At 40.4% G+C, this 72,089-nt stretch overlaps 3 protein-coding genes across 3 annotated transcripts; all 3 read right to left on the reverse strand.

Annotated features, from left to right (window-relative positions):
* Positions 1–28,936: 28,936 nt before the first annotated feature.
* LOC122043154 (thaumatin-like protein 1) lies at positions 28,937–30,455 on the reverse strand. Its single transcript, XM_042603635.1, has 3 exons — positions 30,315–30,455; positions 29,561–30,236; positions 28,937–29,243 (listed from the first exon to the last, which is right to left on the reverse strand). Exons 1-3 carry the CDS (start codon positions 30,367–30,369, stop codon positions 29,072–29,074), a joined length of 903 nt encoding a protein of 300 aa, XP_042459569.1. The 5' UTR covers positions 30,370–30,455; the 3' UTR covers positions 28,937–29,071.
* A 4,154-nt stretch (positions 30,456–34,609) lies between these two features.
* Positions 34,610–35,696, reverse strand: LOC122043155 (glycine-rich protein 2-like). The gene has a single exon (XM_042603637.1). It carries the CDS (start codon positions 35,612–35,614, stop codon positions 34,871–34,873), a length of 744 nt encoding a protein of 247 aa, XP_042459571.1. The 5' UTR covers positions 35,615–35,696; the 3' UTR covers positions 34,610–34,870.
* A 478-nt stretch (positions 35,697–36,174) lies between these two features.
* Positions 36,175–40,514, reverse strand: LOC122043153 (probable inactive purple acid phosphatase 29). Its single transcript, XM_042603634.1, has 4 exons — positions 40,094–40,514; positions 38,086–38,477; positions 37,314–37,764; positions 36,175–36,736 (listed from the first exon to the last, which is right to left on the reverse strand). Exons 1-4 carry the CDS (start codon positions 40,446–40,448, stop codon positions 36,705–36,707), a joined length of 1,230 nt encoding a protein of 409 aa, XP_042459568.1. The 5' UTR covers positions 40,449–40,514; the 3' UTR covers positions 36,175–36,704.
* Positions 40,515–72,089: the final 31,575 nt, after the last annotated feature.

Consider the following 72,089-nt stretch of genomic DNA (forward strand, 5'->3'; position numbering starts at 1 on the left):
GATTCGTTTGCTTACATGAGAATGTCTTTTGGTCTTTGTAATTCCTCGGCTACCTTCCAACGATGTATGATGACCATCTTGGACTTTATTGAAAATATAATGAATGCTTTTATGGATATTTTTTTTTATATGGTAAAAATTTCGATTCAAGCTTGGTAAATCTTTCTAAAGTGTTACAAAGGTGTGAAGATATTAACTTGATTTTAAACGGGAAGAAATGCCACTTTATGATTAGAGAAAGGATAATTTTGAGACATATGATTTTTGAACAGGGCATTGAGATAGATAAAGTAAAAATTAAAGTTATAGAGAGATTGTCTCCCTAATAAATGTGAAGAGTGTGGAATTTCCTTGGGCATGTTGAATTTTACTAATAGTTAATAAAAGACTTTTTCAAAATTTCTAAGCCTTTGAATAATTTACTCTCGAAAGGCGCTGATTTTAATTTAAAATGTTTGGAACTTTTTCGATAAAGAAAACCCCGATGACAACTCCAATAATGCAAGTCCTAAATTGAAAATCTTCTTTTGAAATCATGTGTAATGCGAGTAATTTCACAGCTAGAGCAATTTTAGGATAGAGAAAAGATAGAAAGTTATATGTCATACACTATGCAAGTAAGATTTTAGAAGATACTTAGACAACTATGTATAATATACCTAATTTTTGGATATTTTTAAGATGAAATCAGATAGATGAAACGTTTCTTTAAAATATCCCCATTAAGTTACGGATTGATATAAACTTAAAGTTGGTTTATCTGAACTTAAGTTTCTAATACCTTCGTTGCTCCGCCGTTTCTCGCTCGTGCACCCCGCTATTGCGCAAGCGCACGCCTGCCGCGAGAACGACCGCGCCGCCTCATCGTGCTGGCCGCGGACTCATGTGCCTCTTCTCCATCTTCATCATCGGCCACCGCCCCTCTACTCTGCGCGCCTCGCCCCACGCACACGGTGCTGACCACTGCGAGAGCGATCAGCGTCGCTTCCTACGCGCCCACTGCCAGCAGCGCTACTCCGCCCACTCAACCGGTTGATGCTGGCGCAGCGTCCGCCTCCTTCCCTCACCGCCGGCACTGCCTACTTGGTCTTCGGTTGGGCCGTCTCCCTCGCGAGTGCCATCTTCTTACCCCCTGTCGACCAACCGAGACCACTGCTACGACGCCACCGACCCATGCCAAAAATCTACGCAAGCCACTGCGAGCAGACCTCCTTGTTGTCCACGCGTACTCACGTCGCTGCCGACGGTCACTGCCTTGCCCCTCACCGCCGGCCTTACCCTGACCCAACTGCCGAGAGTTGTTGTGAAAGGTAAGTGGATAATTGCAGATTCTTTGATATGTAATTAATTAAGGGCAGTTAATTAAGTAGGATTTAAGTGTTATGGGAGTTTGGATGATGGTTAAGAGATTTAAATTAGTTATTGTAGTTGATTGAGTGTTAACTAGTTTGATTAAACTACTGGTTAATTAATGGATTAATTAATTTCCTTACTACTGGATTTAATTAATATTTGAGGTTACGGTTGATACTTTAGATCGTTAATAAGATGATTAATTAATAGTAAGATTAATTGATAGACTTAATCATTTAATTGAATAATACATGGGTTAATTAACCAACTAGTTAATGAGTTAAACTAACTATTAATTTATTCAATTAAGAAATTGATAATTGATAACGAGGGTTTGAATTAATGTGATATGAGTAATTTGAAATTTAGGGTTGATTGGATCAGTAATCAATTTAATATTTGATTAAGGAGTAATTAATTGAATGATCAATTATTTAACTTAAGATTTAATTAGTAATGTTATAATAATTGATTAATTAAGATAGTAGTTAATTGAACTACTAAACAGATTGATAATGGATTAATTAATAGGATTATTCTAGTCCTTAGATCAATTTAATGCACTATAATGGTAAGATTCAAGCTTGGCAAATCCTTCGACTCGAAGACAAATAGGGCACTCTATATTAGAGTTGGATAATTCTTGTTTGTATTTTTTTAAATCTTTAATCTTAGTATATGATTATATCTATTTATATATTGATTAGATAATATTTATTTATTTATTTTGACTCTATTCATATTATTTTTTGAGCTTGACCTTATATTACTTGACTTTAGAGATGATTCATTTTATATCTATGCAGTCTTATGATTTTTCATGCTTGATTTTTATATATGTATAACATCACCATACCATAGCGTAGGATGTTGAGTATCCTGCTAGACCCTTGGCTGATGATTTAAAGTTGCGCTTATTGTTAGTCATATTATATTATAGTATATGATGTCAAGTACCCTACTAAACCCTTGTTTGTTATTTAGGCTCATACCTATACGCAGTGAAGTTAGACCGAGGGATGATTATAGAGTGTTATATTGGATGTGATTATTCATTTTTTTTACTTATCGTTACGTTGTTATATTATGGTGACCATTGTCTCCCATTTGTGGTTAAGAGAGTTGTTAGTGACTGTTGGTATATCCTGTCAACCATTATCTCTCATTCGTGGTTGAGAGAGTCATCAGCGATTATGATACATACAACTGCTCACGAGACCATTCGTGATAGTGTGTTGTTGCCCATAGTTAGATAGTTACACATCCTATTTACCCATTTGACCAGATAGTGGTAGCGTGAGTTCGCCCATAGATAGTGATATTTATACGCTCTGACTACCTACTAGACTAAATAGTGGTAGTGTGATTCCGCCCGCAGTCAGTAGTTGAGGAGCTAGATAGATACCTTATCCTGTATACCCACTAGACTAGATAGTGGTAGAATGAGTTTGCCCACAGATAGTGACCTAGACTGCCCACTATATCAAATAGTGGTAGCATGAGTTTGCGCGCAGTCAGGACTTGATATATATTTGTTATGGGCTTGTTATATGTTTGTTTTATGTAGGTGATTTATTGATTATACCTGGTGGAGCAGGTTAGTGATGGATTACGTTGTTGGTTATGATCTGTTTAGTAGATAATTTTATATCGATACTTGATGCGGTGAAAAAGGGGAGCCCACCAAGTGTGGGTCAAGAGAGGAGATAGCAACCAAAGTGGAGGTCAAAGTCAAGGCGGTTAATGCCAGAGAACTAATGAGCTCACCAAAGGTGGTCGAGCGAAGGTCTATTACAGTTGCCGATCGGACACTTCGTGTTCGATCGGCAAGTGTCTTGTCCGAGTGGAATGCACGAACAGCCAAGAGCACTACGGCCAAAACATCAGATGCTCATCACAAAGTGGAGGAATGCTAAGGCGACCAGAGCGCTGGTCCGATTAGGCAGAAACAATCAACCGAGCCAAGGGATTATGGACAAGATCGGCTGATGCCGACAGGGCGGGGATCCCTGGCCGAGCGGCTCCCCCGCTCGGCCAAACAATGGGACCCCTTTTATATCTCTTTATATTTCTTTGGGACATAATGTCGCTGACAATGAGGTATGATCAACAGGCGGATTGTACGATGGAAGCTTCTATTATCGCATCAAGGATTTGCATGTCCTATTAAGGTATGATATCAGAGACACTTTCCTGACAGGTCATTTCATAAGATGGTTAGGGAAGCATGCCCGCGCCTTGAAGAGCATGCACATAGCGTACCGGGGTGTTATATAAAGGGAGTCCATGCATTGACAGAGCTACGCATTATTCACTATTCATGCCTGTGTTTAATGTTGCTCCATTTTCTTCCATTTTTCCAGTGACTGACTTGAACGTCGGAGTGCCAACGTCGGGGACCCCTTCCCTGGCTCGGCATTGACATTTCTTGTATTGTAAAGCAAAGTGAGGTCTACAAGCAGTTAACTCAGAGGCCACATCCCCAGCCAACCTTCTTCACGATTTTCGGACAAGATTATATTGACATCGTCTGTGGGAACGTAGCCTACATATGAGATGTGAAGATGGAGGACGCTGGATAACTCACGATGGTGACGTTGACAGAGGAATTAGATATGCTGATACAAGCCCGAGCAGCAAAAAAGGTGGAGCAACAACAACAACAGACGTTGGTCGAGCGCCAGGTACATGAGCATGTGGCATCAGCAGCGGGGCAATGGTCCGGATAAAGAGATCGAGCAAAACATGTATCCGTTCAGGGGCAGAATAAGAAGTCGGCTGACACTTATGAGGACCCACCCAACGTGTCGATCCCCTTTCATCGCTCGCTATTCCAGACTCCATCAGAGGAGCAGTGTTGAGCGGACAGGAAACCAAGATCCTCATCGGACGACGCACACATTTGGGATGCACAAAAAGGGAAAGCGCCAAGAAATGATGATTCGCTCGAGTAGATCAACCGACAATTCTCTCAAGGGATTTTGGATGACCTCCTACCCCGACTTTACACTCTACTAACGATCGGGGAATATAATGGAACGATCGATTTAGACAACCACCTGGCCAAGTTTGATAGTACGACCACACTCCATCAGTACACTGACAGAGTTAAGTCTTGGGTCTTCCTCACCACCCTTTCTGAATCAGCGTAGCACTGGTTTAGATGATTGCCAATCGGATCAATTCATAGCTTCAAAGACTTTCGAGTAGCATTCTTGCACCACTTCGCCAGTAGTCGCCGCTATCAGAAGATAAGCGTTAATCTGTTCGCGTTGAAGCAAGGGCCCAAGGAGGCACTAAGGACCCATATTAAGTGGTTCAACCAGGTGGTCGTGGATATTCCATCAGTCTCCTCATAGATATTGGTAAATGCCTTAGCCCAAGGACTTATCAAAGGGGAATTCTTCCGCTCCCTCATCCGAAAGCCGCAGAAAGACTTCGACCACCTACTCAAGTGGGCCACCGAATACATAAATGTGGAAGAAGCCCAAGCAACACAAAGGAAGGAAGCGCTTGCCAAGCATACCGCTCCCCTGAAATGGCGCCCGATGATAAATCATCAACCACTAAAAGGCCCCTGATCGGGAGTAGCACAACTACACCAGGAACCAAGAACACATGTCGTAGTCAGCCCAAAGCTGCAAAAGGCAAGACTTGGACACCATTGTTTTACTCGTTCCATCAATCAACACTATTGTCAGCCTCAGAGAAAAAATAACATAAGTCTCGTACGAGCTTCTGTTGAGCGGACAAGATCCTCAGCTCGAGAAGAGGAGAACCGAAGCAACGCCGCTTGGGGCGAAATTGGAATGATCGCTGGTGGACCAATCGACGGTGATTCCAATCGAGCAAGAAAGTTGCATGCTCGGTGACTGGAGATACACGCTGTAGGATGCAGCAAAGAGAAGGCCGAGGGACCAGAGATCAGTTTTGACCCTCGAGACCTAGAGGGAGTAGAAATCCCTCACGACGACGCATTGATCATCCAAGCGGTAATAGCTAACTATACTATTCATCAAACTTTTGTTGATATAGGTAGCTCAGTGAATATAATATTTCAGAAGGCGTTCGGCCAATTGTAAATCGACCGGAGCGAACTGCAGCCCATGACGACCCCGCCCTTCGGGTTTACGGGCAATGAAGTATTGTCGATTGGTCAGGCTCTGTTGGTCATATCGCTTGGAGAAGAACCTCTTAAGAGGACCAAGACTATAAATTTCATTGTGGTGGATACGTTGTCCGCCTACAATGTCATATTGGGCCGATCGACCCTTAATGAGTTCTGAGTTGTGGTGTCCACCTTCTGCCAGAAGATGAAGTTTTCAGTAGACAATGAGGTGGGCGAAGTTAAAAGCTACTAGTTGGCCTCTCGGCAGTGTTACGTCGAGATGGTAAAATCTGAAACAAGGGCCGCGCAGAAGATCCCGCGTCTAGAAGTGAATGTCGTCATGGAAGAACCTCCTGCGCTAGTCTATAAGGAAAAGAAAGAGGTTCGGATCCATCCTAGCCAGTCGGAAGACACTACATTTGTCACTACCGACCAGATAGATGAGAAGAAGGTAGAGATGGTCGCACACCTTAGGTGAAACCATGATGTGTTCGCTTGATCGACACACGAGCTCCTGGGCATCTCACCAAGCGTAGCTCAACACAAGCTTCATGTCTGATCAGACGCTCGACCAGTGAAATAGAGGAAGAGGGACTTTAGCTCGGAGCAGAATCAAATTATCCGAGTAGAGATAGAAAAGTTACTAGAGGTTGGTCACATTCGTGAAGTACAATTTCTGAGCTGGCTGGCTAACGCCGCGTTGGTCTCCAAGCCGAGTAACAAGTGGCGAGTCTGCATTGACTTCCGCGATCTAAATAAGGTCTGCCCAAAGGACTTCTACCTCTTGCCTCGGAGAGACGAAGTGGTGGACTCTACGGCGGGTTGTGAGCTGATCTGCATGCTCGATGCATACTAAGGTTACCACCAAGTGTTGCTCACCCATGAAGATCAAGAGAAGGTCAGCTTCATTACGACTGACGGGACTTATTGCTACAACGTCATGTCGTTTGGATTGAAGAACGCTAGCATCACCTATCAAAGATTGATGAACAAGGTATTCCAATGACAGATCGGCCGTAACATGAAGGTATATGTCGATGACATCTTCATAAAATCTCTCGAAGCTACTGACCTCTGCATAAACATCAAAGAAATCTACCGAACTTTGAGAGCATATAGAATCAAGCTGAATCCAAACAAGTGTCTGTTCGGAGCAAGGAGTGGTCGATTCCTGGGCTATATCATCACCGAATGAGGGATCAAGGCGAATCCGAGCAAGGTGAAAGCACTGCAGGACATGCCCCCGTCTCGCAACTTGAAGGAGACCCAATGGTTGACCAGACAAATCACCGCATTATCTAGATTCATCTCTAGATCATCCGACCGAAGTCATCCGTTCTTTAAGATACTACACCGAGCGAGGAAGTTCCAGTGGGATGCGGAGTGCAACAAGGTACTGTAGGAGCTTAAAGAATACCTTACTTCCTTATCTGTATTGGAGAAACCCAATGCCGGCGAGCCGCTCTGGATTTATTTGTCATCCACAAAGCATGCAATTGGCTCGGCGTTGGTGCGACAAAATGGCCCTGAGCAACAACTTGTATGTTTTCTAATTCTTATATTAAAAGATACAGAATCCTAGTACACTAGTCTTGAAAAATTGGCATACACGCTAGTACTCGACGCTAGGAGACTCCGATCATATTTTCTATTACATCCGATTGTGGTGATGACCAACAACACACTGAGAATAGTCCTCAACCCAGAAACATCCAGACGGCTGATCAAATAGACCACCGAGTTGAGTGAGTTTGACATACAATATCAACCGCGACTGACGATCAAAGCACATGCCTTAGCTGATTTTGTTACCGATGTTTAGAATACCGAGTCAGATGCGACTTGAAAGATCTATGTAGATGGTTCATCCAGCCGACAAGGAAGCAGGATCCACATCCTCTTGATATCACCTGTGCGACAAAATGGCCCTGAGCAACAACTTGTATGTTTTCTAATTCTTATATTAAAGATACAGAATCCTAGTACACTAGTCTTGAAAAATTGGCATACACGCTAGTACTCGACGCTAGGAGACTCCGATCATATTTTCTATTACATCCGATTGTGGTGATGACCAACAACACACTGAGAATAGTCCTCCTTAACCCAGAAACATCCAGACGGCTGATCAAATAGACCACCGAGTTGAGTGAGTTTGACATACAATATCAACCGCGACTGACGATCAAAGCACATGCCTTAGCTGATTTTGTTACCGATGTTTAGAATACCGAGTCAGATGCGACTTGAAAGATCTATGTAGATGGTTCATCCAGCCGACAAGGAAGCAGGATCGACATCCTCTTGATATCACCTAGGGAGGATAGGATGCAATTGTTTGTACGGTTGGATTATCGAGCTACATATAACGAAGTTGAATATGAGGCCCTGATAGGCGGCTTGCATGAAGCTCAGCATGTAAGAGCCACAAGAGTCATCATCCACTCATATCCTCAACTAGCAGCACAACGGCTATTAGATATGTTCGAGATAAGTAATGCCCGGCTTAGGCTATACGCTGAAACTTTCACAAAGTTGAAGGTCAGTTTTCAAGAAGTAGCTATCCAAAAGATCCCCTGATCGGACAACCAGACCGCTAATGAGTTGGCTAAGTTAGTCAGTTCTTTATCGCCAATCGTGATAGATCAGCTGGTTGAACATGTCTCACTGGTGGCACACATCGATAGGATGGGCGGAATAACATTCCCAAGCGACTAGAGGACACCATTGATAGAGTTCCTCTAATTAGGTGTCACACCAATCAATCAGGAGGAAGCACGCTTGTTGAAAAAGAGGGTCGAACGGTTCACCATCATTAGGAATCAGCTATATAAAAGAGCTTTTTCAAGGCCGCTGTTCAAGTGTGTCGGATCGGAGGACGTTGAATACATCTTGCAAGAGGTTCATCAGGGCTCTTGCAGAAATCATTCAGGCGGCAGATCATTGGCCCGAAAGATCTTGTTGGCAGGATACTTTTGGCCTACATTGCAAGATGACGTTGTTCGGACAGTGGCCACTAGCTTGTCGTGTCAAAAGTATCACAATATCTCACACTGACCCACTAAGGAGATGAAAGCGTCCATGGTGTCTTGTTCGTTCGACCAGTGGGGCATGGACATAGTTGGACTATTTCCCATGGTGATCGGGCAACGAAGATTTCTACTCGTGGTAGTAGATTATTTTTTAAAATGGGTGGAGGCTGAGCCGCTAGTCAAGATAACCGAGCATATGATCATCAAATTTATATGGCAAAATATCTATGTCGGTTCGGCATCCCCCATCGGCTCGTCTGGGACAACGGAAGACAATTCACAAGACGAAGGCTCAAAGAGTGGTGTGAATGCTATGACATTGCACATGCTTTCACCTCAGTGGCCTATCCTCAGAGTAACGGCAAGATAGAAGTTACCAACAGAGAAATTCATAGAGGGTTACAGGCTCGGCTCTACCATATTGGAGGTAGCTGGGCCGATAAACTCCCAGCTTATTGTGGGCCCATCACACCACATCAAGAGAGGCGACCGATATACCCCGTTCCATGTGGTGTATGGGGGGGGGGGTTAAGTAGTGGTTCCAATGGAAGTCAGAGTAGAATCCGACTGGGTGCAACTCTACGCGATGGAAACGCCGAACAGAGATTCATGGAGCTCAACTTAGTAGATGAAGTACGGGATAAGGCCGCCGTTCGGCTCATGGCGTACAGGCAGCGCATGACGCAGAGCTACAACCGGAGGGTGATTCTAAGGTCATTCCAAGTCGGTGACTTGTTATAGAAGAGAGTGAAGTCGATCGACGACATCATCAAGCTTGAAGCTCCATGGGGAGGACCCTATAGAGCCATTCAGAAGCTCTGCTCGAGAGCCTACTACTTGCAAGACAAAGGCGGGAGAAGGCTTGAACAGCCTTGGAGCGCAAACCATCTCCTGCCCTATACAGCCGGGTGAGAGGTGTGTGGTTAAATCCAAATACACTAGTATAAATGTATGTCCTATATATACAGGAAAATAATGAATAGAGATCCCAAGTGTCTCAGACTCTTGTGTCGTTCGGCCAAGTTAAAAGTAGAGTGGCGATTATAAATCCTTGTCTACACAATCAAAAGTCGAGCGGCGACTATAAATCCTTGTATGCGCAATCAAAAGTCGAGCGGCGACTATAAACTCTTATATACGCAATCAAAAGTAAAGCGGTAACTATAAACCCTTGTCTTTGCAATCAAAAGTCAAGCAGTGACTGCAGATCCTTTTCTACAAAGTCAATAGTCGAGCGATCACTATAAACCCCTATCGACGAATTAACAGTCGAGCGGCGACTATAAACCTCTGTTGATAAATCAATAGTCGAGCGATGACAATAAACCTCTGTCAACGAATCAAAAGTCGAACGACAACTATAAATCTTGAAATCTACAACAATAGCCGAGTGGTGACTATAAACGCAAGAGTCGACGATCACAGTCGAGCGATAGCTATAAACCCAAGATTAAAATTAGTGATAAACCATGTAACGACTATGAACCCAACCCTTGCCGATTGGCAGATAGGATTTTTGATTACAAAGGTAGAGAGGCCATTCGATATATACTTAAATGAGCAGTCTAATGTCTCGGTGACTAGTTAGAAAGACGAGCAAAAGTGCAAGAATTCATACTTAGAAATTTTTTACATAGCATTACAAGACGATTAAAACATCGGATAGCTTCACAGAAGCTGAACAGCGATGCATGGAAGGGCATTGCAAAGTATGACGAAAGCAGAGAAGTGCCAAACGAGCATAGATTCATTGACACTTAGAAATTTTTTAAAAAAAAGCAGGAGGGCACAAAGTTGGCAAAAAACTAGGAGAAGAGCTACTCCAGATCAACAATAGCTTCCTCAAGGAGGGAAGCTACGAGCTCGTCCTTTCGAATGGACTCAATGGAAATGTCGACAGATAAGTGGTCATCGTCCTTCAGCTGCTGGATGATTCCCGCTATGCCCAAGTCAAATAACCACAGAATCCGATCGGAGAAGAGCTAGTTAAAGCCCTCTGAGAGGAGGTATTTGGCCCGAAAGTCCTCAAGCTGGGCGTGCCATCCTCCTTATATTTAGTTAGCTGGGTCTTGGATGCCTTCAGTTCAGCCTGCAAAGACTTCAACTCGACTTCTTGATCAGCGATTTTCTACTGCTCTGCCAATCGAGCTAATTGCTATTGGGCCAAAGTTGTCTCTGTCTCCTTCAGCTTCTTGTCCAGGGCTTGAGCCTTCAGATTTTTCTTCTCCAGGTCCTCTATTACACGAAGCTTGTGGGTGTTAGCTAATCAGACCTTGGAGGCAAAATCCTTGGCCTGCTTATTGAGCCGCTCGAGTTGCTGAACTTGCTCCTGGCTCTTATCCTTCTTCGTAGATAAAGCCTGCTCGGATCCCACCAGTTGTTTGGAGGTCTTCTCCAGGTCCTCCTTCAATTGAGCAACTTCAGCAGAGAATGCTTTAGCAGCTCGGGTTGCGCTTGGTTAGCTGGTCGAATCCCGCAGCAACTTGCTATCGTGCTCGAGAAACGCCAATCTCTGGCACAAGACCAAACTCTCCAACCAGTACTACACAGGATATAAGTCAGAGCAGCTTTGTACAGGAGGATAATTATATTTAGAAAATGTACCATGGTGGATTTCCACGTAAAGTCGTCAGCTAACTCCCTGGCAAGATTGTCAAGGTCCTGTGTTGAGCGTCCGCCTAAGTTTGAGGAAAGGGACCCTGAATGTGGATAGTGTGCTTAGGCGCCAGGGGCGTGGCGTCCTCGGGAGAATGCCAAATATCAGTGGGTAGGCAAATCAGAGCGGAGATGTGTCGGCGGCCGACCGAATCGTGAGGCTTTGATGTTGCCTGGCCCTGGGAGTGGGACTTCAAGGGACGGATGGTGGAGACTGGGGTATCCATACTGGTAGGTGGTGGAAAGAATGATACTGATTGTGCCAAAATGGTGCCGGTTGGCAGTTCCAAAATTGATGGAGTCCGATCAGATGACAGGAGCATTGGTAAGACGTCCATCCTCACAGGAACGACAGAAGACGAGCTCTCGCCCCACTCGGACGGAGGACGGGAGGTAGGCACTTCCATCGGTGCTAGTGTCGAGGCACCCGAGCGGGAGGTCCCTTCTGAGCGGAGTCTCTTCCTCCTCTGTCTCTGAAGCAGTGATTACCATGAACCTGCCGAGTTGGTCGGCTGCAACTCAAAGGGTATGGCCACCGAGACCATGGTGGGCCACTCAGATAAAATCTCACTAATGGTAGTGGCTACACTACTTGCAGCCGCCCGACTTACCTCTTCAGTCCAATCCACTGAACTACCAACCGACACGATCCCATAACTTTCTAGCTTGACGACACCACAAGCGTTGATCTCAGTGGCAAGGAGTTTGCTCTTGTCACTTAGTAGGGACTTAACATGACTTCGGCTGCAAAAACAAAAGTAAAATCAGTTAGATTTTAAGGCGATGGAGGAAGAAATAGTTTACCTAACGAGCCAGGCAACCTTGAGAGATGGGGACTCAGTCCAAAAATGTATAGAACGTCTTTATGTAGCAGCTTGTGTATGTGATATTTCTGACCGACCAAGTGAGCGACAACCTCTAGATAGGCCGACTCCTAGCAATACTTACATAGAGAGGGAGGCCTCATCAGCTCCATCTGCCAGCCGGTCGGAAAGGATGATCGCTCGAGAAGGCGAACATAAAAGTAATGCTCCTTCTAGTGTTTGTTGGAAGTAGGCATCTTCTCAAAGAACACGGAGCCCACTCGGGCTTGTAACAAAAAGGTCCCCGCCTTAAAAATTTTGGGATAATAGAAATAATGGAAGATAGAGGGACAAGCGGGATACCGTATAGGTGGAATAAGACTACTACCCCACATAGGAGCCTGAAGGAGTCGACACTAACTGAGGTAAGGGAATGTGGAAGTATCTACAAACAACTAAGAAGAAGGGGTGGATCGAGAAATGTAGACCGACTGAAAACTAGTCCTTAAAAAAAGTAAAGCAGTCATCCGACGGCGTATATGGTTGGGCATGTGCAGTGGGAATAATTATCTGATGGTCATCAAGAATATGGTAGGACATTCGCATTTGCATTATCTCATCGTCGTTAAAGTCGGACTCGGTGGATGTATACCATAGTCTGGCGATTTGTTGGACCCTGTGGTTGTTTTGATGTGATCAACCAAGTTAGGTTAGGTCATGTGTGTTATTTGATCCCTGTGTTTAAGTGTGCAGGAGTTTAGGAGCGCAAGAAGTCGAGTGGAAGATGCAACTAGCGAGAAGGACCGCACGGGAAGGGAGTCGATGGGCTCGGTGCGTCTGAAGGACGAGAGAGCTGCGGAAGAGTACACTGGTGGACGAGAAGAACGTGCGTGGTGTTCGAGGGACGAGAAGCCGGATCGGAAGTCTGCTCGAGGAGAAGGCCAAAAATTAGGTTCGGGTGAGTCCTATTTCGATTGGCCGCAATCACCAATGCATTCAGAGTCTCGAAAGAAGAAAACAAGTCAAAAGGAGCTGGAAAAGCTAGTTGGAGGCGCCTTCAATGAAGTGTTGAAGGCACCTGCGCTGTCTACAAGCTTGGAGGTACCTTCATTGCATTGAAGGTGCCCTCAACCTTGTCCAGGGCGCCTTCAAGGCCATTGAAGGCGCCTTCGACCCAGTCTAGATGACTGTTGCGAGTTCGGATAAAGTTTTATCCGTTGACTCGGCTGGAGGCGCCCTCAACCTTGTTAGAGGCACCCTCAAGACTCGAGATAAGTTTTTCATGAGCTATATAAAGGTCCCTGGAGCTAGGAAATTAACAATTCAACTTAGTATTCAATTCTCAGTAACTTGTAAGAGCTTTTAGTGTGTAAAAGACTTTTCCACCTTCAGAGAAGGAGACTTTTTTAGTGCGTCTGTTCAACCGCCTTGGATTAACAACCTTCTTGGTTGTAACCAAGTCACATCGTTGAGTTCCTTTCCCTCTTTTCTGTTAGTTGTTTTTGTTTTTATTATTATTGCACTATTTAAGAGTTGAAAGTTTTAAGGAGGGTATTTTCATTTTACAGGCAATTCACCCCTCCCCTCTTGCCGACTCCGTTGCATCAACAAGTGGTATCAGAGCAAGACCGCTTTAGAAGGACTAACCGTTGACTGAAGCATAAAGATCAAGATGATGGTCGGAGCAAGCATTCAACCCCCGAAATTCGACGAAGACTTCGCTACATGGAAGTGAAGAATGGAGATATTTTTTAAAACGGATTTCGATATTTTACTGACAATGAAATATGACTTTTCAGTCCCAAAAGATAAAGAAGAGTACCAATGGATGAAAAAGGAGCAAGCCGATTTCGTGGCCAACGAAAAGGTAGAATTTCACCTGTTAAACTTTCAACCGCCCCAGGAGGTAAGTCAGATCGGAAGCTACAACTCCGCCAAAGACCTTTGGGAAAAATTCCTGGAGCTCCACGAAGGCACATCAGAAGCGAAACTAGCAAAATGCGACATCCTCCGAACTCAACCGACAAATCTCCGAATGAACAACGATGAAAAGGTAGCGCAACTCCAAGCAAGGATAAAGGAGCTGATAACTCAACTGACCAATCTCAGAGAATCGGTAACGAACCGAGATTCTATCCGGTAAGTGCTCAATGCCTTCCCAAGAACTCCAGAGCGGGCGCCCTTAGTAGATGCTTATTACATCTCTAAGGACTTTGAGGTAAGTTCTTTAGAAAATTTATTTTCTACTTTCGAACTTCACGAGTCTCGAATTGCAGAGTCGAAACAAATAGAGAAGACAAACCTCAACGTTGCCCTACAAGCCGAGATGGGCGATCGTGACTCTGAAGCGTCGATCAATGAAACTGAAGCAACTCTATTATAAGGAAGTTAAATAAATTTATTAAAATTAATAAATTTAGATCGCAGTCGAGGAAACATCAACGCAACAAAAGGACGATCTGATTCTACAACTGCAACGAGGAAGGACACATCAAGGATGACTGCCCGAAGATGAAGAAAAAGAACAACGAAAAGGAAAAGTACAAAAGACCAATGCCCTCGAAGCGCAAGAGTCTGAAGGCTACATGAGATGAATAGTCATCCTCAAAATAAAAAGTCGAAGCATTCTCAAGAGTAGCACTGATGGCCAACCATCAAATAGAATAAGATGGGTCCAGCTCAGAAATGAGCATAGATGAAGGGGGAGGATCATCAGAAGAAGAAAGCTACGATGAAAGAGGAGCATCAGAAATAGAGGTAAGTAAGGTACATTCTCTAACTCCCAAGCAATCCTTTCAGTTTATTAAAGTGCTCACTAATGATTTAGTTAAATTAGAAAAGGAAAACAATGATTTAAAACTAAACTTAGCTAAAGCATGTTCTCTTGAGATGTACGATAATCTAAAATCAGAAAATGAAACATTGAAAATTGGAATTGAAAAATTGAAAAATAATGCATGTTTAAATAAATTTCCAAAATCAAAACTTAGAATTTATGAAAAATTGAATTGGTATATTAGAAAACATCAGGGACAACTTAGAAAAGTTATATACCCCCTAAGTTCTTGATTAATCCTGTAGGAAGGAACCTACACTTGGTTCCAAAATATGTTCTAGTTTAATTTTGAAGTTAAACACTTTCAACAAGAAAAATTAAACAATTAATTTCTTTTGAGGCTTTGTCTAAGAAAGTGGTTGTTGCTCCAATAACCAAGAAGGCCTAGTGCCTCGCCACTGCCTAGAAGCCAGAAATAAAATATTGAATTAACTTACTGATAAAGCATTGAAAGTAAATAATGGTTTAAAATGTTTTTCAAAATTTCCTAAATTAGAATTTTTTTAATTAATTAGAAACCTTTTTCTTGCTTATTTTTTTTTTCTAATTCTCAAAAATAAAAAAAATTTGGCCTAAGTTGGCAAATTTACTTAGAACATTTTTTAAAAAAATTTTTCTTTTAAGAAAAATTGTATGCGAAAACCTTTTAAATTAGAATTTTGCAAAGAAAACTATTTTTTTGCTTGATAATTATTTCCCCATGTTTTTGATGTGATCAAAGGGGGAGAGATTGGACAAGTTTAGGGGGAGTTTTAGGTTTTAGAGGAATTAATATTTTTTAGATTTTCTTATTGTTGTAAATTCTTTTATTGCAACCTTTTTGCTAAAAATGCTAGTTTAGTAATTTCTTTAAATTACTTCTCTGTTTTTTTTTTCCTAACTTGAACTTGGGTTGATGCACATAAAAAAGGGAGAGATTGTTGAGCCACGTGGTTGTTTTGATGTGATCAACCAAGTTAGGTTAGGTCATGCGTGTTATTTGATCCCTGTGTCTAAGTGTGCAGGAGCTTAGGAGCGCAAGAAGTCTAGCGGAAGACGCAGCTAGCTAGAAGGACGGCACGGGAAGGGAGTCGACGGGCTCGGTGCGTCTGAAGGATGAGAGAGCTGCGGAAGAGTACGCCGGTGGACGAGAAGAACGTGTGCGACGTTCGAAGGACGAGAAGCCGGGTCGGAAGCCTGCTCGAGGAGAAGGCCAGAAATTGGGTTCGGATGAACCCTATTTCGGTTGGCCGCAATCACCCATGCATTCGGAGCCTCAGAAGAAGAAAATAAGTCAAAAAGAGCTGGAAAAGCTAGCTGGAGGCGCCTGCGCTGCCTACAGGCTTGGAGGCGCCTTCATTGCCTTGAAGGCGCCCTCAACCTTGTCCAGGGTGCCTTCAAGGCCATTGAAGGCGCCTTCGACCCAGTCTAGATGACTGTTGCAAGTTCGAATAAAGTTTTATTCGTTGACTCGGCTGGAGGCACCCTCAACCTTATTAGAGACACCCTCAAGGCTCGAAATAAGTTTTCCATGAGCTATATAAAGGCCCCTGGAACTAGGAAATTAACAATTCAACTTGGTATTCAATTCTCAGTAATTTGTAAGAGCTTTTAGTGTGTAAAAGGCTTCTCCGTCTTCAGAGAAGGAGACTTTCTTAGTGTGTTTGTTCAACCGCCTTGGATTAACAACCTTCTTGGTTGTAACCAAGTCACATCGCCGAGTTCCTTTCTCTCTTTTTTGTTAGTTGATTTTGTTTTTATTATTGTTGCACTATTTAAGAGTTGAAAGTTTTGAGAAGGGTATTTTTATTTTACAGGCAATTCACCCCTCTCCTCTTGCCGGCCCCGCTGCACCAACACGATTGGCTAAGGAGGAGGAGAAGAGGCAACCATGGAAAATATCAAGAAACAGAAACTGGAGGTCGACGGTCAATCAAGGAACAAACGGAGAGGAGGAGAAAGTGCTTACTGTGAAATACCGACGGTGAAAGGCGAATAAGAAGGAGGACGACGAAGAGCTCGAACGACAGAGAGGAAATGCGGTGCAGATGATATACGACGGTGAAGAAAGGTTTATAAACCTAGGGGGCGGCTGCTCTGGGCCATCCGATCAGGGTTACTAAAAATAAGAATAAGATCTGGCCATGGAATTTGAAAAGGCGTCTGTCACATCATTAGCAAATATCCTCCTGTCACGTCAAGAGTGCGGCGGCAGAGAGTGGGACATGTGGCAGCCGACTACGGGGAAGCATTAATGAGGCTTAATTAAAAGGCATGAGCGGCGTGCTCGGCCATAATGATTTGAGATTTGCACAGTCTTCCAGAAATTGAGATGGTGTCAGCAATTATTACAAGGCGCTCATCCGATAAAGTGACGAGACATGAAAAAATTGCTAAGTGTCCCTGCCAACCACCCTGATCGACATAGATCTCGGACTATATGATAGTCGAGTGGCAGCTCGAAACCCAAGCTTGTGAAGTTAGATCAGAGTGGCAGCTACACACTTAGGTCGGTAAGATAATACAAAATGACAACTATGAAGATTATATAAGCCAATCAGAGGCTCAAGAAAAGGGAATGCCCGATCAAGAGGTCACCAAAGACATTACCTGTCCAATCAGTCGAACTTACAATCTCCTTCGACTAGACTTAAGGGGAAGACTTGTGATACGGTGATAAAGGGGGCCCACCAAGTGAGGGTCAAGTGCTGAGATAGCAGTCAACGTGGAGGTCAAAGTCAAGATGGTCAAAGTCAGAGAACCAACGGGCTCACCAAAGGTGGCCGAGCGAAGGTCTATTACAGTTGTCGATCGGATATGAAGTGTCCGATCGACAAGTGTCTTGTCTGAGTGGAATGCACGGACAGCCAAGAGCACTACGGCCAGAACATCAAATGCTCATCACAAAGTGGAGGAATGCTAAGGCGACCAGAGCGCTAGTCCGGTCTGGCAGAAATAATCAACCGAGCCAAGGGATTATGGACAAGATCGGCTGATGTCGATAGGGTGGGGATCCCCGACCGAGTGACTCCCCCGCTCAACCAAACAGTGGGACCCCTTTTATATCTCTTTATATTTCTTTAGGAGATAATGTCGTTGACAATGAGGCATGATCAACAAGCAGATCGTATGACGAAAGGTTCTACTGTCGCATCAGGAATTTGCATGCCCTGTTAAGGTATGGTGTCAAAGATATTTTCCTGACAGGTCCTTTCATAGTACAGTTAAGGAAGCATGCCCATGCCTTGAAGCACGTGCATGTCGCCCACCGAGGCACTATATAAAAGGGGGTCCATGCACCGACGGAGGTACACGTTATTCACTATTCACACCTGTGCTTACTGTTGCTCCGCTTTCTTCCATTTTTCGGTAACTAACTTAAGCGTTGAAGGACCAACGCCGAGGGACCCTCAACACTGACATTTCTTCTATTATAGAGCGAAGTGAATTTTACAAACAGTCAACCCAGAGGCCATATCCCCAGCCAGCCTTCTTCACGATTTTCGGACAGGATCAGTACTCTTACTTTGGTAGTAAGTATTTATAACCTGAGATTGCATCCTTTGATCTCCTTATATATTAGTATCATACACTATCTTATTATATCCACTGAGTTATTGTATTCACTACCCCTTGTTTTCCCTCTATTTCCAGGTTAGTAAGTAGAGGATGTATCATGTCACTCCGAGGTCCTGGTTGCTAGTTCCACTCGAGTTTGGATTTCTGTTGAGTTGTTGGTTTACTTTTCGCTGTATGTAGTTTTGGTTTTCTTTTCGTATAAAATGTTTATATTATTGGTTATGCTTTTGGTTGGTTTAATATGTTCACATATACATACATACATATATGCATTGACATTGGTGATTTTATATTGCATCGACGCTTATTTTGCTTGATCTGAGTTCGATATCGTATTTCTCATATTGCCACTAGGGGTACTGTTCGATTTAGCAGACAAGTATACTTTCGCGGCGTGACACTATACCACCATTGAAAAGGAATTGTTAGACATAGTATTTGCATTTGACAAATTCAGGTTATATTTGGTGGGATCAAAAGTGATAGTTTACACAGATCATGCTACAATCAGGTATTTATTGATTAAGAAAGATGCAAAGCCCCGACTCATTTAATAGATATTATTGCTTCAAGAGTTTGATATGGAAATCAAAGATAAAAGAAGCTTAGAAAATCTGGTAGCAGATCATCTTTCTCGATTATACCAATATGATGAAGAGGGGAAAGGTAAGGGCTTGCCAATTAATGATTCTTTTCTTGATAAGCAACTTTTAACTATCAGAAGTTTGAATGCTCTATAGTATACAGACCTAGCAAACTTCCTAGCATGCAGGATCTCACCCCTGAGCCAACCTATTAACAGAGGAAGAAATTCCTTGTGGATGCAAAATATTTTATTTAGGATGAATCATTCTTACATAAAAGATGTGTAGACGACATCTATAGAAGATGTGTACTAGATGAGGAGATTCATGACGTCCTTCATCACTATCACTCTTCTACTCACGGTGGTCATCCAGGGGCGATGACAACTATAGCAAAGGTTCTACAAGCAGGATTCTACTGTCCCCATGTATTCAAGGATACTAGGGATTTTGTAATGACATATTATCATTGCCAAAGGATGGGGAACATCACCAAAAGACATGAAATATCATAAAATACCATCCTAAAAGTTGAATTATTTGGAATTCCCCGAGTAGTGATTAATGATGAAGGATCTCACTTTATTGAAAGATAGTTCAAAAATCTACTAAAGAAATATGGACTTACTCATAAGATAGCCACCCATACCAGCCTTAAACAAGTGGACAAGTAGAAATATCAAATAGAGAGAGATCAAGAGTATTTTGGAGAAGACAATATTAACATCTCTGAAAGATTGATCGCTTAAATTGGATAATGCCCTATGGGTGTACTAAACCACTTATAAAACTCCCATGGGAATGATTCCATTTCAGCTAGTCTATGGAAAGTGTTGTTATCTCCCAGTGGAATTGGAGCATAGAGCTTATTAGGTAAATAAGCAGCTAAATTTTGATATGTAGTTGGCTGGAGAAAAAAAAGAAAATTCAACTGAGCGAATTGGAAGAAATTCGGCAAAACATGTACAAGCTCGCAAAATCATACAAAGAAAGAACTAAGATATGACATGATAAGCATATCATAAGGAGAGAATTCAATGAAGGTGACTTGGTGTTGTTATTCAATTCAAGACTTAACCTTTTCCTCGAAAAATTGAAATCAAGGTGGCCAGGGTCATTCCAAATGCAGAAAGTGCATCCATACAGAGTCATGGAAATTTAGAGAAAGGTATCAGGGACTTTAAGTAAATGGATAAAGATTGAAGAAGTATCTTTTGAACGAACATGCAAGTTGATGAAGGCGAAGCGCAAGTCCTTCTTGAATAGCCTAAATCAGATTAAGGGTGTTGCTTAATTTCAAGGTTAATTTTAGGGATCTCCAGAGATAAATAGACCATCTTAAGACTGCTGTTATCGAAATTAGAATGGGTGGACGTGTACCAAGGGGTAAAAATTTCTTGGGCCATGGAGGAACAAAGGAGAGATGCAAAAGGATCATAAAAAATACTTACTAGGAAGAGCTCGGGAAGGGGAGTGTATTCAGTAGAAATCACCGGAGAAGAAAATTGGAGAAGACAAGGCACGAATGGATTACTTCCTGAGACACTTAGGGGTTTTAACATTAGATATCTTTAAAGTCCAACCATTCAATCAAAACGTCTTGATTGGTGGCAACCGTCAGATCGAAGGCAATCATTAGATCCGAGGGGAGGAATTGCTGCCAATCCATATCAAAAGGTGTGCATCAACTATTGCATCAGAGAATAGTGAGTTGGTGGAACACGTGGTGTTTACTCATGAAACGACATTTATGATGGACAAGACAACCAAATCATTTCTCTGATGCACTCTCAAGCATATCAACGTAAGGACCTTGCATATCAAGCGCCAGACATATTTTTTCAAGAAAGGTAACGTTGATAGTAACATTGAGGGTGATAGACAGAGTCGCTAGCCGATTGGATAGTAGTAGAACTCGGGTCTAGTCAGTCAGTCATGAACCTCTTTCGACTAGACTTGAAAGGGAGCCTTATGATACGGTACGCGGTGAGTAGCCCCAAAGGTAATGTCGGGTAGATAGTCAAAACGATATGATAGTCAAAATCAAAGGGATGTGGTAGTCCAAGTCAAGATAAGGTGGTAGTCAAAATCAGGGTGTATGCAGCCAACTGAGCCACTTTCAATGGGGCTTGGCTCCCCACTGATCATGGGAAAGGTAGAATCAGTCGAACTTACGAGGCTTAACTCCCAACGTCTCATAGGCAAGTCTCTCAGCATATATCCAATCGACCCTAGAACCGGTCGAACTTACGAGGCTTAACTCCCCACATCTCATAGGCAAGACTCTCAGCATATATCCAATCGGTCCTAGAACCGGTCAAACTTACGGAGCTCATCTCTCCACTTCCTAAGGGCAACACTCCCCACATACACTCGGTCGGTCTTAGAACCGGTCGGACTTAAAGGCCCATCTCTCCACTTCTCATGGTTAAGGCTCCTAGAATGCACCTGGTCGGTTCTAGAGATGGTCGGACTTACAGGGCTTAGCTCCCCACTTCTCAGGGGCAAGACTCCCTGCATACACTCGGTCGACCTCAGAACCAATCCGACTTATGGGGCTTAGATACCTATTTCTCATGCTCAAGGCTCCTAGCATACACCTAGTCGGTCCTAGAGCTGATCAAACTTATGGGGCTCAACGCCCCACTCCTCAAAGGCAAGGCTTCCAACATACACCGGTTGGACTTACGGGGCTCAGCTTCTAACTCATCAGAGGCAAAGCTCTTGCATACACTCGGTCGACCTCAAAGCCGGTCGAACCTATGGGGCTTAGCTCCCTTGGGCCAAGCTCCCAGCATACATTCGATCGACACCATAGCCGATTGGACCTCCTCTAAGAGAGAGCGTTGTCAAAGAATCACAACTATTTATTAAAAAATAACCACTATTCACTAGGGAATATTTCACTATTTGACATATATACACGCAACGGAACCTTCTTGTGTCTAAGAGAGTGCTATCGTACCTCTTCCATTACTCAACATATTCTGACACCATACATTCTCTGACGTCTCATTATTGCAGAGGTTATGAGAAGCAGTACAAAAAGGGATTCTTTCCATTGGTCAGGTACGTGTACATGCGCACACGCACTCATCCACACTAATGTTCTACTATTCTACCATTTATCTTCTTTCCCATTTGTTCAGCTGATTCTGTCTTGAGCATCAGAGTGTCTGTGCAACGAACCCTCTCCCTTGTTCTCGTTCTAACGTTTCTGTTTGCTCTCTCTGTGATATGTACTAAGAGAATCACTCAGCACCATCTTCTTTGAGCTCAGAGTTTTCTCACGATCAATAGTAGAACTATCTAACCAGCACACCTTCTTCTCCAATTTCAAACATTATCAATAGTCATTATCATAACAATGGTCATTATCAACTCCATGACCCAATCCGTATACTAATGAGTCCGGGCTCCAGACATCCTGGTCATTGTCGCAACAATGATCATTGTCAACTCAATCCGTATACCAAGGATTCCTATCTCCCAGGCTTCTAACAATGATCATTGTCAACTCCATGACTCAATCCGCATAGCTTCATGGCTTCATATCATTGTCATAACAATGGTCATTGTCATCTCCATGACTCAATCCGTATACCAATGGTGCCTGGCTCTTGGTCATTGTCATGACAACGGTCATTGTCAACTCAATGACTTAGTCCGCATAACAATGGACTCGGCTCCATGGCTTTATGGCTTCAACTCAATGACTTAATCGATCAAATTTATATAACCTGCGGCTGCAACTCGGTCAAGGTGGCAACGCAACCACGTAGCCGGAGTCGGCTATAAATACGGCCGTTGCATGCCAGTCAGCCTGCCCAATCGCCATCAGTTCAGAATGGAAGATCATTCGCAATCCCAAATCTACTCACCGGAGAATGCCGATTCCCAAAATCTATCGCCGTCCGACCCCATGAACCATCCTCCTCCACCCCACCGACTCATCGACTTCCTCACTGAGCCAACACCCCAGCTCCCCGCCGACGCCGAGAGGGACTACAAGCGATATTGCAAGATGGCCAACGGCTTCGTACCTGTCCTCCTCACCATCTCCTTCGCTCTTATCGTGACGATCCCCAGCCCGATGGATCCCGACTGGGTTATCCTTCACGCCACCGACCATGCCCTCACCTTCACTAGCCTCATCAGCTGCTTCGGCCTCTTCTTTTATTACCTCGGGAGGCAACCCAGCACTGAGCTGGCGAAAGTGCAGGGGACGGTGATGAGCTTCTCGGCGGTGCTCCTTGTGCTCTCTGCCCTCTCCCGCTTGGCACTCCTGTTTCCATGCCAACTACTCTTAGCAATGATGGCGATCGTCGTTATGCTTATCGGCCTGCTCTTTCTCCTACTTCATTTTATTTGATGGCGGCAATAGTCGTTATGCTATCGACCTACCCTTTCTCCTACTAATTTTACTTAACTAAGCACACAAAATTTAAGCGACATGATTGAAAACGCAGCAGTTCTACTACTGTTCTACAACCAAAAGGGAAAACAAAAGCTCCGTGCTCATTTGCTCAATCGTGTTCTACGATGGATCGAAATAGCAGCTATAAAGGAGCTCTGATTAAATAACTCCTTCCTCTGTTCAAGGTTAATTTCTGTTCATGGTCATCGTGTGGGTTTTAGCTAGAAGATTTCAGTCATTTGCGTGTAATATGTTTGATTTCTGAATCATGAAAACTGAGGTTGTGGATCTTTTGATGAGATTGAGATAGACACCTTATGTAGTTCAATCGATCAAAGGAATCAAAGAAAAATACAATACAATACAATGCAATTGAATTAGTGTATTTAAGTGTAGCTTCTACGATCTCAACTCTGTTTTTTTCTCCTCAGCTTTATTCAATTATCGTCATCTCTGTTTCTCATTCTCGTCAACTGACATGAGATAGAACTTTTTCTTCATCCTCTAATAAAGATAAACAGTGCAAAATATACATATCAAATAGTGCAAATTACTAAATTTATGATGGTTGAGTTTTTTAGCGAAAGATATACCACCGTTAAAATTTAGGGATCATATAAAGAGAATGATATTTGATTCCCTTGTTTAATTTTTGTTGTTAAAATAATTTGGTTATCGATGAAATTCAATTATGATATTTTCTTATATTTGTGTACACATTAATTAATTTGAGAAATATCGTTAAAATTGGACCTTGAATAAATATAAGGTTTATTCATTAAGATATATTGATTGAGAAGCATTATACAATGTAATGCATGGAAAATAATACTCATTATAAGTACTCAACTTGGTTTTGATATGATCAACCGAGTTAAGTTAGGTCCTGCGTCTTTTGATTCTTTATGTTTAAGTGTGCAAGAACTTAAGAATACAAGAAATCAAGCAGAAGATGCGATGACTAAGAAGGATGACATGGGAAGCGAGTCGATGAGATCGGTGCATCTGAAGGATGAAAAGCTATGGAATAGTACATCGATGGACAAAAAGGACGTGCGCTAGACCATTTGAGGGATGAGAACCCGGAAGAAAGTCTGCTCGAGGAGAAGGTCGGAATTGGATTCGAGTGAGCTTAACTCTGGATGACCGAAGCATCACCTATGCGAAAAAAGTTTTAAAAAGTCAACTCTAAAGTTGACTTTGGATCTACTAGCCGTCGAAGTGGAGGCGCTTCCAAGGAGCATGGAGGCACCCTCGTGCCTTAAGAAGGAAGCACCCTACTAGATCATAGAGACACACTCACATCTCCCTTGGAGGCGCCCTGGATCAACCAAGACACCTCCCATCAACTAGAATCGTTGGTTAACCATTGGAATTCGGATAAAATTTTATCCACACTGAAGGCGCCTCCACTTGATCTGAGGTATCTCTAGGCCATGTCAGCACAATGATAACCAGGAGGCTATAAAAATCTCCTTGGAGGTAGGAATTAAATATCAACAATTGTATTCATTTTTCTAGTCACTTCTGAGTTTGTCAAAATGTGTAAGAGACTACTTCACCTTCATCATAGGAGTTTTTATAAGTTGAGTTTTTTTATTACCTTAGATTAACAATCATCTTGGTTATAACCAAGTAAACTTTTTTGCCTTCTTATGTTGTGTTAAGTTGTTGTTTTTATGTTAGTTATTTGTTTTTACTAATATTGTGTCCTTGCTAAGTTCAAATAGCAAGAGAATTTTCTTACTTTTTTTCAGGACTATTCACTTCCTCTCTAGCCGACCTCACCTGGACCTACACTTGCGTTTAGATAATCTATCGTCATGATTCATGTATCTTGTACACTCATATAGTGAATGATGAGGTACATATGTGCCAAGTGAGAGAATGTTGGAAATATTTTATCTTGATTACAAATCTTTCCTTATTAAGTGACACATATTTGTTAAGATTTTATTTATGCACAATCTTTTGTCTTAATTAAGGGGTCATATATTGTAAGATTTAGATGTGCATAATTAATAGAAATCTTACCTTAATATGTATATCATATATTTTTATATGGTATGATTATCTCGTCATGATTTATCACAATATTAAGAATTGACTCAATGATGGTAAATATTGGTAATGAGTCCCTATAAATAATGACTTTTAGGGTCACTAAATATACACATCAAGAATAACAACATTATCTATAGAAGAGGTTTGAAGTGTTTAGAAGACTCTAAAGTATTAAGCAACAAAAGTTGTGTTTAACCGTTCTTCAAATATCAATGGCTAGAGGTAACAATTGATTTATTTGTCCACATCTGGTTATCATGTTTATTTAGTAAAAAAATATAATTTAAATTTATAGCATATAGATCATGTAAGTACCCCGAGTAAATTTTGATGTGATCAACTAGGTTAAGTTAGGTTATGTTGTATTTGATCCTTGTGTATAAGTGTGCAAGAACTTAGGAACACAAAAAGTCAAGCGAAAACGCAATGAATGAGAAAGATGGCACATGAAACGAGCTAACGAACTCAATGCATCCGAGGGATGAAAAGTTGTGGAACAGTACACTGATAGAGAGAGAAGGATACACGCGACATTTCTGAGGGACGAGAAGTTAGAGTGGAAAACTGCTTGAGGAGAAAGCCGGAGTTGAGATCAAGTGAGCTCAACTCTGGATGGCCAAAGAATCATCTAAGCGACCAAAGTGGAAGACAAGACAAGTCAACACTATGTTGACTTATCCAGGCACCTGGACCATGCCCATGTGCTCAGACTCCGGGCGCCCGGACAAGCTCCGGGCGCCTGGACTCCCCTAGGTGCCTCTTCGAACATACGTTGCTGGGGATGATGTTTTGGTCCACATCAATAGCACTTCGAGCACTCGAACTGGTCCAAGCTCCTGGACAAGAATCAATTTTTATCATGACACCATTAAGTAGCCATTGCAAGCACATAAGGCACACAGTTGGGAGCGCCCAGAGTGATATGGGTGATATGACTCCTTGATCTCCACAAGATCTTCTCAATGCAAGATATGGGTGATATGGCCCCTTGATATAGCGATGGGACACTCTTCTTACCAAAACATGACATCTTGTTAGAAGTGCATCATCTCCTTTAACAACAACGGACGTGACACATCATTCCTTCGTGCTATAAAAAGCCTCGCCCCAGTGGACTAAGGTTTGTTGGATACTCATTACTACATAAATTCATGTTTCATTATTCTCTTACACTATTTGGCCAAATAAAACTTGACCGGCTCCTATAATTTGATCAGCAGCCCGACTTCAAATGGCAAACATTTTATTGATTAACAACTCTAATAAGCCATTTAATCTGCTATCCAATCGGTAGCTCTAGTCGACAACTCAATCATCCCAAGTACCTTATCCATCTTATTTGGCAGTTTGAGATTATCCGGTCAAGTCATCTTAATAAATAAGTCTCAACTTGAATTTTAGAAATTTAAAATCAAACTATGTACTTATCCTTACAACAGGCAAAATGACATTACTACATAGTGTCCCTTGATATAGCGATGGGATACTCTTCTTACCAAAACATGACATCTTGTTAGAAGTGCATCATCTCCTTTGACAACAACGGATGTGACACATCATTCCTTCGTGCTATAAAAAGCCTCGCCCCAGCGGACTAAGGTTGGTTGGATACTTATTACTACATAAATTCATGTTTCATTATTCTCTTACACTATTTGGCCAAATAAAACTTGACCGGCTCCTATAATTTGATCAGCAGCCCGGCTTCAAATGGCAAACATTTTATTGATTAACAACTCTAATAAGCCATTTAATCTGCTATCCAATCGGTAGCTCTAGCTGACAACTCAATCATCCCAAGTACCTTATCCATCTTATTTGACAGTTTGAGATTATCCGATCAAGTCATCTTAATAAATAAGTCTCAACTTGAATTTTAGAAATTTAAATTCAGACTATGTACTTATCCTTATAACAGGCAAAATGACTCTCGTGTCTCTCAACCAAATTATAAGTAGGGTCCCCACTCATACAACGACCTTCCGATCCGCAAAAACCTAGACTCTCACATCTCTCATTCAAGTTATAAATGTGACCCCACACATCCAACGAACTTTCAGTCGATAAAAATTCTGATTTTCACATCTTTCAATCGGATTATAAGTGTGATCCTCGTGCGTCCAATGATCTTATAACTAAATATGATAATATCGTATGTCTCAGCCGTGATTGTTGGTATTTCAAGAAGAGAATTGAAACACATGGAGGAAGAGTACCAGAGAATATCCTCGGTGCCAGCTAAACTCATCAATTCTTCTCTTACTAGCTATTCACACCCAAGACACTACCTTTATTACTATTGGATAACCGAATTGAGCCCACTCGCCATATGACCATGTAAACCTTTATAATATTGTCCCTTCGAATGGGTCGGGTGGTTAGCACATGAGGTGTTGCCACAAATGAAGTCTGAGGTTTGAATCTCGGTAAAACCGAGATACATGTCTCTCTTATGTGCTAGTCATTATTTCAAAGACTAGTAGCCGTCCGTGATTTACCTCTTCCGTGTTGGCCCTGAGACGAGTTGACAGGAGGGTGCTAGAGGCAGCGTATTCACCTTTTTACCACCAATGTAAACCTTTATAATATCGATATTGTTTTTTTATATTCCAAAAGTTTACCTTCAAAGGCATTCGTGAAATTAGTGGAGCCCACATTGGCCGATGGACGAGACATATAACGATACATTTGTTCTCAAAATTTCCATTTTTGGAAAATGCTATAAATAAAAAATAATTATTAATTCCAAAATTAATTTTAGTTGGACATAAAATTAGACTAAGCCCGAATTATGAAGACAACCAACTTAGTCGTCAATCATACGTTAATTTGAACAGACCAACATATGTTATATAGTTAATGAACTATTAATGCGAATTAACGATTGCAGAATGATAAATTAACTTATCGATAATTTATGGACAAAATAAAATTAAAAAAAATAGTAGGTGTAGTTATTAAACATAGAGAATAAGAATCCTACCGAAGCCATTAAGAGTTAGGACACATCTAATACCTTCTCTTTTATATCATCTTCAAACAAGGAATAAACCTCTCATTTTCAAACAAGGAAACAAATAGTGATGCTTTTGAAGTCCTTTGACCATGAATTAGAGAAATCAGTATTAACACAACAATCCATGAAAATTTAAGTTTATTTTGCTTAATTTAAGATGGATTTTTAATTAATTTTGATTAAAGTTTGATGAAACTATATTTCACGAGCCAACAACAAGCTCATGGCTTACTCACGAGCCGCGGCTTGCTCATGAGCTTGCAATTGTCATTGTGAGCTAGCTAGGCTGCGAGGATTGTTACTTGTGTGCTTATGACTAGTTATTGACCTTGTCTTAAGGATATGTCGCCACTAACTAAAAAATTATTGGTAATTGACTTCTGTTACTTTTTCTTTCCTATTTTTTACACAATGATTTTTTTTCTACATCCCTCTATTATGGAAGGGGGCGTTAGGGTTCAGAAGAAGGATCCCTTCTCAGTTCCTTGATAAAATTAGTATGAAGAGGGATTTTATGTAAAATATCTAATTTCTTTTATCATTATTGGAAAGGGCAATAGCGCCTTGAGAAAAAAACAAATGTAAGCAAACTTCTTTAGGGCTGAAATGAAATTTTGCCTAATTGTCAAACAAACAACTGCACCCTCAAAATAAGGAAAAATACAGGAGGAGACTTATAATTGAATAAACTATTTCTTTCCTTCTTGCTATTCTGGAGGGGTTAGCGTTGCCGATGGCGAGACTCGCGAGCCACGATTCTTCTCCTTCTCCTTCTCCTCCAGTTTTTGGAGGGGTATTATTTTTGGTGGATTTTTGACTGCAAATTAATAAAAAATAATAATATTTCATATTTTTTTGATGTATTTTTTATTTGATCCAATGGTATGAACTCGAGGTTAAGCAATCATTACTAGATGAGCTATTTTAGGAATTAATACTTTGATTTTTCAAAAGGCGTAGAAGGTAAAAATAAATAAAATCATTTAAATTCATGAAATTTATCATTTTAAAATATATTAAAGTTTTAAAATCATCTCAACTACCTTAACATGTGAACTCTAAAATTTATAAGGGTATTTTGAAAGTAAACTAAACTGTAAGGACTAAAGTGAAATGATCAAAGTAAAGTAATACCTGGTAGAGGATTCGGGGCAGAAGGTGATGGAATAGGCCTGCGCTCCTCCGGCGGCGGAGCAGGTGAAGGTGGAGGTGGCGTCGTCGAAGGCATAGCTGTAGGACCGCGGGCACGCCGCCTTGAACATCTGCGCGTACGCCGACGGCCGGCACGTCTGCGGGTTCCCAAACTCCCCGCTGCAGCAGAACTCCGGCTGCCCGAACGCGTCGCACGCGCTGCGGCACGCCGCGCCATCCCCCGCCCTGAGCTCCGCCGGGCACCGCCGGTTTATGTCCGCCAAGCACCCAGTAGACGGACACTCCCCGCCCGCCGCTTCCACCACCACCGGCAGGTTGTACCCATCCACCAGGCTCACGTCGTAGAAATCCTTCTCCCCGCCGAGCGTGAACTCTACCAGAGTGGCGGGCGGCGCCGCCCCCGAACCAGCGCACTCCACCCTGCCAGTCCCGCAGTCGCCGGTGCCGCATGAGCCGTTACCGTAAGCGTCGAAAACACAGCCGGTGCGAGCCCAGAAGCGGCCGGACCAACCGGAGGAGGCGTAAAGGGCCCTGCTTTCGCCCGCGGCGAGCTCGAATCCGGTGCTCTCCAGCGGAGAGCTACCGGAGCTCGACAGGACGCCTGGCCAAATGGTGTCGCCGCAGTGGTTCACGAAGGAGAACGTCGCCGCGCCTTCCCCTGCGCAATCAAACCACGTATTCCGCCATTAAAATCGCAGCCACTCAACTCAAATCCTTCACAAAATCCACAGATTACCTGAAACAAATCGCAGAAACAGAACAGAGAAGAAAAGGATCGGATGGCGAGACATTGAGCGATCGCCGATCGCGAATGATTAAGAAGCAACAAAGATTATTTGGTTCGGAAGGCGATGAAGAACGGAAGGAAGTGGAGATTGGCGGCGACTTCTTCGCCATGGCGTTGAGGATTTATACGCGAAGGGGAAGGAAAGCAAGAGGCCGAGGGTTAAACCGTGGGGTTAAAGTTTAAACACGGTTCTAATGACATTAATGGAAGACAGTGAGGATTAGCGCGTAATAAGGAGTGAATTATTTGATCATGGATTCTTGGATCTTGTTTACAAGAGGGGAGAGGATAGGAGAGGAGAGGAGAGAAACAAAATGCTTCCCTTTTTCTTGTTTACTTATCTTAAGCAATTGAACGTAGTATTTGTTTATTTACATCGTCAAAAAGGTTTTTTTCCTTCATATTTTGTCCTTTTATTGTCGAAAAGGTTTAATTTTATCGTCTTAAATAAAAAAAGAGGTAATAAGCACATCTCATCATTAAAGATAATCACTTATATCAAAAGTCAAAAAAATAATTATCTCTCTCCATGACAAATGTGGCAAAAAATAATATACTGCTAAATTGGTAAAAGTAATTGCATAAAGACATGTGAATAATATAGACTAATGTTAGAGGCGTTTAAGGGATAAGCCGATAAGGTCACTAAAGGAAGAGTACTATTTGAAATGGACGTAAGGTCACCTTTCGCGTATAATGTTAGTTAATGTTTACGTTGAGTTGATTATTATACGATACATTTATAGAAATAAATAAAAATTAATTTTTAATAAAGTCGATAAAAATATATTTTTATATAATGACTTGCTTAGTGTTTTCTGATTTATTTCTCTACGTATAACTATTAGACTATAGGATTGTGAGGCGTATAATAAATAGTAATTTAAAAGAATACCTAATATTTAATAGTCCATTGTTGCGAAGATATATCTCTACTCTCAGTTATTTAAACCTCAAGTGGTATATAAAAAAAATGCATAAAAGAAACATTATCTAGTTAAATATTATGCACTATAAATAAAAAAAGGAAAAAAATAATGAATTTAAGATATTTAAATTCATTAAGGTAGAATATCGAAAAATAATCAGTATAGATTAATAAAAAAAAATTGAGAGTGCTCCTGTACCCGCGTAAGAAAACACAGATCAGAAGGAGCGTCTGGAGATTTTAGCAAAATTTGAGAGTGCTCTTGTAGTCACTCGGAATATTTTGTTTAAATGATTGGAAGAGCGTCAGCCGTCCGTTGAAAAGTCTGGATTCTCGCATGGCGGCCACGTGTGTAAAAGACGGTCGCCGAGATGGGACCGGAGAATGTCAAACTTCGTCCTCGCGAAGCTTTCCCGAACGCTGTGTCCTCCCACAACTTTACCGACGCTACAATTGGTCAATGACTGCGGGGCCCTGAACGAATCGGGTGCTGTTCCGTCCTTTACTATTTCTTCGACTTCCGGCCGAAGGATCTTCCCTTTTTTACCCAAGTTTCCACCGAGGGAAGAAAAATGGAAAGATATTAGAGAATTAAAAAAAAAAACAAAAATAAAAATTTTCATCAGAAGGCACGGTGCGATGCAACCTCACGCTCGCTCATTGGCCGAGTATAAGGATATTAAGGATGAATGAAGTCACGGTACGTTGGAAAATTAAATGCTTTGCATGCAAGCAATCTGCCGTGTAAAGCTGCATGGAGTGGATAAGTGATGACGCAGGCAAATCCTTCTCTTTTTTTGCCAGTCTGTTAAAAAAAAAATTGAAAGCTTTAGAGAAGCTTCCTTCTTCTTCTTGTTTCCTGTGCTGTCACCTCGCACTATTAATCGCTCGAGGTCTCTTATCAGAATGTAAACGAGGGAGCAGTGATAGGTCAAAGGAAAGGCAAAGGGGGAAGAAGCTTATCATCTTTCCTTTGCTGAGACAAAGTGAGAGGGGATTGACCTCAGAATGGATTAGGGTTTGGAAAGAGAGGGAATTGAATAGGGAAAGGTGTGTGTGACCACGGTGGCTGGGGGTATAAAGGTGCGTAAAAGGCGAAAAGGGTGAGATGGATTGGTCGAGTTGGGATCGTGTCGGCTGTGGTTGCCGCTGCTTGCTCTTTTTTGGTGCGGGGGTAGGGTGACCTGGACTCGGGGAGGATGGCAATACCAAATTTGTCTTTTTGTTGTTGTAGGAATTATATTTTCTTTAGCTAATAAGATAATATATTATTTTTTAAAAAATAATCGAGGTATCATAAAAGTGAATGTCAATGGCCTGACGGCCCTGACCCACGAACCGCCCACCAGGTAAAAATCCTGAAATGGATGAGCAGGCCTAGAATGTATGGCTCACCGGGTTGTGTCCCTAGACTATTTCACTCAGACCTTCACTGAAGATCAAGGAGTTCACTCATCAATTTCTTCTCTCCTTTTTTTTCAGAAAAAGAAATCATATATGCTATGTTTAGATTTTGTACCACAATCCTGAACTCGCCCGCTCCAGATCGAGAAATAAGGCAGAATGAGGATGAATATCCGCCTGAATGAGTCGAAATGATTAAGGGTGAATAAGAAGAGTGCACTTGACCAGACAAAGAAATAGGACAGAACGAGGATCTGAACAAGTGACAAGAATCAACACTGAAGTTGCAACCTTTATAGCTTTAAGTTCACATAGGTTCAGTAATCAGTAGAACAGGCAATAAATCTGCTAAAATTCAGTAGCAACAAGCGAAGAGTGAATGTAAGATAAATGTTTTGAACACATTTAGTATATACGAGAAAATGTAAACAGAGCAGGGAAAAAACTTCAAATTTGACAAGAGAAAAAAAAATCAACAGAACTACTGGATTATCTGCAGATGAAGACGGATGCAACTAAACAGTCCGTGTCATGGATATTGAAACTCAAGATGAGTATTTTCCTCACTATGCCTAGAGTGGGATCTGGATTTCAGTAGTAGACACCAGATAATTACCTACCAGTAAACTTAAACATACTAGAACAATCAAAGCTACAATTCATTACCAACAAAATACTCATTAGCAAAAGGTCATCCATCACATTCGAACAATTACTCTAATAGAATTCAAAATTCAAAGTTACCAATGTATTTGAAATATATGGCAGTAAATGTTTAGCAACCACAACAATCAAGCCAGTCAAGGTAATATCAAACCACTATTATATGATATGAAACAAGAAATAGCAATCAGAATTTTCAGGAGAGAAGCTGCAGGAGAATTTCAAAAAAGGCCATCAGTTACTAATCAAGTCTTCACTGAGAACAGACAAGAATACAAAAGGTATATAAAAGGAAAAATGACAACAGATATTCCAAAATGAATATTCAAAAAGCAATTTCCTTCTTCAAGAGTTCACGCTTCTATCATGCATGAATAATGACAAACGGGAAAAAGAAAACAACAAAAAGTTTCTTTGGATCATGCAAGAAGCAAGGGAAAAAAAAGGAATCAACCTACACAACTCATGACTTGTGGAATGTAGTTGTCTAATTCTTCTTTGAGAGTAGAGGTTCAAAATCACGCATGGAAATTGTAAAAAAGGTAAAAAAGCAATTAACATATAAAACAAATCCCTTCAAGGGAAAGGATTCTTACGTGAGAGGACTAAAATGGTGACATGGAAAATTTAAAAGAGAAAAAAACAATTAGCATTTACAAACATAGTTGTTTCTGCAATGAAATTCAAATCTAAAACCATGGCATGAAAAGTAAAAGAAAAAAAAAATCAACCAACCAAAACACCTTTTTTCTCTTGCTTGTGCCATAACAAAGATAATTCAATAGAAGTCTAGAGGTAACAAATAACAAGGTTCAAAAGAAGCTAATTACTATGCATAATGCATCACAACCACGTAAGATTCCAGCGTCAAAACAAAGCCAAGTACATAGACAAACACAATAAAGAATACAGCATTATCAATAAAGGAATCTCCTTTATAACAACCCCATAAGAACCAAACATCACTTCAGCATCTTACTCAAGCAAAGCGTGTTCATCTAAAGCTACTGGTGCATGTTATTGCTGTATTTAAACTAATACAACCTGTGAAGAAATTCATTCAAGCAGTAAACAACTTCATGAATTATCAATGAAGCTTGTTACAGTTAATACAAGTTTAAGCACGTTAACATCCCGTGTCAAAATTTTAGCTTTCACAAAACTCGTATGAAAACTAGAATTGATTAAATTATAGTTCATGTGAACAAACAATGTGTATAGAAACAGCAAGAAGATCACAATGAAAAAGTAGAACAAACAATATACGGCAGCATAATGTATATATCTTAAGAAAAAAAGATGAAGACTAGCAGCAGTCTATACATCATCCAAACTTTGTTTGCAGAACCCAAAATAAGACACAATCCATCAAGACCAGCGAAAAGACCAAACATAGAGAAGGGGCAAACATCCCACAGCACAAAAAAAAGTAACCCAGCATGAAGCCTATGGAACCATTATAGCAGATAAGCAAAATGCTAAGGAGACGAAGCAAGAAAGAGATCACCACTCAATTCTTGCCGGGACATTCCCGAGCGAAGTGCCCCATTTCACCGCAGTTGTAGCAGGATCGATCACCCCCGCTGCCTCCGCCGGAGTACCTTCCACCGCCACCGCCACCTGCACCTCCTCCTCCTCCGCTGCCCTGGTAACAGTCCCTCGCCAGATGGCCAGTTTCGCCACAGTTGTAGCAAGCCCCGCCACCGCCGCCGCCGCCGCCGCCGCCACCGCCACCACCGCCACCGCCTCCTTGGTAGCAATCTCTAGCTATATGACCAGATTCGCCGCAGGTGTAGCATGCGCCACCACCGCCGCCACCATATCCACCCCCACCTCCACCGTATCCACCACCGCCCCCACCATATCCACCACCGCCCCTACCCCTCCCACCGCCACTCCTACTCCCACCGTTGAAACCGTACCCTCCACCACCGTACCCCCCACCTCCTCCGCGCGATCCACCACCGCGGCCGCCGCCGAACCCGTCCCTGCGTCCGCCCCCGTTCCCGCCGCCCTGGACGTTAGATCCGTCGGGTCCAGTGACATCAACGGCCTTAGTGCGTCCGTCCTCGCTCTCGGAGATCGAGAACTCAACAGCCTCGCCCTCCACAAGGGTGCGGAAGCCATCGGACTTGATGGAGGACTGGTGGACGAAGAGATCCTCCCCGCCGTCGTCCGGGGTGATGAATCCGAACCCCTTGACGTCGTTGAACCACTTCACCATGCCCTTCGATCGGTTGCTTTCCTGCGCCATGGAAGCCGTCGTCGACCTCGCCGAAACCCTAACGCGCGCGACAGAAAGGGCGAGCGAAAGAGAGGCGTCTCTCTCTCTAATACTTTATCGAGGCGCTTTGGCGTGAGGGCCGCGTCCACGAGGCGACGCCATCAAGATCTTCATCGGACGGTGGATCGAGAAGGTAGGCGAAATTCCTACGGTCCGATGAGATGGGTATGTTTTGGGGAAGCGTGGCCTTAATGAGCTGGCGTTGGAGAGGAAGATGGTTGTGATTGGTCGAAGTGGAGCCTTTAATGGGCTTAATTAAACTCAACTTCATCATGTTAATATTTAAATTTAACTAAATATTAGTTAAAAAAAAGTCTTATGAAATTTAAATTTTAATCTTTGTATTTATTTCTATTAAATCGTTTCTAAATTTATGTTAATTTTCTTTGTATTATTTCGATTTAATTATCATTATAAATAACAACTTGAAAGAATATAACAAATGATAATTTTTATTTATTTATTTATTTTTGATATGCGTATTAAAGAATTGATGCAAAAGCATCTCCTCATGAAAGGAGATAGGCAAAAAGGAGAAACCGTGTGTTTTAATACTTTTTCCAAGGAAGCATAAGAGTCCATGACTTGGAACTATTATTTTCTAGCATCAATAGAAACAAAAGGAGTGGAGAATCCTATGCCCACTTTCCATAGAAGTAAACTAGAGTTTGCAGTGCAAGATTGTCCAACTAAGATTCGATGCTAGTTCCCACTGAACACAGCTTGAGCCTGATCAGTCGATTTTCGTAGTGTTTCGGGCTAGACTTGGCTCGGTCTGTTATGACTTCAAGCCAGCTGCTCCCCAAAAGTCTTATGATATGCTGTGAATCCTTGCTTACAGTTTTAAAATGCAGTAAATCAACTACTATCGCATCATTCAAATTTCACAGAGAAGTGTAATGCTTCTATTTCCATCTGCACGAGTGTTTCAGGCGATTACTACAAATAAGGATTGCAACCCTTTCATTGTTCTTCGCAGAGGGAGAGCTGTCTTATTTACTGCCAGAATCGGCAACTCCTGAAGTATCTATTCTTTTGTGGGAATAGATTTGGCGACACTTCAATGTCCAGAGGTTCTCTTTCTACGCCTACCTGAACATGATACAAGTAAAAATAATAATTGTTTTGTGATTCTTTTCATGAATCAGAGTAGAGATCCATATCGAAAACAAACTATTATAATGCACCTTTTATTCAATCTAAAACTAGTACCAACTGTGAGTAGAGATCCATATCGAAAACAAACTATTATAATGCAATTTTTATTCAATCTAAAACTAGTACCAACTGTGAGTGTGAGTAAGCTTATGTTTTGAAACAGTTCAATTGTTCTGCCATAGATGGGGCAAATCATGATCTTGTGCTTCACCATGCAATTTAGAGAAGCTAGAAGAAATTCAAAACTTAAAACTCAGGGTATTCTTCAGCTAGAAGGTTGCAATGCAGACATGTTTTGTTGCCTCTGTTCAACAGTCATTCTACATATGTTCTACGAAATTGGAATTGAGCAGATGAGTTCTAGAAACGGAACGTTAGCAGAGAAAATCATTAAGTGTTGACTAATTTGTAAAATTTCTAAAGAACAGGAACTTGTTCAGGTACAGAATTTCGCTTTTTGCTTGGTCAGTGCACTAATGGAAGCAGCATTAGCAGAAGAAGAGGAGCTTACCATTCGTTCCTTTGCTCCAAAGGACCTGGGAATCTATGGTGGAAAGGTATTTATCATCCAGGCGTTTCCATGTCTTGATTGATTTCACCCCTCCCCACTCACCATTCACTGTCTTCTCCAGGTACGCCGACACCACCCTCGCTCTTCTTGACCACCCCGCCTTTCCATACGCATGGTAACCAAACCCACCAGCATAGCAAAGGTGAATACCAGTCAGCTTTCCACAAAAGTCATTCAGGTGATCATGCCCAGTGAAAACGGCCTTAACATCCCTGGCCTCTAGCAATGTTGAGAAAAACCCAGAATTGATTGATGCAGAGCTGATACCCTCTTGCTTCACCCCTGTAAAATTGGATGCATCAAAGCTGCTGAATTCTGGCAATGGGATGTGGAAGTAGACGAGGCCTGGCGCGCCCTCCTTCTGTGCACTTGGTTTCCTCATATACTCTTTCTGCAAAATATCTGAATGCTTCAAATGCATGTGCCATCGACGACTAAACAGGTTGTTATAAAATTCCAAAGTGATCAAAATGCGATCACTTCAAACCAAGGTTCTCAGGCATGCCGTTTTGAATCCGGAACATCACTCAATTGGGTTAATAATCAATAGTAACAAACTTAGTTCTAACATGATATACTTGTAGGAACTTTGAGATTTCTGAAGCAGATACCATAACTTGTAATATGCAATAACAATATAAAAATAACTACATGGCTCATCGCATGATGAATGTGAATCATAATATAGCAAGGGTCCTATTTGTTTGAATACCTGCAGGCGTGAGGAGGTTTGCTTAAACCAAACTTGCTGGGAGGCTTTGATCCAGCCATACCCAGGAACGGAGGGGACAGTGGAGTAATCACCACTGTCAAGGAAGTAGAGATTGAGTACTGATTTGTTGGACAGTGATGAGCCCTCCGCACCATAAATCTCCAAATTATAGTTACCAAAGCCATCAATATCGAAGCTATTTGGGTTGAGCTTCGAAAGAGTATAGGGCATACTGACAATGTGGCGCATCACACCCTCGCGGGATAGGGTAGACTCCTGGTCATGGTTACCCAAGACAGCTGCCCATGGGAGCTTGAGACTGACTGCTGGCTCAAATGACATATCCAAAGATTTGGCAGCATCAGTTGCATCAAAGCCAAATATGTTGTCACCTGTTCAGTGCAGTCAATGCATTCAGCCATACATATACAGAGAATCAATTTGAATACCTTATTAATGATATAGCCAACATTTTTTCGCTAGGTATACCAGGTCACAATCTTGAAGGTTATTGCTACTTTAATCAAAGGTCATTCAAGATTTTATCAAAATGACCTATTCCTTATTTATGATCGATAGGAGGGTTTATTGTGGAAAATATCTACTTGCGCTGGGAAAGACAAATCCGTGGGAAAGTCTGTTACAATGGGCAATTCTGTTCCTTAATCACTGATCAAATTTTGTCATCAGTGAACCGAATGTTGCATGTGGGTTAACAGTACTTAAAGAACGATGCATAACATTGATCTCACGTAGCATGAAGTATTAAGGTATTATGTTGTGAAATTGATACGAGTAGTAGATACTTTTGAAAATAAAGAACTTTTTAGTAAGCTCAAATAATTTTGCATTTGCATACATTTACTTTTTACAAAGTTCAACTACTTTTATATATATTGGTAAATCACTTTGTGCGGAAATGTTGTTTCTGGCATTTTTAGCACACTCAATGCTTGAAATAAAATTTATTTGGTATACTTTCTTGTATAAAAATACTATTTTGGCAATTTTTTTGTTCATCAAGTTGTTTCACCAAATTGCTCGTAAAACCTGTGCTGGACATTTTTGAAGATGGCATTTTGGTATAATGGGTTGTGAAGGAGTGTGGTCTGGACATTTTTTGAACAATCGACACTGAACTCTAATTTCTGCATCAGTGGAGCCTGGTTTGAGATTGGAAAAGACTAAGCTGCTACTTTTTTTTTTTTCAAAATTTAAACATGAATGTCCTATCACCAATTCAATCCATTGACACAATCTGAACATGGTATCCTTACTAACCAATCCAAAAATTATTTGTTCCAAATTAACCAGGTTAGCTCACATTAGCTCTGAGATAATTTGAAATTCTTTACCTGACCCTAGAACTTCATATTAAGCTAATGTATCGATTTGTCTAATGTCCAAACTCATTTTAGTCCAACCAACCTACGAACTTTAATGACAGTCATCAGCAGAACACTCACTTTACCATCAAGTAGACAAAGTCCCCAAACGCATTTATTTTCCAAGCAACCTACCAACTGTGACTGTGCTAAAGGTTAACAGAAGTGAACAGCAGAGCACGCTTTTACCATGCAGTAGACAAAGCTTCTGATCTCATGTTCTTAATAGCTAATACATCAAAAAGAAAAAAAAAACAATTCTTTTGATCTTATCGATATAAAATTTTAAGATTATTGAATATCCCACTATGATTCAAGCTGTAATGGGGCATATGAAAAGAGGAGTGGTATCCATTGCTTTCATATTCTTCATCAGTAATGGGAACCCTAAATCTGCTAATCCATTTAACAGGACAAAGAAGTGGTTCTCACACCTGGACTAGTATACTCTATCAATCTTAGCAAGAATGTCATTTTCCAGCCATCAACAATCACAGCCGTCCCACAATAAAAAACACTGCCAGTGTGATTTTTCTCGGTAACTCACACAAACACTAGAAACAAAGCGAAAGATAAAATTAAGGTAAAATAGGGGGAAGAATGGGCGTTTTTAGGGAGCGTACCAGTGAACACGACGAGATCTGGAGTCTCGTCTCGGATGACGCGGTAGATGAAGGCGGTGGTGTTGAGATCGGAGCAGGTGGCGGTCTGGTTAGGGAACACGTCGAGGCAGCCGGTGGATCTGCCGTCTGCGTAGTGCATGTCGGCCACCTGGAGTATCTTGAACTCGCCCGGACGACTCCCCTTGAACAGCAGGCGCGGAGCCGGAGCAGGGGAAGCGCGGCCAGCTCCCCTGCCTCCTCCTCCCCTTCGCTGTAGAACAGACGGCGCTCTTCGCAGAGAGATGGAGGCATCTGCGGCCGCTGGTGCGAGGATTAGGACGAGGAGGAGGAGGAGAATGGAGGAGTGGCGGGCCATTTCGCCGGGGAAGGCTCGTCGGCTCGTCGTCGAGGAGTCAAATGAATATTTTACAAAACTGAGATATTTATTTCATGGAATTAATAATACAGCTGTCACTGCGATTTAATTTATTTCATGGTCCTGTTATCAGATTGTACATGGGCCCAAATCTGATAAAGGCCCATTGTGCAATGGGATGAAATCTTACATTTTATATTTTTGGAATTATAGAAAAATTGAAGAAAAAAACAAATTTTAAAAACTATTTTGCAATAAATTTTTTATATTATTTTATGATGAGATATGTTTTGCACACATAACACTCTTGATATGTTTTTCACTATTATATTTGAAAAGTTAGAGAGGGAACTAAATTTTCACTTATAATAATGAATCATGCATATTTTAATAACCCTAGCCCTAATCTAACATTTTAGAATCTTTAGGTGCAATAGTGGGAATACATGGTCTCAAGGTGTTCCAACACCTTGGACAAAATACACAAAAAGGAGGGGAATCCTAGATTTGTAGTATCATGGACCATTTTTATTTTTAAATTGGAAGAGGTGTCAAGTGTGCATAATTGCCCTCCTTCTTCTTTCACCTTTAAATGCCGACGGGATCTCACCTGATCCCCTCTTTGTACAAAAGCCATTATGGCTGACGGGACAATGACACAATAGTTAGATCCTTAAATGAATAATCAAAAACTTTATGATTGAAATTTCAAGTGCGATATATTATAATAAAATTTTCTTCCAATGAAAAATGGACCTAAAGATGTTAGGTATCTGGATAGATTTTTATAAGCGCTTCTTAATTTAATCTAATGACTAATGAAAAATTTTTATAGGGTTAAACTAATCATGTACAGAATTAATCAATTCAAAAAATTGAATATCTGAATTATAAAAAATAATAAAAATTCATTATACTGAATTATATTGCTCATGATTTATCTCTCTTCTAATTGTATGAATTAGACTTGAACAGTCCCGTGTGATGATTTTCATCTTTTAGTGTAATGAGTCAATGCAATGGTTAGTTTGTGTGGGGAATAGAGCTAGGGATCGAAAAGAATGCTAATGAAAATGGATTTTCAATGATTAAGCATCGAATAAGTATCGGCTAATGAAAATCTTGTTTGGATCCTGAGTTGAAAGACATGCATAAGTATTGGATATAAGCAGTCATTGGGGACAATCAGAAATTTCATATTGAGAAGCTGAAATATATGTATTTATTATAAGAGGAGGTGATCCTATCGTTATCTTCCATTCATCTCTCTTTTATTCTTTATTCTTATATCTTATATATTTCTTATATTTAAAAATTGAGAAGGGAATACTGTCGTCATCACCCCTGGCTCTGTCCCTGTTTGCTGTATTTAGGCATATTTGAGTTAATAGGTTAAGTATTTGAAATATATATAATGGAATTTTAATAGACGGTAATTTATATCGAGTTTTATTTCTCAAGTATGTATAGTTGGATGAGCTAATGGATGAAGTCGAGGATAGGGCTGCAAACGAATTGAGTCGGCTCGTGAGTTTTTCAAGTCGGTTCAAAAAAATATTCGATTTGTATTTGAATTTATCAAATTCGAGCCAAATTCGAATATGTTCAAATTTTTTTTCGAACCGAACTCGAATCCAAATTATATTGTTTGAGCCGCTTGTGGATCTTAATATTTATTAATATAAGTTAAATATATATTAAATGAATAAATTTTGAGATTTTCAAATCTATTATTCGAATAATAATTCGAATAATTCATGAATATGTTCGAATATTTTGAGTCGAACTCGAAGCCGAGCCCTTAATTCAAACCGAACTCAAATCAAACATTTTAAAATTTTCAAACTTGGAATTGAGCTCAAACTCAAGTGTATCTATTTCAAATCGAACTTGAACCTTAAATTTTTCTGTACATTTAACTCGATTTAATTTATTTACACCCTTAGTCGAGGAAAAAGTAGGAAAAGACTATAGAAAAAAAATGATGCGGAGAAAGAACTTTTATCACAAATAGTAAAAAGAAAAAGAAAAAAAACATTAGGCTAAGTGTAATGTATCTGAAAGGTGATTTTTTTATTAAAAAAAGCAAGAGAACAAGTATTTTTTCCCCATGATTCAACATAGTTATCTAATGATGATGACGTGGCATCGAGCAGTGCAATCTAGTGTGGATTTCTAGGTGCATGAGATAAGAGTATTTATGTCATGGTTCAGTGCATGGAGACAAGGAAGATCCACATGAGGTAAAAGCAAATCTAGGCCGAGGGGTTAGATTTTTCCTAAATATTTTAATTTGTGGCATCAAAATAAATAAATAAAATTATGGAGGATGCATGTATACTGCATGCAATATCGTAGAGTATTCACATTCAATTTTTTTTTTATAATATCTACCTAATTTAAAATAAATCATCATTTTATTAAATTTAAATAATTATTTTTCACTTATATACTGAATCAATTATCCTAAAAAATTTTATTATCTTTACTTTTTATTTTTTCTCTCTTTTTTTTAATTATTTTTTCTATCTCCCTATGTAATATTTACAGTTCATTACCCAATCTATTTCTTTTAGTTTTTTCCATTTTATCAAATTAAATAATATTCTAATATTTAGAGAATGAATTTTATTCACTAAATTATCTATTCCTTTTATATTTTTTCTCTTTACCAAATTAAATAATATTTTAATATTTAGAGAATAAATTTTATTCCCTAAATTTAAAAAAGTATTATTCACGAAATCTAAATTTAGAGAACATAACTTATAATTTTTTTACTTAAAATATAAAATTTAAGATAAATTTTATTTAAGGAAACTGATATTTTACTTAAAACACACATGTTATCTAAATTATATATTTAGTTTTCCTAATATTCAAATTATGTATCATATTCCTAAAATATTTTTTAGTGTAATTGAGAAGAATAAATCAAATTGAGAGTATATCTTTAAATTTTTACTCTACTAATTTAAAATTTTATTGCTCTCAATTTAGGACATCAAATTCACATTTAAGGTCATAGATATATAAAAGAGATTTTTATGAGTACATTTATTTTAATTTTAAGTGATTGTAGTTCTTTAAGCTTATTCCTCAGTTACATTCAAAACTAACTAATGGATCTTATACTATCTAAAATTTGATAAATCCAGAGATAAATAAGTATGTGCAATGCTAGGATATGTTATTTAATATCATCGGTCCAAAGTATTTATAGAAATTTTATTGTTTACAGTGCTGCCAATTCTAAGATGTGGGACTAAAAAGAATTTTAAATTTCTAATTGATTAATGAGACAAATTTTCGATAATACGCTATAGTTGATTCTTGAATTCTAAATCTCTGATTAATTAATGAGAAAAATTCTAATTATATGTCGTAGTTGAGTTTCGAACTCTAGATAATTGATTGATTAATAAAAAAAATTCTAATAATATACCGAATCTCAAATTTTAGATCCATGATTGAACTCTAGATCTCATCCGTGTGTAGAAATTAATAATAACTCTTGAATTATTTTGGATATGAAAAGAAAAAAAAAACATTAACTTAATTTGATTTTAGGTTTCAAGGGATATATTATTAAATAGTAATATAATACGTAATTAGAATATTATGAAATTTAAATAAGTGATTTAAATAATATCAAAATTTTATGCGATTCAAAAATGCCGTATTACATGATGCATGGATGGGCCATGCCGAGTCAAATCAATAATGTGGATGTCATTTTTGCTCACAGAACAAAGTCAACTGTGTCTTTATTAGGGATGATAATTTTCCCCGCGGGTTTGGAACCCCGCGGGAAAAATTTGAAATGGGGATGGGGATCCTTGATTTTTCGGGGATGGGGCGGGTTTGGGGCGGGTATGAAAATATTATCCCCATCTCTGAACCCGCCCTGAATATTATTATTATTAATATTAATAAATAATAATATGATTTTTTAAAAAAGTATTAATATTAATATTAAAATTTTTGAAAATATTATTAATAATAAAATTATTAATATTGATATTAATATTAATATTATCAATTGACCCAAACAAATCACAGACACTAGAATGACTCATGTCAGGTCAGATTACATGTATTAATATTAATATTGATGATAATATTGATATTAATACATGACAGTTAAACTTTCACCTTCATGGATTGTAATTGATGATACAGTGGCTACCATTTTGGTGTTTATGTGTCTGTGATTTGTTTGGGTTAATATTCTACTGTTTCTGGTGTCTGTGGTTTGTTTGGGTCAATTTGGAAATGGGGCGGGGATAGGGAATCCCCGAACCCGTGGGTTCGGGTTCGGGGAATCCCCGAACCCGAAAATAAAAGAATGGAGCGGGATGGAAATGGCAAACCCGTCCCCGCCCCGCCCCGCCCCGTTGCCATCCCTAGTCTTTATGTATATAACGAACGCATTATGTTGACATGTACGCGCCTTCATGCCCATTGGTGGAGTGAATATTTCTGTTTTATTGTTAAAATACTATTGGAATTAATCATTAATTTTTTTCCTTCTATATTCTTTTTTTTACAAAAAATAGGGTACTCGATTATTTGATAAAATATTATATAGGCATCCATTAATGTAGATATGATTTAAAATTTCTATATTTCTAAACCGTATTTCAACCTGAAAACTTTCTTACTTCGTCTTCCCTTCTTCGATTTAAGGTTTAACTTTTCCTTCCAACGTCGAGTTTAGTTGTTTTTTTACTTTTTTTCATTCGCAAATTTTTTTATTATCTTATTTGCAATATAGTATTTTCCATCATTTTCTTATTTCGAAGACATATTTCCTTATTTCATACACTCTGATAAACTCAGTTTCTTGTATTTTATTTTGTTATTAATGTATTATTAGATGAGTCAAATGAGGAAACTCATAACATCCATTATATTTTAAATAAATATTATTTGATTATGATTAACCGTGTATAACTAGCAGATAAATGCTATAATATTAACGTGTAATAACTAATTGCTAACTTATATAAAATATCATTATCTTATATTTATTTTGCTTATGGATAGTCATAATTAACATGGTCAAAATAATATTTCAACAAGTAAAATAAAAGAAGAAGACTTCACGATATCTACTATATTTTAAAATAAACATTATTTGATCATGATTAATCATGTATATGCTAGCAAGTGGTAGCAGTTAGTTGCTAGCTTCTACAATAATGTCATTATTTTATGTTAATTTTGCTTATTAGAGAGTGATAACCTAGTTAAAACAATATTTCTATTGGTGCAATCATCCTTGAGGTCAAAGTTAACCAGTTTAACTAAGCTCGGGTTTAAGTTTCGATATTTGATAATATGTGAGAGAAAAGTTAAATAGATCAAGAGAGGACCAAATACTTATCTAGGGAAGTCTTAACTAGAGGTAGGGGTGAGCAGTCAACCCGCCAAACCGACCAACCCGCTTATACCAACCCGAACCGAATCGAAAAAAATAATCCGTCGGATATAGGGTCGGATGTAGGGTCCTGATATTGCATTATCTGATCTAGTAGAGTCGGATAATTTTTTATCCCAATTACCGAACCAATCCGATCCGCGATCACCCCTACTTGTAGCAACTACTGTTGATAAAAAAAAATGTGGAACCGCCACATCAGCGACCCCCCTAGAACCGGTCTCACGGATATGGAGGGAGGTAAATAAAGGTACACAGCTGAAAACGCATAGCCGGGACGCTAACCCCAGGCAATGACACCTCGAGGATCGAACCCTGGACCTTTCAGCCACGAAACCATGCGCTCCCAGCTGTGCTACGCCCTGGGGGCAGCAACTACTGTTGATAAGCTGTATACATTATAGCAGCTACTGTCGATAAGCTGCTACATATTATAGTAGCTATTTTCGATTAGCTGCTACAACGTATAATGAGTAATGTCTATTATCATTTTAAAATATTTTATTTTATTTGTTGTACTTATATTTATATTTTATATTTCATTGGATATAGGGTCGGATATCCAAATAACTGACAACCCGTCGGATATCTGATACATAAGAACCGTCGAATATAGGGTCGGATGTAGGTCCTGATATTGCATTATCTAATCTAGTAGGGTCGGATAGTTTTTTACCCCAATAACCGAATCAACCCGACCCGTGATCACCCCTAACTAGAGGTTAGATAATGGAAAATCCTAATTGAGAGTTATACAACGGAAAAACCTAGTGAGTGATGCTAGACAATGGAAGTCCTAGTGGGGCTAGGCAATGAAGACCTAGTTGAGAACTAGGCAATGAAAATCTAGTTGGGAACTAGGCAATGAAAGTCCTAGTAGGCAAGATAGTGAAGACCTAGTTAAAAACTAGACAGTGGAAGTCTTAGCAAGGCTAGGCAAGGGAAAAGTCCAAGTGAGTCAAAGATTGCCAGAATATTTGGTGTTCGGAAGTCCAACAGGAGTTGGTACAAGATGAAAAGTCCAAGTGGGTCAAAGGTTGACCGAACACTTGGTGAAAAAGGTCTGGCAGGTCAAGGGTGACCGAATGCTAGGCAACGAGAAGTCCTAACAAGTCACAGATGACTCTAGGATTGGTCAAAGGAACTCTAAACTCAAGTTCAGAATTTAGGGTTGGGAATCGATTAGCTCAATCGATTAGCCTAAGGACAATCGACTAGGTAAATTGCTTAATCGATTAGTGTTGGGGCAATCGACCTCCAAGGTTTTAATGTCCGATAAATATGTTTAAGTATGTTTAATGGAGCTTGATCGTGGAAAGTCCTAGTCATGGCTAGGTGTTAGACCCCGTGGTTGTTTTGATGTGATCAACCAAGTTAGGTTAGGTCCTGTTTGGTTTTGATCCCTGTATCCAAGTGTGCAGGAGCTTAGGAGCGCAGGAAGTCGAGCGGAAGACGCAGCTAGCGAGAAAGACGGCACGGGAACGGAGCCTACGGGTTTGGTGCGTCCAAAGGACGAAAGAGCTGCGGAAGAGTACACCGGTAGACGAGAAGAACGTGTGTGACGTTCGAGGGACGAGAAGCCGGGGTGGAAGCCTGCTCAAGGAAAAAGCAGGAAATTGGGTTCAGGTGGGTCCTGTTTCGGTTGCCCGCAATCACCCAAGCTATTGGGACATCGGAAGCTAAAGTGAAGACAAGAAGTGCTGGAAAAGTAGTTGGACGCGCCCTCAACAACTGTTGAGGTGCCTCCGCCCTCACCAGAGTGAGAGCTGTTAGAGTGTATACTGAAAGCCTAAGCTTTTGCAAACATTTATTTTGAATAAAGAATCACATTTGGTCAAATTATCTACATTTGTTTGTAGTTGTTCAATTAATTTATATTGTAGATAACATAGTATGTGATGTCACATACAAAAGATAATGTTATCAGTACCTTATAAATTATAAACAGTAGCTCACGACCAAAATGGAAAGGAACAAACCATTGGAAGGTCGTAGTGTAATTAGACATTAGTTTATCTTAACTATATAATTACACTAGTACACTTAGAGTGTATTGAGTAGGACCATCAGAGGTCGTTTCTTTTATACTGACTTTATAAAGGAACAAAGACCTCAGTTATTATGGAAGTGTGTGCTCTTAATCCTAATATAATAACAAGCACATATATTTGATATTTATTTCTTTAATTTATCAATGGGTGAGATTTAGTTTTATGAATCAATAAGTCCGATAAGTTGGGAAATGATATCACTTATAGTGTGTGTTGTTGATTATAGAAGGAAACTGTGTCCTAGTTGTTGGTGCAACATCCCTCAGGTCAAGGTTGACCTGGTTGACCAAGCTTGAGTCTTGGTTTGGGTTTCGATGTTTGACAATACAAGGTTGATTGAAGAAGAGTCAAGTAGGTCAAGGATGACCGGATACTTGACTGGGAAGTCCTAACTGGGATGTTAGGCAGAAGAAAATCCTGGTGAGTGAAGCCAGGTGAAAATCCTAGTGAGTTAAGCTAGGTGAGAATCCTGGTGAGTGAAGCCAGGTGAAAATCCTAGTGAGTGAAGCTAGGTGAAAGACCTGGTGAGTGAAGTCAGGCAGAAGAGAAGTTCTAGTGAGTGAAGCTAGGCAGATTGGAAGACCTGGTGAGTGAAGCCAGGCACAGGGAAAATCCAGATGGATCAAGGATGATCGGACATCTGGTGTTGGGAAGTCCAAGTAGGTCAAGGGATTGACTGGATACTTGGCATGAGGAAATCCAGATCGGTCAAGATTGACCAGACATCTGATGGAAATCCAAGTAGGTCAAGGGAGTGACCGGATACTTGACACGAAGAGAAAAATTCAAGTGGGTCAAAGGGATTGACCGGACACTTGGTGGGGAGTCCTGGCAGGTAAAGGGAGTGACCAGATGCTAGGCATGATATACCAACAGGTCAAGGTTGACCGAATGTTGGTTTGAGAGGCTTGGGACTTGGTTTTGGGCAAAAACCAAGAGCTGGATCGATCAGTGGATCGATCCAGGCTTTTCCCAGCGAACATAAAGCCTCTGGATCGATCAATGGATCGATCCAGGCATTTCCTAGCGAACAGAGAGCCTCTGGATCGATCAGTGGATGGATCCAGAGGTCCCAATCGATCAGCCGATCGATTGGGACGCTGCTGGTTCACGCGATAAGCGCTGGATCGATCCGTGGATCGATCTAGGCGTTTTCCCAGAGCACAGAGGCTCTCTGAATCGATCCGTGGATCGATCCAAAGCCTCCCCGATCGATTGGGAGCTTTCGAATCGATCGGGATCCGACCGTTGCGTCATATTTGAGCTGCAGGCGTGCGATAGCTGTTGGAGTGTATACTGAAAGCCTAAGCTTTGTAAACATTCATTATGAATAAAGAATCACATTTGGTCAAATTTTCTACATTTAGTTGTAGTTGTTCAATTAATTTATATTGTAGATAATATAGTATGTGGTGTCACATACAGAAGATGATATTATCAGTACCTTATAAATTATAAACAGTAGCTCACGACCAAAATGGAAAGGAACAAACCATTAGAAGGTCGTAGTGTAATTAGGTATCAGTTTATCTTGACTGTATAATTACACTAGTACACTCAGAGTGTATTGAGTAGGATCATTTGAGGTCGTTTCTTTTGTACTGACTTTATAAAGAAACAAAGACCTCGGTTATTATGGAAGTATGTGCTCTTAATCCTAATATAATAACAAGCACATATATTTGATATTTATTTTTTAATTTATCAATGGGTGAGATTTAGTTCGATAAATCAATAAGCCCGATAAGTTGGGAAATGATATCACTTATAGTGTGTATTGTTGATTATAAAAGGAAATTGTGTCCTTGAGATACTAGGTTGATAATGTCCTCAAGAGGAGCTCATAAGGATTGTCATGTTAAACCCTGCAGGTGGACTTAGTCCGACATGATGATAAGGTTGAGTGGTACTACTCTTGGACTTAGATATTAATTAAATGAGTTGTCAGTAACTCACTTAATTAGTGAACATTCGATATCTTAAATACAGGGAGACTAACATGCTCATAATAAGAAGGAGCCCAAAAATGTAATTTGGGATTGGTGCGGTAGTTCAATAATAGTTCTCTAGTGGAATGAATTATTATTGATAAAATTAAGTTGTGTGTTCGGGGCGAACACGGGATGCTTAATTCTATCGGGAGACCAAAACCAATTCCTCCTCTTGGTCCCTATCGTAGCCTCTTATTTATAGAGTTCTATACCCACCTATACCCACCTTCTATACCCACCCAATTGGGGCCGGCCAAGCTAGCTTGGGAACAAGCTAGGGCCGGCCTAGGTATGAATTTGGGTGGCCGGCCCTAGCTTGAATCCAAGCTAGTGGGGGCCGGCCAAATTAAATTAAAAAGGAATTTTAATTTTAATTTTTATCATGTGGAAGAAATAATTTATTAAAGAGAATTTAAATTAAAATATCTCTCTTATAAAAGATCTACAAAAGATTAAAGAAAGAGATTAGATCTCTTTCCTTATTTGTAGATTGGTGAGATATTTTATTTTCTCTTTAAAATTATTCACATGATAATAAAATTAAAATTATAGAAATTTCCTTTTATTAACCATGAAGAGATTTTTAAAGAGAAATTTTATTTTTTTTAAATTTCCGGAAACAAATTAGGAAGTTTTAATTGTTGATTAAAACTTGTCTAATTTTTCCTCTCATGTGGCCGGCCATTGAAGTTTGATTTGGGAAATTTTATTTTATTTTTCTAAAATTAAATCATGTCAAGGAAATTGAGGAAATTTTATTATAATTAAATTTCCTAATTTGCCTAGGCCAAGGAATATAAAAGAAGGGGTGAGGGTGCCTTCATGAGACACAACATCTATTATTTCTCTCCCTCTTTTGTTCCTTGGTGTGGCCGGCCAACCTCTCCCTCTCTTCCTCTTGTGGTGGCCGAACCCTTCTCTTTCCTTGGAGCTCTTGTGGTGGCCAGATACTACTCGGAGAAGAAGAAGAAGAAGGAGAGAAAGCTAGCATCTCTTGGAACTTGGTTAGTGTTTTGATTTTCTTCCTTGGTGAAGCTTCCTCTTTGTTGGCCGAACCTAGCTAGGAGGAGAAGAAGGTGGTTGGTGATTTCTCATCTCGGAAGATCGTTGCCCACACAACGTCCGAGGTTAGAAGAGGAATACGGTAGAAGATCAAGAGGTTTTTCTACAAGGTATAACTAGTAATTCTTATTTCCGCATCATGCTAGTTATTTATGGAAATAATACTAAATACAAGAGGCTTACGTTCTAGAATTTCGAATATGTTTTTCGATATTGTGTTCTTTTGTTTTTTCTTTTCCTTGTGATTTGATTGTTCTCTTTGGTTAACCTAAAGTTATTTTAGGAAATTAAATATTAGCTTTCTATAAAAGGTTTTGTCTAGTCGGTGGTGGTTGCTCCCATATCCAAGAAGGTCATGTGCCTCGCCACGTCAGTACTGGGAACCAATTATGGAAATTAATATTTAATGGAATTAATAACTTAAGGAGACTTGGGTTGAACGTGTTAAGTTCCGCAGGAGATCCAAGTCAAAACCTAAAAGAACAAATAGATTAAGTTTAGGATCAAAACGTGTTAAGTTCCGCAGGCGATCCAAAATTTAATTTAAAAGAACACATGGTAGCTAGGAAAAGGTTCGGACCTTTGTACAAAATTTTTATACAGTGGAACCTATAGGTTTTCCGAGTAGCAACCAACAATAGCTGCGGCACATCTTCACGATTTCATCTCAGATCAACACAGCGACTTCTCCACACTTCTCTCAAGCTCAGATCACCAGTTCTTGAAGGTTCTTGGAGGTTTCCCAAGTCAAGAGGTGGATCAAAAGCAAGAAGAAGAAAGCTAGGGTTAGGGTTTTCATTCCATATCTTGTAAGATATCTATTGTATTTGTTTCCCTTGCTTTCTTCTTGTATTGTGAGAGTTGTAGGGCTTCTCCGCCTTCAGTAGTTACTGAAAAGGAGTGATTTCATAGTGGAGGGTGCGTGAGTAGGTGTGGATCCTTGGACTAGTCACCTCTTGTGAGGTGGATACCAAGTAAACCAACCTTGTTAGCGTTGTATGCTTTTGTTTCTTATATTTCCGCTGCATATCTCTGAAGAAACGAGCAACGCTGACGACAAGCACGCGAAGAGCTATTCACCCCCCCTCTAGCTACTTTTCGGTTCCAACAAGTGGTATCAGAGCGAGGTTTCTCTTCACCGGAATCATCGCCGGAAGGGGCAAACAAAACAAGCAAAACTAGAGGGTGAAGAAGTTGGAGAAAATTCATCAAAGTCAAAGAATTCAAGAAGCTCAACTTCAAGATGCAATTCCAAGATGGACTTGGATTTGACACAAGGGGGGCTCCACCGTACACATCCACAAGCTTCGATTATTGGAAATCAAGAATCGAAAATTTTCTTATAATGGCGATAGAGCAATGGTTTGATCTAATGGAAGGCTTCAAAGCTCCAACAAACTCCAAGGGCAAGCTTCTCAAAAAAAACAAATGGAGCTTGGAGCAAATTCAAAGGAGCGAGGTAAATGATAAAGTGACCAAGCTTTTGGTCAACTTATTGCCTAGCCACATTTTGGCTCAAATCGGAGAATTCAACGATGCCAAGGAGCTTTGGAGCAAATTGGCAACAATCCATGAAGAACCCTCCACTGTACCGAATCAAGAGGAATCCAAAGAGGGCGAGTCATTGGAGCAAGATCAAGAGGAGGACTCCGAAGTTGAGAGATGCTCAACTTCCGAAGAAGAGGAAGTCCAAGAAGCTTCATCCTCAAAGGAGTGCAATCAAAAGAGCAAGGAAGGAGTATATTCCTTGTTTCATGTACAAGAGGATGAAGAAGAAGGTGAAGCCTCCACCTCTAGGATTGAGGGGGAGCAATCTTCATTGACACCGGATCAAGAGCAAGAAGAATCCTCCACATCCAGGTCAAGAGAAGATGAGGATGAAGAAGCTTCTACCTCCGCAAGTCAAGCAAAATCGAATGGAGGAATATCTTCGGATCAAGAGGAAGCTTCTACCTCCGGATCAAAAGGAGAAGATGTCACCCCTACAAGCAAAGGTATAAACATTTCAATTAATGATAAAAATCATATCATATGCTTTGAATGTAGGGAACATGGGCATTACAAAAGTAAATGCCCTAAATTGGCCAAGAAGAAGGGCCAAGTGGCACAAAATGGCAAGGTGAAGCCCAAGGAGACCATCCCCAATACAAAGAAGAGCAAGGAGCATATTATATGCTTCTCTTGCAATCAAAAGGGGCATTACCGAAGTCAATGCCCCAAGGGGAAGAAGATGGTCAAGGCTCAAGGAGGAAGCTCAATTCAAGGGGGAACCTCTAAGGTAAAAAGAAAGGTAACTTTCATTGAGCCTATTCGCTTGCATAATGGTAAAAAGCATGCTAATTCAAATTTATATCATTTTAATGCTATTTACCATGAAAATAGGAAGCATGATAGCATTAAGGAAAATCATGTAGCTTATCATGCCAAAACCTCTCAATCTAGGGTTAGAAAGGTAGATAAAAACTTAGGTAAGAACCCTAAGGATTCTAGGTATGTACCTAAGAAGAAGAAAAATCATGATTTTAATGAAAAATCTATGGTTGAGGGATTATGGAAGGAAAATCAAGTCTTGAGGTCAAGACTTGATAAATTAGAAAAGACGCTTAGAAAAATCACAAATATGACACAAGGGTCTAAGGGTAAAAATCTAGGTCTAGGAGTATCAAAGTCATCCAATGCCCATAGAAGCTTGGGATACAAACCTAAGGCTAAGAAGGATGAAATTTCATACCATAGGGTTCCATATAGTTATGAAACTAACCCTAGGTCTAGTGGTCAAGTCAAGAATACTAGGGAAGTCATCCCTAAGAGTATTTTTGCAATAAATGTGACTAAGGCTTCTAAGAAGTCTAAGAAAGTCACAAACAAGGTCACAAGGGAGGCTATCCCTAAAGTTGACCTAGAAAAAGTGACCAAGACTTCCAAGAAGCCAAACAAGGTCACTAGGAAGGTATCTAGGGAAGTTATCCCTAGTGAATACCTAGAGCATCCAAGGAGCACCAATAGGTGTTGGGTTCCTAGGAGCATTAGATGGGTTAGAGAGTGTCAACTCTAAGAAGAAGGGTAGTTAACCCAACTTTGAAGAAATTGACACTCAAGGAGCATTTTCAAGGTTATTATTAATCTTTGAGAATGAAAAGGATTATTGTTTACTCTTCGAAAAGAGTAAAATGTGCCAAATTTGAGGAGTCTTGATCTTATTTTAAAAAGGCACTGTTTAGGAAAGACATAAGAAATACCAAGTTGGGATTTTGGTATTTGCTTAGTAAGTTAAGGCAAATCTAAGCCTTAATTTAAAATGGTACTCTTGTGAAATATGCCAGCATTTGAGGAATAAGCTTGATTTCAATTTGCATAAGTTAATCAAGAGAATTAGAAATGTCAATTTATGTTTTGGCATTTTCTTGAAGCATTTAGGGTGATCTAGGTTTAATTTTTAAGTTTAGCTAAGGTTTAAAGATACTTAGATAGGTAATCTAGGTATACTTTATTTATGCTAAACCTTGCCATGTTATGTTTGCCCATCACATGCCATGACACCATATTTAGTTTTATATTTTTCATTCATGACTTATTATGAAAAATACAAAAATACCATGTCATGTCATACATACATTATGTAATTATAGGACTCTTTCTTTTGAAAGCTATTTCATTTTGATGTATGTCATAACATTATCATGCATTATGTTTAATTCCTTAAAAGCAAGGACAAATGTCATTTATCAACAAGTGTTTTCAACGAGTGTTGTCAACAAGTGGTATTAACAAGTAACATCCTAAGTGGATGTTCAATATCCACAAAATGCCTAGATAGATATGCATGATCCCTAGATTAGGGCAAAACCAAACTTTATATCTCACAAAGACCAATAAGATGACTTGTATGTGTTTTAGTGCACATTAGATACAAGTGAGATGTTAGGATGATGAACAAAACTCAAGATGTTGATTTAGTGCATTCTTTTGAGTTTTAAGTTCATCAAAACATATAGTTATGTGTTTTCCCATCATTGGGAAAGCTAATGTACAAGTAATGTGCATTAATTCCAAGGAATATGGTGGGATATTTGCTTTGAAAATATTTTTAAAATAATTTTGGAAAACCTTGGTGAAGGCTATCTTTTGATAGTAATCACCATTGAATAGTTAGACACAAACATAAAGAAAACACTAAAGTTTTTGTAAGTTCTCAAGTTTGTGTCAATCTTTGAAAATATGATGTATTTTCATAGAAAACTATTTTTCCATGATAAATTATACCTTAAATAATGTCTACACAAATTTTTATGATTTTTGGAATTTTGTAGAATTTTCAAGGGGTTTCTGAAATTTGCTGAAATTGAATTTCAGCAATTTCAGGCCTTCAATCGATCCGTGGATCGATTGGAGTGCCTCAATCGATCAGTCGATTTATTGAGAAGGCATTTCTCGCGAGCAGAAGCTCGCTGGATCGATCAGCCGATCGATCCAAGAAGACTGAATCGATTAGTGGATCGATTCAGCAGGGTTCAATCGATTGGAACCCAACTCCAATCGATCGAAGATGCTGATTTTGGCTGGGAAGTGTTGGTGCAGCGGAGTGCCGACAAGAGGGGGGTGAATTGCTAAAAACAAAAATAAACTATACCCTCCTCGTACTTTCAACTCAGTTAGTGCAATAGTTAACAAAATAATAAAACAGTAAAAGAAAGACACAGAAGAATTAACCTGGTTACAACCAAGGAGGTTGTTAATCCAGGACAGTAGAAGCGCACTAAAAGAAACTCTCCTTTGCTGAAGGCGGAGAAGCCTTTTACACTTTCAAAAGCTCAGAACTATTGCTAGGAAACACTACAGATTGAATGCTTGAGTTGTTGTTGAATTCCTAGCTCCAGGGCCTTTTTATAGCTCCTGGAAAGTCTATCCCAAGGGTTCAAGGCGTCTCCAACAAGGTTTAAGGTGCCTCCAGCTCGGTCAACGGATAAAACTTTATCCGCAGTGCAAACGGTCAAAACAGACTGTTGAAGGCGCCTCCAATCAGGCTGAAGGCGCCTCCAGCCTGGCTGAAGGCGCCTCCAGCCTGGCTGAAGGCGCCTTCAAGCTGGAGGCGCCTCCAAGCTGGCAGCTCAGCTCCTTTGACTTCGTTTCCAGCTTGTTGCGACTTCCGATGCTCCGATCTTTTGGGTGATTGTGGCCAACCGAAATAGGGCTCACCCGAACCACCACGGGGTCCAACAATCTCCCCCTTTTTGATGTGCATCAACCCAAGTTCAAGTTAGGGACATCATAGACATAAATAGTAATTTTAAAGGTAAATTACTAGACTAACAGATTAAGTACAATTTTGCAATAAATAAAATTGCAACACCAATTTGCAATAAATAAACATTTAAAATTTTATCTCCCCCTTGTTTAACTTCCCCTTGAACTTGTACCTGTCTCTCCCCCTTTGATCACAGCAAAAATGGGGTTAAGAAACAAATGACTTAAGTTAAGTGAAATGTATAGAATTTTTTTAAAAAAATTCTAAGTTAAAAATGAATTTCAAAAAAAATTTCTAAGTCAAATTTAAATTTTTGAGGTTTTAAAAAAAAAATTTTAAGTCAAATTTTTGAATTTTCAGAAAAAATTTCTAAGTCAAAAAAAAATTCTAAGTAAAAAAAAATTCTAAGTCAAATTTAAATTTTGGAGGTTTAAAAAAATTTTAAGTCAAATTTTTGAATTTTCACAATCTGACTTTTTAGAATTTTAAAAAGATTAAAAAAACTTTTAAAGCATTATTTGATTCTAGTTTAATGTTTTTTCAGAAAGTTAATTAAACATTTTTCTTTCAATATTTTAGCTTCCAGGTCGTGGTGAGGCATTAGGCCTTCTTGGTTATTGGAGCAACAACCACTTCCTTAGACAAAGCTTCCGTAAAGAATTTCAATGTTTAATTTTCTCACTTTAAGCTTTTAATTTTTGAAAAATTAATTAAGCACAGATTTTGGAACCCAATAGAGGTTCCTTCCTACAGGATTATTCAAAAATCTAGGGGGTACATAGTTTCTTGGTATTTTTCTAAGTTGACCTTGATGCTTCCTTATATACCAATTTAATTTACCATAAGTTCTAATTTTTGACTTTGGAAATTTCTTTAAGCATGCATCATTTTTCAATTTTTCAATTTCTAATTTTAAATTTTCATTTTCTGATTTTAGATGATCATACATTTCTAACGGGCATGCTCTTACTAAGTTCAACTTTAGTTCAGCATTCTCTTTTTCTAATTGATCTAACTCTTTAGAAAGAGACTTGATAAATTTGAAAGATTGAGTTGGGGTTAGATTGCGTACCTTACTTACCTGGTCTGGTGACGCTCCCCCTTCACTGCTGCTTTCTTCTTCTGATGTTCCTCCCCCTTCATCGATGCTCATCTCTGAACTGGATGTTTATTCTTTTTGATGGTTGGCCATCAGTGCTAGTCCCGAGAATTCTTCGACTTCCGATTCGGAGGAAGACGAATCTGACCAAGTAGCCTTCAGATTCTTGTGCTTGGAGGGTTCTGGTTTCTTGTATTTTGGCTTTGCCCTTTCTTTCTCCTTTCTCTTTAGCTTTGGACAGTCATCTTTGATGTGTCCCTCTTCGTTGCAGTTGTAGTAGCGAACCGTCCTCTTCTTTCGATGATGCCTCTGCGATTTAAATTTATTAGTACTAAAAACTTATTGAAGCGTCTTACCAGTAGTGCCGCTTCAAATTCGTCGACTGAGGCTTCAGAGTCAGAACTGTTCATCTTTGCCTTTAAGGCAATGTTCTGACTTGTCTTCTCTACTCCGTTGGGTTCTGAAACTCGAGATTCATGAAGTTCAAAAGTTGAAAATAATTGTTCTAACATACTTACCTCGAGGTCCTTAGAGATGTAGTACGCATCTACTAAGGAGGCCCACTCTGGAGTTCTCGGGAAGGCATTGAGCGCGTATCAGATGGAGTCTCGGTTGGTTACCTCTTCTCCAAGGTTCGTTAGTTGCGTTATTAGCTCATTGATTCTCGCTTGGAGTTGCGCTACCTTCTCACCTTGGTTCATCCGGAGGTTCGTTAACTGGTTCCGGAGGATGTCGCGCTTCGCTAGCTTCGCTTCAAAAGTACCTTCGTGAAGCTCTAGGAATTTCTCCCAGAGATCTTTCGCTGAGTCGTAGCTTCCGATCCGATTTACCTCCTGCGGCAGAACTCTGCCTTTCCGTTGGCGACGAAATCGGCTTGCTCCTTCTTGCTCCATGTGTTTTCTTCTTTGTCTTTCGGTGCTGCAAAACCATATTTCATTGTAATAAGAATATCAAAACCCGTTTTAAAAAATACCTCCATTTTGCGCTTCTAAGTGGCGAAGTCTCCGTCGAACTTCGGGGGATGGATGTTCGCTCCGGCCATCGTCTTGATCGTAGTGCTTCAGTTGGCGGTTAGTCCTTCTGAGGCGATCAGACTCTGATACCACTTGTTGGTGCAGCGGAGTGCCGACAAGAGGGGGGTGAATTGCTGTAAACAAAAACAAACTATACCCTCCTCGTACTTTCAACTCAGTTAGTGCAATAGTTAACAAAATAATAAAACAGTAAAAGAAAGACACAGAAGAATTAACCTGGTTACAACCAAGGAGGTTGTTAATCTAGGACAGTAGAAGCGCACTAAAAGAAACTCTCCTTTGCTGAAGGCGGAGAAGCCTTTTACACTTTCAAAAGCTCAGAACTATTGCTAGGAAACACTACAGATTGAATGCTTGAGTTGTTGTTGAATTCCTAGCTCCAGGGGCCTTTTTATAGCTCCTGGAAAGTCTATCCCGAGGGTCCAAGGCGCCTCCAACAAGGTTTAAGGCGCCTCCAGCTCGGTCAGCGGATAAAACTTTATCCGCAGCGCAAACGGTCAAAACAGACTGTTGAAGGCGCCTCCAATCAGGCTGAAGGCGCCTCCAGCCTGGCTGAAGGCGCCTTCAAGCTGGAGGTGCCTCCAGTCAGGTTGGAGGCGCCTCCAAGCTGGCAGCTCAGCTCCTTTGACTTCGTTTCCAGCTTGTTGCGACTTCCGATGCTTCGATCTTTTGGGTGATTGTGGCCAACCGAAATAGGGCTCACCCGAACCCAATTTCCGGCCTTCCTCGAGCAGCCTTCCGTCCCGGCTTAACGTCCCTCGAATGTCGCGCACGCTCTTCACGCCCACCGGAGTACTCTTCCGCAGCTCTCTCGTCCTTCGGACGCACAGAGCCCGTCGGCTCCCTTCCTGTGCCGTCCTTCTCGCTAGCTGCGTCTTCTGCTCGACTTCCTGTGTTCCTAAGCTCCTGCAGACTCAGACATAGGGATCAAATACAACGCAAGACCTAACCAACTTGGTTGATCACATCAAAACTACCACGGGGTCCAACAGGAAGGTCTGATTTCAGAATCTTTGAACCTATTTTAGTCTAGGTAACCATTCCAAACCCCTGAAAATATATTTGTATACATAAAAAGGGTATTTTCGTGTGGAAAACAAGGATGAATTGGTTAAGGAAGGCTAAGTTGAAGTTTAGGTTGAGGTTGTTTCAAATTTTGAATATTTGAACCTCAAAACTTCTAAAATTGGGTTTCCTAAAGTTTTAGGGATTCCAAGTCATTGTTGGTGGAATGACAGAAGTTACCACCATGTCTTTAGGAGGAGGGACTCTTTAAAGACATGAAAATTATTTTTCATGAACCTTGGAAGGTGGTTAACCTTCCGTTAAGAACATGCTCAAGGTTGAGCTTTTGAACTTTAATGGGGAGTGGATATCCTCATTGTTCAAGTGGTTTCAAGTGGATAATGCTCAAGGATGGGCATTTGCCTACATTGGGGGAGAATGTAGGGTTAAGGATAATGAAGGGTATGGGATCTTCATTATCGTGTTGATCACAACGAGTGAAGTTGTGAACAATGATGACCAACTCTTCAGGGGGAGAGTTTTCAACAAGTGAAGTTGTTGATGTGTGCCCAAAAATGGGGCATAGTTTGATGTGTGCCAATAGGGGGAGAATGAAAGGGAGTAAGTTAGGCTTTCATTACCTAGAGGGAGTTTGCCCTCTTAGGGGGAAAATGAAGGGCTTAACTTATGTATTCATTAGCTAGTGGCATGAAGAAGGTTTAGGCTATGGGATTAGCCTAACTTACATGTGGTATTGTAAGTGATACTGTTGGTATTGTCAAACATCAAAAAGGGGGAGATTGTTGGTGCAACATCCCTCAGGTCAAGGTTGACCTGGTTGACCAAGCTTGAGTCTTGGTTTGGGTTTCGATGTTTGACAATACAAGGTTGATTGAAGAAGAGTCAAGTAGGTCAAGGATGACCAGATACTTGACTGGGAAGTCCTAACTGGGATGTTAGGCAGAAGAAAATCCTGGTGAGTGAAGCCAGGTGAAAATCCTAGTGAGTGAAGCTAGGTGAGAATCCTGGTGAGTGAAGCCAGGTGAAAATCCTAGTGAGTGAAGCTAGGTGAAAGACCTGGTGAGTGAAGCCAGGCAGAAGAGAAGTCCTAGTGAGTGAAGCTAGGCAGATTGGAAGACCTGGTGAGTGAAGCCAGGCACAAGGAAAATCAAGATGGATCAAGGATGATCGGACATCTGGTGTTGGGAAGTCCAAGTAGGTCAAGGGATTGACTGGATACTTGGCATGAGGAAATCCAGATCGGTCAAGATTGACCAGACATCTGGTGGAAATCCAAGTAGGTCAAGGGAGTGACCGGATACTTGGCACGAAGAGAAAAGTCCAAGTGGGTCAAAGGGATTGACCGGACACTTGGTGGGGAGTCCTGGCAGGTAAAGGGAGTGACCAGATGCTAGGCATGATATACCAACAGGTCAAGGTTGACCGAATGTTGGTTTGAGAGGCTTGGGACTTGGTTTTGGGCAAAAACCAAGAGCTGGATCGATCAGTGGATCGATCCAGGCTTTTCCCAACGAACAGAAAGCCTCTGGATCGATCAGTGGATCGATCCAGGCCTTTCCCAGCGAACAGAGAGCCTCTGGATCGATTAGCGGATCGATCCAGGCCATCCCAGCGATCAGAGAGCCTCTGGATCGATCCATGGATCGATCCAGGCGTTTTCCCAGAGCACAGAGGTGCTCTGAATCGATCCGTGGATCGATCCAAAGCCTCCCCGATCGATTGGGAGCTTTCGAATCGATCGGGATCCGACTGTTGCATTGTATTTGAGCTGCAGGCGTGCGATGGCTGCGGTACATCTTCACGATTTCATCTCAGATCAACACAGCGACTTCTCCACACTTCTCTCAAGCTCAGATCGCCAGTTCTTGAAGGTTCTTGGAGGTTTCCCAAGTCAAGAGGTAGATCAAAAGCAAGAAGAAGAAAGCTAGGGTTAGGGTTTTCATTCCATATCTTGTAAGATATCTATTGTATTTGTTTCCCTTGCTTTCTTCTTGTATTGTGAGAGTTGTAGGGCTTCTCCGCCTTTAGTAGTTACTGAAAAGGAGTGATTTCATAGTGGAGGGTGCGTGAGTAGGTGTGGATCCTTGGACTAGTCACCTCTTGTGAGGTGGATACCAAGTAAACCAACCTTGTTAGCGTTGTATGCTTTTGTTTCTTATATTTCCGCTGCATATCTCTGAAGAAACGAGCAACACCGACGACGAGCACGCGAAGAGCTATTCACCCCCCCTCTAGCTACTTTTCGGTCCCAACACTAGTGATCTAGGTTGATAATGTCCCCAAGAAGAGCTCATAAGGATTGTCATGTTAAACCCTGCAGGTGGACTTAGTCCGACATGACGATAAAGTTGAGTGGTACTATTCTTGGACTAAGATATTAATTAAATGAGTTGTCAGTAACTCACTTAATTAGTGGGCATTTGACATCTTAAACACAGGGAGACTAACACACTCATAATAAGAAGGAGCCCAAAAATATAATTTGGGATTGGTGCGGTAGTTCAATAATAGTTCTCTATTGGAATGAATTATTATAGATAAAATTAACTTGTGTGTTCGGGGCGAACACGGGATGCTTAATTTTATCGGGAGACCAAAACTAATTCCTCCTCTCGGTCCCTATCGTAGCCTCTTATTTATAGAGTACTATACCCACCTATACCCACCTTCATACCCATGGTGTAGGGGCCGACCAAGCTAGCTTGTGGATCAAGCTAGGGCCGGCCAAACCATTGGTTCATGGGTGGCCGACCCTAGCTTGAACCCAAGCTTAGGTGGCCGACCCTATTAAATTAAAAAAGAATTTTAATTTAAAATTTTTCTTATATGAAAGATATAATTTATTGGAGAGATTAAAAATTAAAATATCTCTTTTATAAGGTTCTACAAAAGATTAAAGAAAGAGATTAAATCTCTTTCCTTATTTGTAGATTGGAAGGATATTTTATTTTTCTTCTTTGTAAATTATTCACATGTTGAAAAATTAAAATTATAGAAATTTCTTTTTATCTACCATGAAGGGATTTTTAAGGGAAATTTTATTTTTAAAAATTTCCGAAGACAAATAAGGAATTTTAATTGTTGATTGAAAATTGCCTTGTTTGCTCTCCATGAGGTGGCCGACCATAACATAGTTGATTAGAAAATTTTATTTAATTTTTCTTAATTAATTCATGTTAAGAAAAGTTAAGGAAATTTTATTATAATTAAATTTCCTTATTTGCCAAAGCTAAGGATTATAAAAGAGGGGGTTTTGGGAGCCTTCAAGGTGAACAACCTCTATTATTTTCTCCCTCTTTTCTTCCTTGGTGTGGCCGACCTCTTCCCTTTCTCTTCTCTCCATCCTTGTGGCCGAACCTCTCATCCTCTTTGGAGATCAAGTGGTGGCCGGATTCTAGCTTGGAGAAGAAGGAGAGAAAGCTTGCATCCCTTGGAGAATTGGTGGTGTTTTCTCTTCATCCTTGAAGGTACTCTTGTTTTGGCCGAACCTTGCAAGGAGGAGAAGAAGGGGCTTTGGTGGTTTCTCATCTCGGAAGATCGTTGCCCACACAACGTCCGAGGTTAGAAGAGGAATACGGTAGAAGACCTAGAGGTTTTTGCTTGCAAAAGAAAAGGTATACTAGTATTTAATTTCCGCATCATACTAGTTTTATTTCTTTGTAAAAATACCAAATACAAGAGGCATGCGATTCTAGTATTTCGAATTTGTTTTCGATATTGTGTTCTTTTGTTTTTCTTTTCCTTGTGATTTTATTGTTCTTTTTGGTTGATCTAAAGTTATTTAAGGAAATTAAATATTAGCTTTCCTTAAAATGCTTTGTCTAAGCGGTGGTGGTTGTTCCCATATCCAAGAAGGTCATGTGTCTCGTTATGCAGTCCTGGAAGCCAATTTTAGAAATTAATATTTAATGGAATTAATAACCTAGGTGATTTGGATCGAACGTGTTAAGTTCCGCAGGAGATCCAAGTCTAAACCTAAAACAACAAACAAATTAAACTTTGGATCAAATGTGTTAGGTTTCGCAGGCGATCCAAGTTTAATTTAAAAGAACACATGGTAGCTAGGAAAAGGTTCAGACCTTTGAGGGCACCTTCAACTGGGTCAATCTGACCGTTTGCGTGCGGATAAAGTTTTATCCGCTTATCCACTTGGAGGCGCCCTCAACCCCTTTGGAGGCACCCTCAAGACTAGAGATAGGATTTCTAGGAGCTATATAAAGGCCCCTGGAGCTAGGAAATTATTAATTCAACCTTGTAATCAATTCCTAGCAACTCTTAAGCTCTCTAAGTGTGTAAAAGACTTCTCCGCCTTCAGAGAAGGAGTTTCTTAGTGCGCTGTTCAACCGCCTTGGATTAACAACCATCTAGGTTGTAACCAAGTTAAATCCCTGAGTCTTTCTTCTTTTCTGTTATTTCTTTTTATTTAATTGTTGCTATTTTAGAGTTGAAAGTACGAGGAAGGTAGTTCTTATTTTGCAGGCAATTCACCCCTCCTCTCTTGCCGGCCCCGCTACACCAACAAGTGGTATCAAAGTCATCTCCTCAGAAGGACTGACCGCCGACTGAAACATCAAGATCAAGATCAAGATTATGGTTGGTGCAAGTATTCATCCCTTGAAATTCGACGGAGACTTCGCAACATGGAAATGCCAAATGGAGGTATTATTGAAAATAGAATTTGATATTCTTTTAATTATGAAATATGGTTTTACAACCCCTAAAGACAAGGAAGAATACAACTGGACGAAAAAGGAGCAAGCTGATTTTGTGGCCAATGGAAAGACAGAGTTCCATCTGCTCAGCGTCCTGCCACCCCAGGAGGTAAGTCGGATCGGAAGCTACGACTCCGCCAAAGACCTCTGGGAAAAATTCCTGGAGCTCCACTAAGGCACCTTAGAAGCGAAGTTAGCAAAGCGCGACATCCTACAGACTCAGCTGACAAATCTCCGGATGAATAACGGCAAAAAGGTAGCGCAACTCCAAGCAAGAACTAATGAGTTGATTACTCAACTAAGCAATCTCGGAGAAACGGTAACAACCTGAGATTCGATACGGTATGTACTCAACGCCTTCCCAAGAACTCCAGAATGGGCGTCCTTAGTAGATGCATACTACATCTCTAAGGACTTTGAGGTAAATACGCTAAAAAATTTATTTTCTACATTTGAACTTCACGAGTCTCGAATTGCAGAGCCTAAACAAATAGATTAGTTAAATCTCAATGTTGCCTTACAAGCCGAGATGGACGATCCTGACTCTGAAACATCGATCGATGAAAATGAAGAGGCGCTATTGGTAAGGAAATTAAATAAGTTTATTAAAACTAATAAATTTAGATCACAGCTGAGAAAACATCAATGTAATAGAAGGGCAGTCCGATGCTACAACTGCAACGAGGAAGGGCACATCAAGGATGACTGCCCAAAGTTGAAGAAAAGGGGCAAAGAGAAGTCCCAAAGACCGACGCCCACTAAACGCAAGAGTCTGAAGGCTACATGGGATGAATCATCATCCTCCGAATCTGAAGTCGAAGCCTTCTCGAGATTAGCACTGATGGCCAACCATCAAGTAGAAGAAGAAGATGTTGGGATGTATACTAAAAGCCTAGATTTTGTATGAACATAAGAATCACATTGGTCAAATGTCTGCATTTATATTAAATGCAGTTGTCCATTTAATTTATATTGTAGATAACATGGTGTGTGGTGCCACACAGAAGATCATGTTATCAGTTTCTTATAAATTATAAATAGTAGCTCACAACCAAGATGGAATGAGACAAACCATTGGAGTGGTTGTAGTGTAATTTGATATTAATTTATCTTGACTATAAAATTATACTAGTACACTATGTGTGTGTTAAGCAAGACCATTTAAGGTAGTTTCTTTTTATACTGACTACATAAAAGAATAAAACCTCTGTTACTATGGATGCGCGTACTCTTAATCCCGATATAATAACAAACACATATACTTAGTATTTATTTCTTTAATTTATCAATGGGTGAGATTTAGTTCGTTAAATCAATAGGCCCGATAAGTTGGTAAATGATATTATTTATATGATATGTTGTTAATTATAAAAGGAAACTGTGTCCTAGTAATCTAGGTTGATGATGTTCCCTTGAGGAGCTCATAAGGATTGTCATGTAAACCCTGCAGGTGGACTTAGTCCAACATGACAATGAAGTTGAGTGGTACTACTTTTGGAGCTAGATATTTATTAAGTGAGTTGTCAGTTATTGGGACCGAAAAGTAGCTAGAGGGGGGGGGGTGAATAGCTCTTCGCGTGCTCGTCGTCGGCGTTGCTCGTTTCTTCAGAGATATGCAGCGGAAATATAAGAAACAAAAGCATACAACGCTAACAAGGATGGTTTACTTGGTATCCACCTCACAAGAGGTGACTAGTCCAAGGATCCACACCTACTCACGCACCCTCCACTATGAATAACACTCCTTTATGGTAACTACCAAAGGCGGAGAATCCCTACAACACTCTCAATACAAGAAGAAGAAAGGGAAATACAAGATAAGCAAAAGCTTACAAGATGTGCAATAAAAATCCTAACCCTAACTTCTTCTTCTTGTTTTTGATCCGCCTCTTGACTTGGAAAAGCCTCCAAGAATCTTCAAGAACTGACGATCTGGAGCTTGGAGAGAGCTATGGAGGTCCTCGAGAGTATCTGAAGTGAGTTGGTGAAATTCTGCCGCAGCCATCGCACGCCTGCAGCTCAAATACGACGCAACGGTCGGATCCCGATCGATTCGAAAGCTCCCAATCGATCGGGGAGGCTTTGGATCGATCCACGGATCGATTCAGAGTGCCTCTGTGCTCTGGGAAAACGCCTGGATCGATCCACGGATCGATCCAGCGCTTATCGCGCGAACCAACAGCGTCCCAATCGATCGGCTGATCGATTGGGACCTCAGGATCGATCCACTGATCGATCCAGAGGCTCTCTGTTCGCTAGGAAAGGCCTGGATCGATCCACTGATCGATCCAGAGGCTTTCTGTTCACTGGGAAAAGCCTGGATCGATCCACTGATCGATCCAGCTCTTGGTTTTTGCCCAAAACCAAGTCCCAAGCCTCTCAAACCAACATTCGGTCAACCTTGACCTGTTGTTATATCATGCCTAGCATCTGGTCACTCCCTTGACCAGCCAGGACTCCCCACTAAGTGTCCGGTCAATCCCTTTGACCCACTTGGACTTTTCTCTTCATGCCAAGTATCCGGTCACTCCCTTGACCTACTTTGACTTCCACCAGATGTCTGGTCAATCTTGACCCATCTGGATTTCCCCGTGCCTGGCTTCACTCACCAGAACTTCCAATCTGCCTAGCTTCACTCACTAGGACTTCTTTTCTGCCTAACTTCACTCACCAGGTCTTTCACCTAGCTTCACTCACTAGGATTTTCACATGGCTTCACTCACCAGGATTTTCTTCTGCCTGGCTTCACTCACTAGGTCTCTCACCTAGCTTCACTCACTAGGATTTTCACCTGGCTTCACTCACCAGGATTTTCTTCTGCCTAACATCCCAGTTAGGACTTCCCAGTCAAGTATCCGGTCATCCTTGACCTACTTGACTCTTCTTCAATCAACCTTGTATTGTCAAACATCGAAACCCAAACCAAGACTCAAGCTTGGTCAACCAGGTCAACTTTTACCTGAGGGATGTTGCACCAACAATCTCCCCCTTTTTGATGTTTGACAATACCAACACTATCACTTACAATACCACATGTAAGTTAGGCTAATCCCATAGCCTAAACCTTCTTCATGTCACTAGGTAATGAATACATAAATTAAGCCCTTCATTTTCCCCCTAAGAGGGCAAACTCCCTCTAGGTAATGAAAGCCTAACTTACTCCCTTTCATTCTCCCCCTATTGGCACACATCAAACCATGCCCCATTTTTGGGCACACATCAACAAATTCACTTGTTGAAAACTCTCCCCCTGAAGAGTTGGTCATCATTGTTCACAACTTCACTCGTTGTGATCAACACGATAATGAAGATCCCATACCCTTCATTATCCTTAACCCTACATTCTCCCCCAATGTAGGCAAATGCCCATCCTTGAGCATTATTCACTTGAAACCACTTGAACAATGAGGATATCCACTCCCCATTAAAGTTCAAACACTCAACCTTGAGCATGTTCTTAACGGAAGGTTAACCACCTTCCAAGGTTCATGAAAAATAATTTTCATGTCTTTAAAGAGTCCCTCCCCCTAAAGACATGGTGGTAACTTCTGTCATTGCACCAACAATGACTTGGAATCCCTAAAACTTTAGGAAACCCAATTTTAGAAGTTTTGAGGTTCAAATATTCAAAATTTGAAACAAACCTCAACCTAAACTTCAACTTAGCCTTCCTTAACCAATCCATCCTTGTTTTCCACACGAAAACACCCTTTTTATGTATACAAAAGTATTTTCAGGGGTTTGGAATGGTTACTTAGACTAAAATAAGTTCAAAGATGCTGAAATCAGACCTTCCCAACCAAAATCAGCATCTTCGATCGATTGGAGTTGGGTTCCAATCGATTGAACCCTGCTGAATCGATCCACTAATCGATTCAGTCTTCTTGGATCGATCGGCTGATCGATCCAGCGAGCTTCTGCTCGCGAGAAATGCCTTCTCAATCAATCGGCTGATCGATTGAGGCACTCCAATCGATCTACGGATCGATTGAAGGCCTGAAATTGCTGAAATTCAATTTCAGCCAATTTCAGAAACCCCTAGAAAATTCTACAAAATTCCAAAAATCATAAAAATTTGTGTAGACATTATTTAGGGTATAATTTATCATGGAAAAATAGTTTTCTATGAAAATACATCATATTTTCAAAGATTGACACAAACTTGAGAACTTACAAAAACTTTAGTGTTTTCTTTAAGTTTGTGTCTAACTATTCAATGGTGATTACTATCAAAAGATAGCCTTCACCAAGGTTTTCCAAAATTATTTTAAAAATATTTTCAAAACAAATATCCCACCATATTCCTTGGGATTAATGCACATTACTTGTACATTAGCTTTCCCAATGATGGGAAAACACATAACTATATGTTTTGATGAACTTAAAACTCAAAAGAATGCACTAAATCAACATCTTGAGTTTTGTTCATCATCCTAACATCTCACTTGTATCTAATGTGCACTAAAACACATACAAGTCATCTTATTGGTCTTTGTGAGATATAAAGTTTGGTTTTGCCCTAATCTAGGGATCATGCATATCTATCTAGGCATTTTGTGGATATTGAACATCCACTTAGGATGTTACTTGTTAATACCACTTGTTGACAACACTTGTTGAAAACACTTGTTGATAAATGCCATTTGTCCTTGCTTTTAAAGAATTAAACATAATGCATGATAATGTTATGACATACATCAAAATGAAATAACTTTCAAAAGAAAGATTCCTATAATTACATGATGTATGTATGACATGACATGGTATTTTTGTATTTTTCATAATAAGTCATGAATGAAAAATATAAAACTAAATATGGTGTTATGGCATGTGATGGGCAAACATAACATGGCAAGGTTTAGCATAAATAAAATTGCCTAGATTACCTATCTAAGTATCCTTAATCTTAGCTAACTTAAAAATTAAACCTAGATTGCCCAAACGTGCTTCAAGAAAATGTCAAAAACCTATATTGGCATTTCTAATTATCTTGATTATTGTATTCCTCAAATATTGACAAATTTCATTTTTCCACAAGGGTAGCACTTTAAATTAAGGCTTAGATTGACCTTAAATTTCCTAAGAACATACCAAAATCCCAACTTGGCAGTTCCTATGATTCTCTCAATTTGTGTCACTTAAAATATCATCCAATTTATCAAATTGTGACACATTTTACTCTTCCCAAGAGTAAACATAAATCCATTTCATTTTCAAAGGTTAATAATAACCTTGAAAATGCTCTTTGAGTGTCAATTTCTTCAAAGTTGGGTTAACTACCCTTCTTCTTAGAGTTGACACTCTCTAACCCGTCTATGGGGTAGAGAAGATGCTCCTAGGAACCCAAAACCTATTGGTGCTCCTTGGATGCTCTAGGTATTCACTAGGGATAACTTCCCTAGATACCTTGCTAGTGACCTTGTTTGGCTTCTTAGAAGCCTTGGTCACTTTTTCTAGGTCAACCCTAGGGATTGCTTCCCTTGTGACCTTGTTAGTGACTTTCTTAGACTTCTTAGAAGTCTTAGTCACATTTATTGCAAAAATACTCTTAGGAATAACCTTCCTAGTATTTTTGACTTGACCACTAGACCTAGGGTTAGTTCCATAACTATATGGAACCCTATGGTACGAAATTTCATCCTTCTTAGCCTTAGGTTTGTATCCCAAACCTCTATGGCCATTGGATGACTTTGATACTCCTAGACCTAGATTTTTACCCTTAGACCCTTGTGTCATATTTGTGATTTTTCTAAGGGTCTTTTCTAATTTATCAAGTCTTGACCTCAAGACTTGATTTTCCTTCCATAATCCCTCAACCATAGATTTTTCATTAAAATCATGAATTTTCTTCTTCTTAGGTACATACCTAGAATCCTTAGGGTTCTTACCTAAGTTTCTATATACCTTTCTAACCCTAGATTGAGAGGTTTTGGCATGATAAGCTACATGATTTTCCTTAATGCTATCATGCTTCCTATTTTCATGGTAAATAGCATTAAAATGATATAAATTTGACCTAGCATGCTTTTTACCATTTTGCAAGGGAATAGGCTCAATAAAAGATACTTTCTTTTTTACCTTGGAGGCTCCCCCTTGAGTTGAGCTTCCTTCATGAGCCTTGGCCACCTTCTTCCCATTATGGCATTGACTTCGGTAATGCCCCTTTTGATTGCAAGAGAAGCACACAATGTGCTCCTTGCTCTTCTTTGTTCCGGGAATGGTCTCCTTGGGCTTCTCCTTGCCCCTTTTTGCCATTTGGCTCTTTTTCTTGGCCAATTTGGGGCACTTGCTCTTGTAGTGCCCATGTTCCCTACATTCAAAGCACATAATATGATTTTTATTATTAATTGAAATGTTTATACCTTTTTGTGTAGGGATGACACTTTCTCCTTTGGATCCGGAGGTAGAAGCTTCCTCTTGATCCGAAAATGATACTCCTCCAATAGATTTGACTTGACTCGTGGAGGTGGAAGCTTCTTCATCCTCTTCTTCTCTTGACCCGGATGTGGAGGATTCTTCTTGCTCTTGATCCGGTGTCAATGAAGATTGCTCCCCCTCAATCCTAGAGGTGGAGGCTTCACCTTCTTCTTCATCTTCATCCTCTTGTACATGAAACAAGGAATATACTCCTTCCTTGCTCTTTTGATTGCTCTCCTTTGAGGATGAAGGTTCTTGGACCTCCTCTTCGGAGGTTGAGCACCTCTCAACCTCGGAGTCCTCCTCCTCTTGGTTATGATCCATTAAGTCGCCCTCTTTGGATTCTCCTTGATTTGGTACAGTGGAGGGGATCTCATGAACCCTTGCCAATTTGCTCCAAAGATCCTTGGCATCTTCAAACTCTCCAATTTGCTCCAGGATGTTGCTTGGCAATAAATTGACCAAAAGCTTGGTCACTTTGTCATTGGCCTCACATCTTTGGATTTGGTCTTGGCTCCACTTGCTCCTCTTGAGTACTTTACCCTTGGAATTTGTGGGAGCTTCAAAACCTTCCATGAGAGCAAACCATTGCTCTATCTCCACCATTAAGAAGTTTTCGATCCTTGATTTCCAAAGATCGAAGCTTGTAGATGTGTATGGTGGAGGCACCCTCGTGTCGAATCCGAGTCCATCTCGGAATTCCATTTGAAGTTGAGCTTCTTGATGAAGTCTTCGACTTGTAGAATTTTTCTCCAACTTCTTCACCCTCTAGCTTTGCTTGTTTTGTTTGCCCCTTCCGGCGATGATTCCGGTGAAGAGCGACCTCACTCTGATACCACTTGTTGGGACCGAAAAGTAGCTAAAGGGGGGTGAATAGCTCTTCGCGTGCTCGTCGTCGGCGTTGCTCGTTTCTTCAGAGATATGCAGCGGAAATATAAGAAACAAAAGCATACAATGCTAACAAGGATGGTTTACTTGGTATCCACCTCACAAGAGGTGACTAGTCCAAGGATCCACACCTACTCACGCACCCTCCACTATGAATAACACTCCTTTATGGTAACTACCAAAGGCGGAGAAGCCCTACAACACTCTCAATACAAGAAGAAGAAAGGGAAATACAAGATAAGCAAAAGCTTACAAGATGTGCAATAAAAATCCTAACCCTAACTTCTTCTTCTTGTTTTTGATCCGTCTCTTGACTTGGAAAAACCTCCAAGAATCTTCAAGAACTGACGATCTGGAGCTTGGAGAGAGCTATGGAGGTCCTCGAGAGTATCTGAAGTGAATTGGTGAAATTCTGTCGTAGCCATTGCACGCCTGTAGCTCAAATATGACGCAACAGTCGGATCCTGATCGATTCGAAAGATCCCAATCGATCGGGGAGGCTTTAGATCGATCCACGGATCGATTCAGAGCGCCTCTGTGCTCTGGGAAAATGCCTAGATCGATCCACGGATCGATCCAGCGCTTATCGCGCGAACCAGCAGCGTCCCAATTGATCGGCTGATCGATTGGGACCTCTGGATCGATCCACTGATCGATCCAGAGGCTCTCTGTT

Source organism: Zingiber officinale, chromosome 2A (assembly GCF_018446385.1).
Source record: "Zingiber officinale cultivar Zhangliang chromosome 2A, Zo_v1.1, whole genome shotgun sequence".
Classification (NCBI taxonomy): Eukaryota; Viridiplantae; Streptophyta; class Magnoliopsida; order Zingiberales; family Zingiberaceae; genus Zingiber; species Zingiber officinale.

Excerpts from the sequence above, each read along its gene's own strand:
- LOC122043154 (XM_042603635.1), bottom strand. The coding sequence starts at position 30,369 with ATGTCTCGCCATCCGATCCTTTTCTTCTCTGTTCTGTTTCTGCGATTT. Across the intron at positions 30,237-30,314 it reads GTTTCTGCGATTTGTTTCAG|GGGAAGGCGCGGCGACGTTC; the intron begins GTAATCTGTGGA and ends TTGATTGCGCAG. Across the intron at positions 29,244-29,560 it reads TGCCCCGAATCCTCTACCAG|TCAAAAATCCACCAAAAATA; the intron begins GTATTACTTTAC and ends ATTAATTTGCAG.
- LOC122043155 (XM_042603637.1), bottom strand. The coding sequence starts at position 35,614 with ATGGCGCAGGAAAGCAACCGATCGAAGGGCATGGTGAAGTGGTTCAAC.
- LOC122043153 (XM_042603634.1), bottom strand. The coding sequence starts at position 40,448 with ATGGCCCGCCACTCCTCCATTCTCCTCCTCCTCCTCGTCCTAATCCTC. Across the intron at positions 38,478-40,093 it reads AGATCTCGTCGTGTTCACTG|GTGACAACATATTTGGCTTT; the intron begins GTACGCTCCCTA and ends TGCACTGAACAG. Across the intron at positions 37,765-38,085 it reads AAACCTCCTCACGCCTGCAG|AAAGAGTATATGAGGAAACC; the intron begins GTATTCAAACAA and ends GATATTTTGCAG.